Here is a 72089-nt window from a genome sequence, read left to right as displayed (position 1 = left end):
ATGAGAGCTTGATTGTCTGTCTCTATGTGTCACCCCTGCGAATCTGGCGACCTGTCCAGGGTGTATCTCTCGCCCAATGTCAGCTGGGATTGGCTCCCAGTGCTGATAAGCGGTTAAGGATAATAAATTGATGAACTCAGTTAACACAGAATGTGTCGCCCAGGCAAAGACTTCCACCATACCAGGCACAGTCTGAACACAGACAAGAACGGGATCAGGCCCATTATAAAGCTGGCACCCCTGCTTCTAATGGTGGTGACTAAGCCTCAGAAGGGCGGGTAAGGTGGAACCAACACACATAGTACGGCGCAATTATCTCTGATGATGCTCTTTAATGTGCTACAGGACAGCTGGGAGTCGGCGGAAGAACTTAAACCTCCAGCAGGGGACCACCAAAACCAGTAGGTTTCAATAACAAGATCTCCCGTGGCATTTGATTATTTAAATAAGCAGAAATTCTATTAAAAATGTCACGCTGTCATGTGTGGCTCCCCGTGCCTGTTTTGTAGAAATTTTAAAAAGAAAAGGAACTGTAATGCTCACAAAACAAAAGTCAGTGTGGCTACCACAGAGGACAGAGACATTTAGGGATGGGGGTGAAAAAAACAAAAGGGGGCATACATACTGTGATGAGGATTAGACGGGTTTAGGGTCATTTTTAGGGTTAGGTCACCGCAGAGTGACACACGGGCCAACAACAGGGCAAGGGGCTGAGCAGAAGGTCAGTATGGGTGCAATTGGTCTGTTGAAGTGCCCTTAGTTTGACTTTAGGGAAAAATAATGCATGGAAGTGATTTGTTAGGGCACAGGCATATCCTGGTTAACAAAAGGACACTTTGGCATTCAGAGCAAAAGCACTGACACACAGACTGAGCTGAAAAACAATGCAATGAAACAATTTAATGCATGCAATGTTTATAAAAAAACAAAGAAACTTAAATGGGCAGTGAGGGGAAGATAGTGGGAGCTGTAAACAATTCAGAAAATGAGTTAGAATTAACACTGTGAATGACTTATTTAAGTGAGATGGAATCTTGGCTATTACTTAAAAGAATTAAGAAGGATCTGGGCCAGAAAACACATGAAGTCATGTGTTTAACATTTGAGAATCTACTTCACGAGCAGTGCAATTGTAATAATTTTAAAAACCAATGAGGATGGGCAGAGGTCTGCTTGTTAATCATGCTGGAAATACCCAGAGGACAAATCCTAACAAGCAAATTATTAGGCAGGGAGCTTTGAGAGTGGATTTTGGCTTTTTTTTTCTTCTTTTGTAAATTTTTAGCACTTTTAAAGTATAGCAAAACACTTGTAACTCTTCTCATCAACATTTACACGTGTGAAAATTTAATTTATGTACTTAGAGATTAACATGTCTAATTACATTATGACTGTAACTTTGATGAGAGAAAGCAATAAGAACTATTAGGCGACGATCTTTATGCCTTAAAAAGTGTGTCTGTATTTTCACTGTACAGTATTTTATTGTGAAGGATGGAAGTACGGTCCGTGTTGTACTGGTCTGTTGATAACGATGGTTGATAACGGTGATTTTTTTTTTGGCTTACTCAGAAACATCCAATTTCCCATGAAAAACCAGCAGCAAGTGACCGATTTGTGACAAGGATAGCGCTAGGCTAATTCACCAACGTTAGTGTCCATTTGCCGACTCTGGTAAACCCAGGGCTAACTGTGGAGGGGGCTCAGGAGAGCAGCGCCAGGTGAGAGTGAGTAACTAACAAGACGCAGGTGTGAGCCCTCTCCACACCTCTCTACTGCAGCTGATGCACCACGCGCCCTCCACACTAATGTACACAGTTAAAACGTTATATGGTTTGAAAGAAAATAAGTTAAACTCTAGTTCTACCACTTAATTACTTGGTAACATAACATGAGCTTTTATATTAGTACATAATGCGAAATTTGGAAAGTTTTGAAATTGTGTAAGTCCTAACAAGGCAGAATGTTTGTCTTCACAAGTTTACATGAGACAGGTTTCAGGTCATGAAGTCTGAGCCAGCCTCCTTTCCCTCAAACCCATTATTTTATCCTCACAATGGTTTACTAATCATGAAGGTAGATTTCTTCCAGGAAGTGCCGCCTCCTTGATCCGCCGATTCATCAGTTTTTATCAATACAGGGACACGTCATGTAACCGGGCAGCAATCTTCTCTGCCCGGCACATTAAGTCCGTGTCCTGACCTGCTATCAAACTTGTTAAGACAAACATTCTGCCTTGCTATGATTTACAGATTTGGAGACACAGATTTTGCAATGTCTACACAAACTATAAAACATAAAATATGAAACATACAATATATTTTTGTGATTATAGAATCTTACTAAGTTTAAGCAGTTGGGACACATGTATTTAAAGTAATCATAGTTTTAAAACAATATTAGCACATGATCATTGTATCAAAAGCATCTTACATGATTAATATATAAATGCATAGAGAGAGGGCACACACACGTACGCATGCATTTGATAGTGACCTTTGATAGTGACCAAAGACAGACAGAATAACAATACTTTTTGTTTATTGCTTGTTTGTTCATTCCTGTGCACCTGGAATGCTTTGATAGAAAAAGATTTGATAGAAAAAACCTTTTTTCTAGAAAATCCCTCCATCTTTGACAGGAACACAGCACAAGTCTCACAGAGCTGCTAACGTAGCTGTAGGTGTTTTTCCAGCTGTTACCTGGATTATTCAGAATAGAAAGGGAAATAAGATTATTTTTTGATATATTTGAATATACTTTGTATGAGGGAAGTTTAGTTAGTGTGATTACAAAATCGTCAAATGCTGCTGATAATAATGTGACTCCGAACAACAAAGACTCCTGTGTTATGTAGTCGCTAATAGAGAGCCCACACCTGCACTTTCCTCCTCTGATAAAAGTGTAGTTTTATCTAAACGGTTGAAGCCCATAACATTTGTCAATATTTTACCACATAAACTCAGTGTTAATACAAGAGCTGTTAGGATCCCAGTCTGTCCGGTAATCTCCCTCCTGTTTCCCCTCATGCATTTCTGTCCGTGTCTGTGGGTGTGCTTGCCTTCTCCTCCACAAACCATTCCCCGCCTCCGCTCATCAGAGCACCTGAGCCAGGCACTCAGCTGTCTCCACTCTTCATTAATTACCTGTTCTACTTAAACCCTGTGGCTCCTGTGATCCGGTGCCAGTTCGTTTCACGTCGTAACTAGTAAGTTGTGCGCCAGCCACTCATGATGATGAGTTTGTCGGTATTTTTTATGCTTGTGTTACATCCCCTTTTTAAAATAATGAGGAAGACAGCAACACAACAACAAAAAAGTGCAGGAGTCAAATTATGGTGTAAATCCAATGAGTTTTATTTAACAGTGCTTCAACCAAAAATTTGCAAATTAGGTTCACAAAAGGGTGGGAGGAATAGAATGAGGTGGTAGTGCCAAATAATTGAAATTAATAAAACAAGACAAGGCCTGACTAAAATAGTTTACAACAAATAAAACAAAGACCTAACTGACTTATCTACAAATAGTGTTTAGAAATAAATGTGTGGCACCAACCAATTACCATAGTTTATCTAACAGAAATTACTTATTATTATGTCGTGTACCCAATTTACCTAACACCCCAATCTCACCACCACAAAATTACACTAACAAATTTCATCTATGCATCACAGCACACAAAACTCAAGTCATACAGACAGAGACAAAATGAGGACAAGATAGCAGCGACCGGTGATCCTGAAAACGTTTTAAACTCGAACACATCACCTCTGATTGGCCAGCTCAACAGGTGTGAAACAGCTTTCCAGGTGGATCCCATCAGGTTGTTAGCACCTGGGAAGGAAACAGAGAGGAGGGCTCCCACTGCTAGGGAGAGTAGCCACAGCACTAAATTGTCTCAAATTGTAGACAATTTGTCTAACTGTGGGTCAGTGAATGCCTAAAGTATTCAACATTAGTTTGTTAACCCTTCCAGTCTTATGCAAATCAACAATTCTTGATTGTAGGTCTTTGCTGATCTCTCTTTTAAGAGGCATAGTTCACATTGGCATTGTGCTTTTTGTAAATAGAAAAGTCAAAAAGTTGATGTTTTTATAGATCAATGTAGCTCTATATCCCAATCCGGATTAATTGATAGGACTCCAGGTTGGGTAACTCTTGACTTTAATTAGCTCTTGCTGGAATCATTAGATTAAGGGTTCACTTTCTTTTTCCATCAGCAGCACTATGAATGTTTCATGGATGTGTTCAATAAAGACATGAAATGTATAGGTTAAGCTCATCGTGTTTTTTTTATTCTTGAGACTTAGATGATGATCAGATCATATTTTCTGACAAATTAATGCAGAAACCTAGGTCATTTCAAAGGGTTACATACTTTGTCTTGCACTGTAGATGTTAAACACAGGCATAACTATTCTCACACAGGCATGCAATAATAATGAATGATTATTATGTCACTAGTTTTTTATGGGACCCCTCGCGGTTCCCAAGACCAAAGCCAGAATGACTACTGCTTTTATAAAGAAAAAAAAGCTTTAAAAAGAGGCCAGAGTGAAAAATAACCTTTTATCACTTGACGTACTCTATGGTGTGAACTGTCAACTTTGCACTTCCCTCAATTTTATACATATCACATGAACTTTTTGCAGTCGCTTCCAACCATAATGCTTTGTTTGCCATGAGCCATAAACCTATCACCATGATACTAAGAGACTGCAATGAAACTCTGAGAGTCACAAGAGAGGAAGTAGCAGGCCTGACACAGCTATACTTTAATATTGTCTGTGTTGCAGTTATACAGGGGGAAGGCCCCGCCGTCACTTATCACCCTGTAGAGACTGAAAATCTAGTTTCCCAGACGGAGAAGGCTGTTTGTTGTTTGTGTTCAGACACATTTACGACACTGATATGACTGGAAATTGCAGCTTTGAGAGAAGAGACGTTGTTATATTCACTCAAGAAAGTTTGCTTGGATCTGAATCATAATTAAACAACTCTGTTATTCTCTCCGCAGCCTTTTGTTTTTGTTTCAGATCTTCTTGGGAACAGGCAGGTGGAAAAATTCCTGTGAAAATAAGCTTCAGCAGCATATCCCAAGGGCATCCTTTCCTTATGCCAATATTGACATTCGAACGCAAGGTGTAACAACTGGTATAGTGTAACCTCTGCTCAACCACTACATCTCGTTGTGAAACTGACTGTAAAGACCAGCAAGTATGTTTTGAAATATGTTATATGGCATACAGACATTGTTTCCTACCATACATCATCATTTACAGTTAAAGTTTTCAGTAAAGGCAGTGAAGTCCATGTTATTTTCTCATCTGTTACAGTTTATATTCAGAGCTGAAGGCGTTGTGATCTCACAGTGCTAAAACAGTTTTAAATTTAAAGCAGGTGCTGTCCAGTGTCCCTCAAAATTCTTTTTTTCCACTTTAATTATGTGTGAGAACGCAGAAATCATGCTGAAATATAGTTTATGTCACAGTGTTTGGTGTGGGGAGTTAGTGCATCATGGAAGAATTAGGAAGGAGCTTGGCTGGTTAGACAGTTTCACAGATCCAACAAACAGATGACTGGAAATTAAAGATATCTAACAGTTTGATTGCTTCAGTGTTTTACACGCCCACACGTGTGCATGCATAAAACTTTTTCTCACTAATTTCTTCTTAATGCAAAAATATGGTGCCCAGATTTTGAAACGTTTTGAGGTTCACACTCGTCTGCAGGAAAATATTTTTACAACAACTGAATTAGATCTACGGTAATTATCCGCAGTGGTTCACCAGTCAGGCTGTGACTAACTTCCAAGTTGATGTGTAAATGACTTTGGTTTTGATTTGACTTTTTTTTGTGCTGTTAAGCATTAACTGAGTAGTTGTATAGATTTAAGTTTATCCTACTCTGTTATATCCTGCTTGCCTCATTCAAGATCCTCCTTGCTGGCTCTGGGGTGTGTTTTCTCAGAGCTTTGAATGAATGAAGCAATGCTTGCACACTTGCAATTTAGTATTAGACATCCGGGTAATTATTAAGAGTACAGTAGACAAATTACAGTGCAATAATTGGTATTTATACACTAGGCAACGGCAGACTCAACGTTATGCAGATTCTAGAGGCCACTCCATGTGTTCTCTCCTAGAAGGGCATCCAAGAGGGCAATTTTATAGTGTTTTTTTATTTTTTTAGGCAGTCAACCCCCTGCCCCCCTCCCCAGACTCCACCACTGTATATAGAGTTACATTGAAATGCTCACTTGCATAACAAAAGACAAAATGTTAATGTGTAGCCTAAGTTACTAAAAATAGGGCGTAGCAACCCTGTGTTTAACAGACACTTAAAATATAATTATAATATAAGTCATGCAGTTTATATCCCTAATATAATTATAAATATTGCCGGTGAACATTGGCCAAACCTGCCAGATGGGTGTTACTTTATCTGCAGCCGGTGATGTGGTGTTTAAATGGCGGATGTCAAACTCGGGGCGGGATGGAGGGGAGGTGAATGAGTCGAAAAAACAGCAGACTTTACCCAGGAGAACGGGGTTCATGGGTGAACATTTTTTTACATAACTTCCATGGCTCACGTTTTGTGAATTGTGAGTTTTTTATGTAACTTCGGGTAGTCATGTCACCTCGTAACTACTTCACTTCCGGCTAGGGTTGCCAACCGTCCCTTGAAAAACGGAATCGTCCCGTATTTAGAAACAAAAGCACCCGTCCCGTATTGAGGTGAAAAGGGACGCACTTTGTCCCGTATTATTGTGACAGTCAAAAAATAGTCAGTAAATGGCAATGAAAATTTAATAACGCTTTATATGTAAACTTACGGTAAACTTGTTCCCAGGCCCCGTCCTGCTCTGTGACCAATGAACTGACAGTATATTCACACACGAGTATGATGATACAGAATACGCTCATCCCATTGGTCGAGGAGAAGATAGCAGAAGACAACAAAGCAGCATGCGTAGGTGACAGTAGCTGTATCCCAATGTCAAGGATCCTTCCTTGGTAGGATCCTTCCTTCAGAGTCGGGTCCTCCGAAGGCAAGGCAAGAGTCCTTCCTTTCACTGGTGTAATGCACAAATGGGACAGCCTTCGGAGTGTGCAGCTGTGTGTCATTGCGTAATTGGACGTCCTGCTTAAGTTCAGCGACGCTCTCGGCCCTTTGGCTAAGACTAAGTGTAGTATCTGTTCTTATCAGTTTAATAAAAAATAAATAAATTCAGCGCCGCAATTTCAAAATCAGTTCACGACATGAATGTGTCTTTGGCATCAGCACTCTGACACATAGACTATTAGTGGAAATGGAAGAAGATGCTTTAAGGTTGAATCTCCACGATTTATCAAGTAAAAGCCATAAAGTGGATTAAACCTGAATATTTAACTGATCCTGGCTGAATTTGTCCGCTACTTAGTTTCATAAAAGCAGCGGCGCATAATTCATCATGGAAATATGTTCTGTGATTTTTATTTTACAGTACAGTACAATAACAGTTATTTATAAATAACAATAACGGATAATAGCAGACTTTCGGTCCCTGTAAACACAATAAAGAAATGTATAACTTTCTGAATGGCATAGTTGCACATAGTACATCATCATCTGACGCATATAAATTAATTAACAATAACAAGCGACTGAGACGGCATTAATTAACTTAACCGGCAATGTATCAATATTCTGGCATTTGTTTATGTATATGTTTTTGCTTGACTTTGAACACACGTTTTGTAAGTTATGTGACAACATTCAGTGTAAACTGTAAATACTTATTTAAATGCATATTGCGCCGCCGGCGTCGCTCTTTCTACGCTCGCCATTTTTAAATCTCCCGGTAGACTGGTGTGCGCAATGCTTTATGGGTAGTCGGAGCGCACGGAGGATACACACATGCATCCTCGGAATTTGGGCAAAAGAAGGACTCTGTCCTCCGGAGCATCCTCGACATTGGGACAGTCCTTCGGCGGATGTCGATGACGTAGTGTCCTTCAAATCCAGCCGTTTGAGCATCCTTCCTTGACATTGAGATACAGCTACTGACACAGACGCTGACACTGCTTTACGGGGCGCTACACCTTCGAGCAGCAATGTGTCTAGTACCCCTCCGAGAAAAAAACAGAAAAGGATGCAAAAATACTGAAGAATGGGTAAAAGGAAGCACCTGGGTGGAAAAAGTGCGTGATAACATCTATAAATCACACTGAACGTTGTGCCGGCGCTCTTTTTCCGTAGCCCATGGTGGACTGGCTGATCTGAAACAACATGCTTCCAGTACTGCGGTCACGCCATCTGCACTTTAAATTCTAGTGCGCAATTACATTGCACTTTACGGCCCGTTTGTCAGCTGCATGACTCCAAAATAGCCATTCAATTGTATTCATGCTGCTCCAATAAAATAAATACATCAATTTGTTATCAGCAAACTCCAGTGCATTCTTGAAGACCAGGTCCCCATGTGTTCATGACATGAATTTAATGCCTTTTTACTGAACCAATTTGGAATTATGGAATGCTATAATCTTCCAAAATGGCCATTCAGTTGCATACATGCTGCATTTTAAAAGCCAACAAAAGGAGTGAATCAAATTGTTATCAGAAAACTCCACTACATCTTTGAAAAACAGGGCCTAATTGTTATTTTATGTTAAAGTGAATTGCTGGATAATCATTTGTTTTCAATGTATTCATGTCACACAAAAATATGCATCTAATTCAATTCCGGTTCGAGTCAAATTGTTGAAAAATAATTTTACTTACAAAAAAGGGGCTAAAAAATGTCACCACGCCAGGATGGGTGAAGGCAATCGGGTCAGCCGGCCCTGCCAATGAAGTGTCCCTTATTTATTTTTCGGGGAGTTGGCAACCCTACTTCCGGCATTTTAAGACTTTTTAAGCTGTCTTTTATAACGTCTAACCAGGAAGTTTTTTGCCCTAAACCTACAGGTGCATCTCAGTACATTAGAATATGATGGAAAAGTCAGTTTCCAGTAGTTCAAGTCAAATAGCCCCAACCAAGTATTGAGTGCATACAGATAGACATACTTTTCAGAGGCCAACATTTCCATATTAAACATACTTCTTAAAATCGGTCTTTCGTAATATTCAAATTTTTTGAGACACTAAATTTTAGGTCTTCATTAAAAGCCATAATCATTATAATTAGAACAAATTAAATAAATGAAGACATTGAATGTTTCATTCTATGTGTAGGCCTAATGGATCTACGCTGTAAGCAATTGCTTTTAATTTACAGCCAATTTTCAGCACTAATCTACTGTATTTTAGTAATACGGTTGTATACTGTAGTTAGCAATGCATTGTGGTCTATTTAATTTGATGCAACAGCACAAAGACCCAAAACAGTATGCTAATGTTTTAACTTACAGTACACTACAGTATTTGTGGAAAAGTGGGTGTTTTTCCAGAGGTGGACGCACTTCGGAGGGCATGCTGACATGCCATCTGCATCAATCTGGCTTTCGATCTACGAAATAGAAGTTACATTAATTTATCATTTTCCTAACGTTTGTGAGTAACGTTACATTATCTTAGTCAGAAAGTGCGTGACAAAAAAGAAGTATGATATCAAACTGTTCAGCAAGATGTCTAGCTAGTGCTAACGAGAGTGTGTGAATTTAAAATGTCACTCATCATTAGGGCAGAGATTTGAATAACGTTAGCTCAAAAGATATATATTTATATGTGCCCTATCATTGGTGTTTTATAAAATGCTAACCGTTTTGGTTCATCTGTAAATTGGATTAAGAGTAGCAGTTAGCTAGTGGCGAGCTAACGCTAACGGGGATCTAACGTGAGCTGATCGTTTTTGCCCCTTGTCAACAGCCCCAAAGTCTGGCAACTTTATTTTTTTCCCACATTTGCAGCAAAATGTCTGTGATCATAAATGTGCCACCACATTGGCTCATGTGAGACACATGAGAATTAATAAAAAATAAAGAGCCATCACACAATACTTCATTGCAAAACCTACCAACAAAGATGTCAAGGATGTCCTTTGTGGATGTGGACGTAATGAGACAGTGGACGTAATGAGATGGCACTTCGTGTTGTGCATCTGCTTATGGCACACTTTGAAGAGAACCTAACAGGGCTAGTCCTTACAGATGTAAGTTTATATTGTCTTTCTTGGCCTTTGTTTTTTTTATTTTAAATGACTTATCTATTTATTCACAGCTTGTTGACTGAGGAAACTCCAGAAGCCCACTTCTTTTACTTCAAGGTCTCGAGGTAACTTACTTTGTCTTTATCTGTTCCCTACAGATGTCTGCTACCCCAGCTGATATTGAGACTACCCTCACTCTGCCCGCAAGTCCTCGCCTGATACTGGCTGGTATACATTTTATTGATAGACATTATAAATCAGATCAAACATTGTTTTTTAGTTACAGATATTTATGCATTCTGATGTTGCTATTACTTGAAGTTTCAGGAGGAACAGGGCGAGCCATGACTGGACGCTGGATAATCACCCTTGAGGGAGTGTCATATCTGATGGCATCAAACCAACATTTTTGACTGGACTTGCTGCTGTGTTTGCAATATACTATATCTTCAACCTGCAGTATCAAGAAGAGTTGGCCCTCTTATTAATTAATTCGGAGGTAAGGCTCCATTAATTTCCTTGTCATCATTATAGGTTTTTATTTTTGGACAATTACAGTTCTTGAAACCTGATAACCACAAATCATTACTACACACTTCAAGATATATTTTGGATTTTTTTAAACATAAGATGGTTGATCAAATTAGTAACAGAACATGGGGTCAGGTAACAAAAACATTTCAAGCTACAACACATAAAGAACACAAACCATTCATAAAACGATACAACATAAATTGAGTTATTCTGCTTTTATTCTGCCTGTCTAAACTCTCTATTTCTTGAAAATATTTTCTGAGCTGATTCTCATACCACCTCATGATATCAGTACCTTATGTTATATAACCCAAACAAACTATCCCCTTAAGACTACTAAGTGTTCCATTTAGGTTTCCATTTAGTCTCTGAACTTCCGGGGTAAGGTTGTCTCCAAGAAGACTGGTGAGATGGTCCAGAGGAAGACTATGACAGTGAATACACACATCTCCACACTACTGAAGAACCTCATCGACTTTGAATGGGACTTCGTATAGTAAGGGAGCTCTCTCTCTTCTCTCTTTTACTCCATGTGTTGTTTTCCACACTGACGTTGACACATAAGGCCACAAGAGATTTTGGTATTATCAGCTTAATAAGCATTGATTATTTTTATATGTTTTACATTTTTATTTTATTTTGTTTGTTGCTGATTTACAGTTGCAACAATGAATCCAGTGAGAGCAACAACTAGCATGATGTTGATGCAAGTGATGTTCATCTCTACCAGAACCAGACTCCTAAAGCATGTTGCTACTGATGTATATTTTCAAATAGTTCTTTCTGATGTTTGTCTTCAGAATATTCTTAATACACTTTTTAAAATGTAAGTTTTAATAGAGTTTTTATTTTTATTTTTATTTTTTACAAATGTTGCTTTTAATTAATACTATTACAACATATACATATAAATACATCTTATGTCTCAGGTGTTATCTTGTTTGGTAAGGGACTCTCTGACATGCAATTGATGAAAAATTCCCATTGATTTGAGCAGACATTATTAGGCACTTTTTATTTTGCTACTCAAAAATTCTTTTGGTTTGTCTCTCTGGGTCATCCATGTTTTCTGCTGTTGTTTTTCACAGTTAACAGCTATAATGTTGACACTTGCCTATTAAGTAAAGGTGTGTTTGATTTATATCCTTTCTCTGCTGTTGTTTTTTGCATAATTAATCATGTGTATTGTAGAAATACAATGTAGCTGGTTGTAACTTGTAAAAACATACAGAAATATGCTGTATTTTATGTTTACAGTAATAGGCTGTAAAGTCATTTCACAGTATGACTACCGTTAAATAACAGTAAAGTGCTGCCGTCTCTGCTGCCAGCACTATGATATTCTAATTCATTGAGATGTATCGTGAGCTGCAAAATGCTCATATGTGTCGTTATGGGTGGTACTGTAATTTAGATTGGGGATCTTGTTATTATTTTTACGAACAGTATAAAAACAAATGACATGTCAATTTTATGTTTTTTATTCACTTGTATTTTTGTGTCTTATGTCTATATAATATAAGATGAGATACAACTTTCTACACCAAGGGGGAATTCTGGGAAGAGTGCAAATGTAAAAGTAAAAGATAACAACAAGGTGCAAAGCCAAATGTCATACAATATATACACTGCCAAACCAAAGTACAGATCATAAAAATATCGACAGGTTAACAGCAGGGGCTAGTCTAGGCGGGGTTGCATATATACACTATCAGATGTGACTGGTAGTTTATCTAACTGGTGTAAGAGTAAATGGTTTATGATTATGTCCATTATACTGCACTTAATGTCCCAGCATGTGCTGTGAGTCGTAACTCACTCATGTACGAACTTCTTACCCTGTTATTTGTACAATTGCCAAATTACAGTGTAAATTCACATCTGTTACTTTTGATCAGTTGAAATAAACTTTCAAGATCTGCAAGGGAACTTGCCTGTAGGTTTACATATTTAGCAATGAGTAAATATTTTCTCTGTCATCAGAATGTAAATTGTGAATTTGCCTTTAGCCAAAGTAGAACTACGGGGTAATATTACATTTTTCTGCTCTATTATAATTCTGAACACAATTAATCACATTTCAGCTGGCACATGAAAATGATTCAAATGAAAATGAAATAAACTGAAATGCTGAGTGGTAGGCCTGAATAATGTCAGACTGTCCATGAAACTCATGACAAGCTGCTGGCAATTGGAAACTTTACCACAGAGGTCTGAACAATTTCATGGACTTTTCCGCTGTAGCTGAACAATTATGATTGCTTCTGGCAGCCTGAGTTCTTCTGATGCTGCTCTGTAAGTCATCACACTTTTGTTCTCATATGGACAATAGGGGTGTGAGGATACTCTCAGCTCACGAAACGAGACACGATATTGGGTTCACGAGAACGAGACTAGACAAGATTTTAAGAAAACTACGATGACAAAATATATGACTGGACCAACAGACTTTTATTTAACCGAGTTGCACATGCATTTTGAAATGTTTTATTATAACTCTTTACATGCATGATGTAAGCATGAGCTTTTAATAAACTTCTTCTTCCACAAATTGAAACTAAAACTAAAATTTATAAAAGTTCAAATAAAATACGTAACATTAAATATTTCTCTCTTTTTTTCAAGTGCAAACAATATAAGCTGTGTCTCCTTTAGGGGGAAGAGTGGCCACAGTGTAAGTCTCAGGCCGCAACCTCTCAAATGTCCGCTCACTCTGCGTGTCTCCATTGCAAAAAGGCCCCCAGATGGATTTACGAGACTCCGGAGGTGACATATGGTTTTTAATCGTCGCGTAATTGCTTAGCGACAGCTTCGACCGTGATCACACGCAACTGTGGTCTGCACAACATCAGCAACTGATCAAAACAAAGCAGCATGGCTAATTAATTAATCGTCGAGAATGCAGCTGCTGGATTGGTCTTCCATCTTCCCAAATTTTCACACACAACACCACTCCTCCGCTCCGCTAATGGTTCAGGCCCAGCTTACATCCAGGACCTTGTCAAACCCTACACCCCTGCTCATCCTCTCCGCTCTGCATCAGCCAAACAGCTGGCGACTCCCACCCAGCGTGGGTCAGCTCGCCTCAAAACCTCTTCCAGACTTTTCTCTGTCCTGGCACCCAAATGGTGGAACGAGCTCCCCACTGACATCAGGACCTCAGACAGCCTGTACATCTTGAGCCGCAGGCTGAAGACCTACCTCTTCCAACAATACCTCAGTTAAGTCATGGTCACCTAACATATATATATATATATATATATTTTTTTTTTAAGAATGCTCTTCTTTTCTCTTCGTCTCTTCTTCTCTTCTTTAGCATATAGCACTCCTGTAGCAATAACAGTTGGCTCTTAAAGTTATGTACTTACTTGATTCCTGTGGTCTATGTCTAGTACCTTCAGGATGAATGCACTTATTGTAAGTCGCTTTGGACAAAAGCGTCAGCTAAATGACATGAAATGTAACGTAATGTAATGTAATTATCATAAACATAGTGATTGTGAATTAACCGGCATCACTAACTGTGCACTGAGTGTCCAGTGCTTGTTGTAAACAAGCAGATCGCTAAGTGAACATCTCCTGCAGCAGCACATACACACTGTACTGCTACAGAGCTAACAGTTAGCCTATTAGCAATTTGCAGACTCAGGCTCTGCAGGAGGACTGTGCCGCTTCAATTCGTTCTTACTTTTCTTAACAAGCCGATGGCCCCTGTGACGTCATTCTGACTGTTTGCTGCTTCCCATCCTTCTGCTCCTCCTCTTCTTCATTTCCTTTTACTGCCCCCACAGGTCACAAATAGAAGTTTGGATAACTCACAAATCTCGCGAGACTGATTTTCAATGCTACAAGAAACCGTCAAGTTTAATCTCGCGAGATCTCGCGGTATGAGATCTCGTCACACCGCTAACGGATAATCAATGTTCATATGGACAATGCCATAATTATAATCTGCAAACAAGATCAAAGCCATGAATTAATTGTTCAGCAGCAGTGAAGGACAAGTTGACAACATACTTGTCATGCATTTCAAAGGTCCTGCTCCAACCTCCAACCAAATGAGAAAAAACCTATGCAAATAGGTGTTGAGAAATGCATTGAGGAAACCTTTAAAATTAAATTATCTGACTAAATTATCTGATCGTTTGATGGGGAATGATGAGCAGGAGATGTCCCAGTTCTCAGTTTAACATAATGTTATTACAGTTCAATCTACATGTCCCTGACATCACATTAGGCTGGTCAGTTCATGGAGGTTGGACCCCCTTTCTGTCCCTGAAACCCAGTTTTATAGCCTAACAATATTTACTGAGAACGTCTGTAGAACTCTCCAGAAGGTGCATCCCTCTCGAACCGTTGATTCGTCAGTTTTAATCAATATTGTGGACACGCCATGTCACCAAGCAGAGAAGACAGTTATCTCTTCTCAGCACACCATGTCCGTGACCTGCCTGTTCCCAAAACATTCAACACAACCTCCTGCCTTGTTATGACTTGCAGAGATATTAGTGGGAACACACATTTTGCAATGTTCACATAACATACCAAACATAAAATATATATTTTTGTGATGATATAATCTTACTAAGTTTAAACAGATGGAATAAATACATTTAGTTTTGATGTATCTAGAGTAATCATAGTTTTAAAACAATATTAGCACATGATCATTGTATCAAAAGCATCTTACATGATTAATATATGAATGCATCGAGAGAGGGCACACACACAGTTAGTGAATTACGCATGCATAGATAGTGACCTAGTCAATCAGATAGTGATCCCTATGCACAGAGACAGAAAACAGAAAACAGACAGAATAACAGATTATTTCTAACATAGGCAAAACAAAAACAAATGAAGAAAACGTGAATTCAGACAATCGCTGGAAGCAAGGTTAACTCCACCAATTTGTCACACAACCCTCACTTTTTGGTAGAAAAGTTATTTTTTTGATTGCTCAATTCTGATTGATCAATTACAGCATTCTTGGCTTAACCGTCCCTTGAGAAAAGAAAAACGGAACAAGAAAACAGCACAGAATGGAGACAGAGAAATAGAAAAAAATGAAGACAGAGATGAAGTAAACACTAAACAGAACAGTCTGGGCTATCACACAGCAGACTATGAAAGTTAGTGTTACAGGGCAGAAAAAACTCAATCAGGGGTTAATGCATGCAACAAAAAACACAGTCTGTGGCTAAAAAATCCCCAAAACAACCGTGGATGCATTACTGAACAGGACCAAGGGCCCAAAATGTCAGGGGCCCTATGCCTTTTACTTGATGTCACTCAAAGAGACATGTACCGACCAGGAAGAGAAATGACCACAAAGAAACATAAACTACTACAAAGAGACACAACGTGACTATAAAGAGAACGAAACAACTACAAAAAGATACAAAACAATTTCAAAGTGACACAAAACAATGGCATTAAAAGAGCGAAAAAATGATACAAAGAGACACAGAAGAACTACAAAAAGAGGATAAACAACTTAAGAAAAACTTAAAAATGCACTGATTGTATTGTCTTCCATTCCCACAGATGGAGGCTAAGTTTATAGCTAACTCTGTCTTAGCTCAGCAGTTGTGTTGCGCATGACCCCCGTAAAAACTATAACTAAATAAAATGGTCAGATGAAGACAGGCTCAGTGAGAGTACTGAATCAGTACAGCTGCAGATGTACTGGCATTTCCAGACCCCTGCAGGATTAAAACAATCTCCTCTGAGATGTGTTTTAAAAGCCCTTCAGTGCACTTAACAAATGTGTGAAATTTAAATATGTTGCTTCACACCACACGGAGGGCATATTGTGGCCATTCTTTTAAATAGTTTGGGAGACAGATGCACTTTGGAGAGTTTATTTCTGTCACTCTAGCATATAAAAAGAGAAATATTTTCCCCCTCTTTAAGCCTGAGGCTCCCACAGTGTACCAACACAGTCCACTGTCACTAATCACATGAATGGAAGGGTGTCATCCCCAGGCCGAGGCCACAAGTCAAAAAGCACATGACTACTACATTGGCTCAGTCGCATGCATTCACAGACAAACAGACACACCAAAGCAAACACACACACACACACTCAAGTAAGACCCTGTAAGATACAAAAACAGTTTTATGCTAAAATGAGCTGAAAAACAAGCCATACTCGCTGTCGCTCTTAGTAAACATTGTTGTATCCGGGAAGCACAGAGGCACCAAAAAGCCATAAAACAAAGACATTGGGAGGGGGCTAAGTGAAAAATAAAATAAAACGAAAACAATCATCACTCTGTGCACAATTTCCAACATGCCTGTGAGTGTTTGGAGAGCAGGGGGTGGGGGTGGGGGGCGAAGGGGGTGATGCAGACACTTTGGGTGTTTGTTGCTTCGCAGACGATTTGGAGCAGTGGTCAGCAACAATGTGATTGTTTCAATACATTTGGCTCGGAGGCAGATGAGTCAAAGAGTCAGCCAGTGAGCGCAATGAAGATCATTCCTCAGATAGAGCAAATTCAGTCAAAAGCTTTTTTAACTGAGTGCGGCATACTGCTGTAATGTGAGGCAGCCTGGGTACATTAATGTTTAAATATACTATGTGGTGGAGTGCTGTAGGCATCAGGGGATTGAATAGCTGCGTATCTGGTGTCCTCCGCTATAGTTCAGGACCAAGTGGGGCTTGTCAAACCTGAACTGTCAAAGACTTTCTTCTCAAATTAACAGCCGTGTCATGGATTATTAACATCTACAGTCATTTGTGCAGTGGCTGTAGTGGCTGTAGTGGTTGCGAGACAGTATATAATTCCTCGGCTTAATTGATTTGAAAGGCTTTCAAGCTGTTTATGGAACAATTTAGAAAAAAAATGAGTCTGAGTGATTTATGACAAACAAAAACATACTTTCAACACAATAGACGCTTACTCACGCTTCACATGCTGCTCAGATAGTCCAGAGTTAGGAAGTCGTTCTTCCGACTTCATGAGCTTTAAAAGTCAAAATGTGCAATCATGTGAATCATGTTTTTTTTACGTAAGTTATGATAGTCACCTCAACTTGTAAATACTTCACTTCCAGCATTTACGTGCATTTATTTGCTCTTTTAACTGTCTTTTATAATGTATAACCAGGACGTTTTTTGCCTAAACCTTGGTCAGTGGTTTTGTTGCATAAATTCACAGAAAGTGCAGCGTTTTTTACAACCGCGAACCGTACGTGCATGTATAATGACATGTGCTGCAAAACGCTCATATGTGTCGTTATGGGTGCTACTATCGTTTAGATTGGAGATCTTGTTGTGGACTCATTTTTTACTATTATCAACAGTACAAGAATGCAGGAAAATAAATAGCATGGCGTCACTAGTTGTTGCCCTTTAAGTTAGACATGTGACATATCTGTACACACGCAACCTATTGTTAAACAAAGATTGTTTTCCTTCTTACTTTAATAAAGCAAGATTGTCTAGATTGTTTCAGTGTGAGTTGGCAAGTATAGAAGTCTGTTTTCTCTCCAATATAATGGGAGTAGGTGTAGAGGGAGTAAATGCAAACTCAATAGCAGTTATTTCAGATAACTCACAGACCCTGTTGTAAACAGTTTCACGTAGGTACTATACGAAATAGAAAATAGCAACACAAGCCAAATGCCATTTAGTGCCATTGTATTTGAGAGAAAGCAGACATCTCCAACAATCAAGCCAAACAACGATTGGTAAACGGCACCAGGAGCAACAGAAAACCTTTTTCGAAAATACCAGTTACCTTGAAAACTCTGAAATAACACTTAATAAAAACACTTATTTATTATTATCTGAGATGATTCAGCATAAAATTAATCATCTCAGAACACTTTTAATAAAGAAAGATAAGACACAAAATAAAAGTTAGATTTTTTTTTATATCAGTTTTAATTTATATTTTTTAGTAGTGCTGTCAGAATTCATGCATTTATTTATATTCTTATTATTAATCTGAAATATTTACCACATTAAAAAAATGTATGCAAATTAAAGGTTCCAGGCTGTTGTGGGCTGAGTTTTAAAGATACAGTAAACATATTGGTATCATATGAAACTGGAAGAGCTGAAGAATCCACATCATCATATGTTGTCTGGAAGAGGTCTAAAGAGGTCCCTCTGACCTCAAGATATCTGAATAAAAATGGGTTCTATGGGTACTCACAAGTCTCCCCTTTACAGACAAATGTAAATACAAGAAAAACTATTAATCACAGCAAATTGTGCTATTAATTAGTTGTTTTTTATCTGATCTTTCTTTAACTTAGATGACAGGTAATGATATTTGATACTGGATTACTGAAGAAAGAAACATATTAGATATTGTGCATGTCAACATCTCCAACTCTCACAGCTAAATGGAACTAAAGACAAACAACGTGCAAGATGTGACCATACAAAAGTAATCTTAGAAACATAAAAGAATAAAAATAAGACGGAAAGTCTTAAAAGTGCTGTTTTGAGTCGTGTACTGTCCCAGCCTCCAGCGGTCTCATATGATCCCTGAAAGAAAAACTTTCTTCACAGTCATGAGTTAGCATGTTTTCCTGGCTTGCAGCAAGTTCCCAACAACAAGCCCTATGTGAATACAGCTATAAATTAGAGAGCAGGATCAATGGGTTATTGGTCTTCCTACAGCACATATGCGTCAACATGTGTGTGTCTTTTCAGGACGTAAGTCTTAAAGGGCTTTTCATGCAATCTGTTTATTTTCCCATCATTGTGTGACAAATCAATGGCAGTTAATCTCACAGAGATGGTGTTTTAATCTCGATATGATGCCCCTTGTTGAACAGAAAGCCTGGGAAGCATATGCTGGCCCCTCAGAGGTAAAAAAAAAAAAAAAAAAGGTTGAAATTGGACACCAGCCTTAAGGACGCGGCGGCCAAGAGACAAATCTATTTTACAGCAGATCTGTCTAAACTCTGGACTACTCCAGGACCTCCTCTCCCAGAGGAACGCAGGATGGAGACCGCACAGACAGCAACAAGGCGTCGAGTTTCACAAAGGAGACTGATGTTACATATCAAACAAACCAAAGAGATAACTAATCTAATTGTCTCACACTCACTCGTGCAGCCAAATATATCAAAATCAGATTCCCTCTCACTCTTGCAAAGTAAAACATGATGCAATCAAATTCCCCTCGATCTCCCTCATGACTTATGATCTGGCACGGTCTCACTGAGTCTTTCCATATTGTTAAAGAGATCTTTATTTGTCATTCTAAATCAAATTAGCGTGTTTGCTTTTTAAAGCATTAAGTAGATGCACCACTTTTTGCAACATATTTGCTACTCAGCCCTCCATAAGCAAGTCAAAGAAATGAATTGTTCTTCTGCAAAAGCCAGGGTCAACCAGAATCCAATCATATGATTTGTTACATTTTTCTGTGTGCTAGCCTGCCCAACAGTGTTTTTTTTGTACTGCAGGTTTGTTTGAGTTCACCCTCTTCTACACATTGTGACAGATGCCAAAACCCTGCAGGGTGCTAACTGTCCGAAGCGGCTCGGTGAGTTATCCAGAGAAATTAAGCAAACGGCGTGAAGTGGATCAGCAGCGAACCAAATCACTTTAAAAATAAACAAGTGTTGACACAGTCAATAATGTGTGGCTTTGTCTCCTGCTCTCCCCTCAGCAAGATGTTTTATCTTTTTATCTTTTCACATTAGCACATTTGTTAGGTTAGCTTGTTAGGTTGATTTTCTTTGCTTGCTTTGCTTGTGTGTGTGTGTGTGTGTGTGTGTGTGTGTGTGTGGGTGTGTGACCGTGTGTCCGAAACTTTACGGACTGAAATATATTTAGTAGATGGATTGCTGTGAAATTATTTACAAGCATTTGTGGTTCCAAGATGATTAATTTAATGACTTTGTGAGTTTTCTGCTATAATCCACTGATCCTTTGATTTCCTCTAGGGCAAAATCCCCACCAATTTTATTACCAGAGTAAACATTCTCATACTGAGAATATCCTCCAATGGGCCATGATGTTCATTTTGTAAATAATTTAGAATAAAATTGATGATAAAGCAAAAACACTGTGATTGACAGGTGCTCTGTGTGTCTTTATCTTCGAACTTTCACCCTTTCAAAGTGAGTTTTCACTTTTTCTCTGGGGATGGGACATGAGCCAAACTAAAGTATCAAATAAATGACCCCAAAGAACACAATTTTTGTCAAAAATGGTCAAAATTTAAAATGCCTAAAAATGCTTAAAATGGGTTAATTGTAGTCTGTTAATACGTGTAGTAGTATAGTTTGTCCAAAAAAGCGAAAAGAAAGAAAGAAAAAAAAAACACACATATTATGGGATTTCCAAAATGACCCCTGAAAAAAAGTCATACTATAGCATGTCGATTTTTGTCAAAATTTTTCAAAATTTTAAATGCTTAAAATGGGTCGGTTATAGTCTGTTGATACATATTAGAGCATAATATGGCCAGAAATAACAGAAAAACACCATATTATGGGATGTCCAAAAATGACTCCTTAAAAAAAAAGTCATACTATAGCATGTCGATTTTTGTCAGAAATGGTCCAAATGTAAAATGCCTTAAAATGCTAAAAAAAAAAAAGAAAAAAAAAAAAGGAAAAAGCCCAATTTTGATCTCTTGATAGATGTAGTAGTATAGTTTGTCAAAAAAAGCAAAAAAAACACCATATTATGGGATGTCCAAAAATGACTCCCTCCCATTTTTAGGCATTTTAGGTAGTTCTTATCAAGCAGATGTCTGTTACAGTGTTTTACTGATAAGTTTGGTTTCATTTAGTAATTTGATTCTATAAACAGGGTTGTAACCCATGACTGACAGCTTACATTGTGATCTGATTGGGTTTGGCTGGTGTTTTATGAGCGGGAACCCGATACTTAAGCACACTACTGTGCAGACACTGGCTCCAAATGACACCACCAGTGCAAAAAGGTAGCTCCCTTATCAGGGATATTCTGGCTTTGTTTCTGTATAAGGTGAGGAAGTGGAGACATGTTGTCCATTCTTTATAGAGTCCATGCTTTCAAAACGAAGTCCACAAACCAATGAATGATGCCATTGATGGACATATGTACATCTGACAAATTCATCCACTCCCAAAAGCTAACAAATCTTCCAGCCAAGAAGAGGAAGATGTGATAACATCTCTCCTCCCAAGTGAGAGCATCTAGTTGCCCCAAAAATGGCAATTAAGGGCTGGGTTCCAGTGTTTTGTTGAGAGCCTTGGACAGAGTATAAAAACCTTCTCAGTGTTGGACAGGAGTAGAACATGTGGATATGATCAGTAGGTGAAATAGTACAGCTATCACATGCCTTACTAGCCTAGAAACAGATGACTGAATCAAGGGAAACATCCTATGTAAGACATCAAACTGTATTGCATTCAAGTAAGACGTGAGGCGCTGAGCACTGGTCACACTGTTTTGAAATTTTCTACAAACATTCATGATTCCAATATTAAACTTTATGAGTCCTGTGATCCTCTGGTGATCCTGTTTAGTGCCACCATGAAGGTGAACTTTTTGGTTGTGATTGAAATGTCTCAAAATTAGATAAACTTTATTCAAATCACTCAGGATAACCCTCAGGATAAAATGTGATGACTTTGGTGATCCACATTTAATCTATCTCTATCATGAGCTTTACATTTATTATTTTTTTTTTACAATACTTTGGTTAATGACCTGCAAAACTACTAACATTCCCGTCAGCCTCAGTTGTACACTCACCGGCCACCTAATAAAGTGGCAGTGTGGCGTTCTGCTGCTTCAGTCTGCTTCAAGGTTGGACGTGTTGTGCGTTCAGAGATGCTCTTCTGCAGACCTTGGTTGTATTTGTTTGTTATTTGAGTTACTGTGGAACCAGTCTATCCATTCTCCTCTGACCTCTGGCATCAACAAGGCATTTTGGCTCACTGGATATTTTCCTTTTTTGTGTGTGATCAGCAGTTTGTGAAATACTCAGACTAGCCCGTCTGGCGCCAACAACCATGCCACGTTCAAAGTCATGTAAATCACCTTTCTTGCCCATTCTGATGCTCGCTTTGAACTTCAGCAGCTTGTCTTCGCCATGTCTTCTTGTCTCAATGCATTGAGTTGCTGCCCTGTGATTAACTGATTAGATATCTGTGTAAATGAGCCGTTGAACAGGTGTACCTAATAAAGTGGCAGGTGACTGTATGTTATCTATTAGCAAATGTTCGCATGCTAACACTTGAAACAATGATTATAACACGGTTAAGCATTGTGCCTGCTTAGCATTAGCATGTTAATGTGGCTGTACACAAAAATTCAAAATCTCTTTTTTCATGTTACAGAGCCTTAAGAGTTCAATTATGTTTTCTTTAAACAGAAACTGGCCTGTAAATGCATTAATATGTTCTGATACTGACACATTACTCTGGAATACATTTCCATAAATGCAACCGTTCTGCCAAACCTCAGTTGTTTTATTGCCACATGCTCACCACAAGATTTTGCATGCATGTCCCATGTTCATTATGAGTGGTCTTTCCTTTAACTGGTACACCACAGGAGACTTTCTGTCTTAAAAACAAATTGTCCTATGGAGCCGCTCTGGGCTCAGTTGTTTCATTTCAAATAATGGGGAAAAAAACGACTTAAAAACTATAATCCTGGCAATGTTGGGTGTAAATGCTGGAGGCCTTCATAACCTGTTTTTCTAAGCATTTATTACTGGGTGTGAATCATGGAAACATTCATAATACTCTTTTTTTTAAAGAATTGCAGGGGGGAACATGGAGCTTATTGAGATGAGCTAATTGGTGCAGTTTGACACACACAACTTAAACACACACACACACACACACACACACACACATGTCGAGCACATTTCCATAGTTTTTCTGCACTTTCAATTCTTTTCCACTTAGTCACACCTTCAGCAAAAATTCACATCTTTCAACATTTTGGGCATTATCTATCTTTCAAAGCCAGCTATGCTGTCTATCAGCTTTTTCAAAAAGTCATAAAATGTTACTGATATTTCATACATTATGGATATTTTTCAACATTTCTTCATACTTATTAGACCTTTTTCAATTTTTCCAAATCATTCATAGTCCTTCAGCTGCTCCGTTACACCTATAGTGAGACAGCTTTTCAATAATCCTTAAAATATCCCAAATCTTTTATACCTATTGCAAGTCCTTCAAACTATACAACCACGTTTCCTAAATTAGCTCCACTATCCATGACAGATCAACATGTTTTCGTACCGAAACATAATGGTCGCCATTTTAAATATGTCGATAACGTTGTCAAACATAAGCAGTTTGGTTACGTTTATGCAACAGAATTTGGTCAAGTTTAAGAACCAAAACTACATGGATAGGCTTAGTTGAAAAGATACAAGAAGTTTGGCATAAAATAACTACTGCCAGATGTGAGGTGTTTACAGATGTTACCGTAGTTATGTAGGTTATGTCAAATGTGAAATAAATAGTAATAATAATAATAATCACTTTATTGATATAGCACCTTTTAAAAACAGCAGTTTACAAAGTGCTTCGACAGAGAGCAGTTAATCACACAGAAAATGATGCCATAAGGCTAAAAACAATTCTTACATTGAAGAAAAACAATAAGAGACAGAGCAGGAATAATCACGAGACATTCTCAGATACACAGAAAATAAAAGGTAAAAGGACTTTAAAAACAAGTAAAAAGTAAAGAAGTAAAAAGGAGTGGTGAGAGAGAAAGCATTACATAAAAGCAAGTCTTAAGTCTAAAAGTGGGTTTTAAGAAGTGGTTTAAAAGAAGTTACTTATTATGTACGTAACTTCATAACAAAATCACTGGTGAGCTGGCATAATGTCCCTGACTGTCCAAAACCATCACAAAAGGGTCACTTGTGTGTTGCTATGAGATGCAGAGGACCGTGACAAGGCGTCAGCATCTGACCAGCTGGGATGAGCATGTGTTGGACATGATAAACTTCTGTACAAACAACATATGGAGTTGTTTTTTTTTTTTTTTGGGGGGGGGGGGGGGGGTGGACAGTCTTCATTATTGGTATTATTCCACTTTCAAAGCCAACTAAGCAGTCTAGCATCAGCTTTTCAACATCCAGCACTTTTGCTTATGGGCTTTTGAAAACTCATCTGTTCAGTTTTCAAGTTCTGGCTGACAGACTGCAGTCGGACTTTGACAGAATGATTTCACTGAAACCCAGATGGGAGATTTTATTACATATTTAGGCCCCATGTGCAGAAGAATCTTAAAGATATTTCAAAAACTGTTCCCTAGCTCTAACAGTTCATTTCTGCTGCAAAAAAACTTTAACTGTTGGTTCTCAGTACACTGATGTTTACTAGCAGCCTCTAGCGCATCTCTACCAACTATCACTACCTGTCCAACTAGTGCAAGCTCCTTTGCAGGCTCCCCTGGGGTTGCAAACTGCAGCTGCGGTTTGGAGCAGATATTGACCCTGCTTTGTAGTAGCACCGGTCTGCCTTAAGGGTTCAAAACTTTGAGCAAACAGAAACATTAAAACAAGAAAACCAGTCAAACACGACTGAATTAGGCAGAGCAATAGGGAGAAAGTTGTTTTTGTTGAAGTTGTATAACTGTGGAGATGTGGGTAAAACTATAGTGATGAAATGCATTCAAATATTTGTCTTCTTATCATGCTGTGCAAAAATGGTCAACATTTAAAATGCCTAAAAATGCTTAAAATGGGTAAAATTATAGTCTGTTGATACATGTAGTAGTATAGTTTGTCCAAAAAAGCGTGAGAGAAAAAAAACACACACCATATTATGGGATTTCCAAAAATGAACCCTGAAAAAAAAGTCATAAATGTCGATTGTCAAAAATGTCAAAAATGGTCGAAATTGAAAATGCTTTAAATGGGTCAGTTATAGTCTGTTGACACATATTAGAGCATAATATGGCCAGAAATGACAGAAAAACACCATATTATGGGATGTCCAAAAATGACTCCTTAAAAATAAGTCATGTCGATTTTTGTCAAAAATGGTCAAAATTTAAAATGCCTAAAAATGCTAAAAAAAAAAAAAAAAAAAAAATCCCAATCATGATCTCTTGATACATGTAGTAGTATAGTTTGTAAAAAACAAAACAAAAAAAACCCCACCATATTATGGGATGTCCAAAAATGACTCCCACGCATTTTCACGCATTTTAGGTAGTTCTTATCAAGCAGATGTCTGTTAAAGTGTTTTACTGATGAGTTTGGTTTCAATTAGTAATTTGATTCTATAAACAGGATTGTAACCCATGACTGACAGCTTACATTGTGATCTGATTGGGTTTGGCTGGTGGAGATGTGGGTAAAACTATAGGAGTGATGAAATGCATTCAAATATTTGTCTTCTTTTTATGCTTTTATATATTGCTTTGTGATTCCGCTTCAAGTGGAAGTTAAACCACCCACTGTCACATCATTAGGTAGACCTTTACATCATGGCAACTCTTCTCCCATTCATTCCCCACCCTGAATGCACTGAGCATTTACAAGATACTACCTCCCTCTAGTGGGACAAAATGGCAATGAAATGTTACTCATTTCAGTGTTGGAGACACATATAGTAAAGCTTTCTAGGGATTTTCACATGGTTTAACATCATCTTAAGCTTCAGCCACATTAACCACAACAAAATCAGCAACACTGACAAAACTGGGCAGCATGTTTTATGACTTAATAATTCTTTGCACCGTGTTGGCAAAGTAGTTGGCAGCCTGGTAGTGAGATGACTGCCCTCTAGTGGCTGTCTTTCAGACTGCATTTGTTATCATAGGACAGCTTACTTTACATTATGTATAAGGTCAAAGAAAATTGATTTGTAGAATAGGATTTAATAGATGTTTGTTGAAAGTAACACTGCACCTTATTAGGGTTCTTAATAAATTTGTTTAAGATACTTATACTGTTTTATTTTATATGTCATACCACTTATACTATGCTTTGTATATCTCTGCATATATTTAAATATATTTATTCATTGATGTTCATACCATTACATGCAACAACCTATTTAACATGCTAAAATATATTTTCTCCAATGTGCAATATCTGTAAAATGCAAAGAACAAACAAACAAACAAACAAACAAACAAGCAAACAAACAAACAAACAAGCACAAAAAAATAATGAATTAATAATAAATGCCAAATAGCAGAAATGTATGTATACAATGTGTATAGAATGTATGTATGTCTTTTTTTCATATATATTCTTTATTCTGTCTTCTATATCTATGTAACTGTTTCTTGAGCTGCTGTGATAACTAAATGTCCCCACTGGGGGATAAATAAAGTCATCTTATCTTAGTTCTTATCTTATCTTAATCAGTACTTGTTATTCCACTATATGCATCTGACAACTGTACTGTTACATTTCTAAAGACTGAGTATTATGTCTATTAAAATTATTTACATCACTCTTTGATTCATATTAGGTTAATGTTCTCTGTCCATCATCCCTGTTAAAACGAAGAAACATAACGTGACATGACATAACATAACAAGCATAGAAAATACACTGCATTGTTGAGGACTGACCCTGAGATTCCATACATTTTTAGCTTGTGACTCATCACAGTAGATCAGTGTCTAGTTGGGGCCCCACAGATGTCTGAGTTGTTGGCAGTTCCACCAAAAAGGAATTATATGGCTTCATTTACATGTAACTACTGAGGCTCAGAAATGAAAACAATTTTGTTTTTTTTGTTTTTTACTTGCCCCAGTTAATCATTTTACGGTTAATCTGGTGATCTTTTGGAGGGGACCACTCCTTAAATTGAGAACAAAATACTGATTATTATAATCTTACTGCTACAAAAGTTTGGAAAAATAGATTCAAGAGCAAAGTGAAAATGAATTCCTTTCAGCCACTGGAAAAATAACAGATTGATTGTTTCTTTGTCGCTTGGGCTCCAAAAAGCAAACATTAAGCAGGGACTGCAGGGTCAGAGTTGAGGTAATGTATAAGTTATTCATTACTATATAAGCACTGCTTGATAGTTCTTACTGACTTCAGCACAAATTAACCTCACAAACTGCAACTAACTTTGACACAATTGTTTGCACAGGCGTCACATTTACTGCACCTTTTCATACACAAAAACTAAAGGAAAACTAAAGACCATCTTGCCATGAGATCACCTCAGCTGCAATGCCAAATCACCCCAGGAATGTAAAGTAGGGGATGCCCTTGCTCAGACCACACCCATCTTCCATATCTGACTGCATCTTCCATTGATGCAATCACACAAAAATCTGCCCACATTTTTGTTAAAGAATTCTTATTTTCGATCAAGTTTGCACATAAAATTGAGTCAATATTCATATTAAGAGGCAACTCTTTACTAATGATCTTGCTAGTCAAACCCTGGACCTTTCTCCAAAAACTCACTATCCTGGGGCATTCCCACATACAATGCAAAAGAGAACCGTTCTGGTACATTTAATACAAGTGTCAGGAATATTAGGGTTACAATGATGGAGCCTAGCAGGGCTGATGTACTGTCTAGGCTGCAGGACATTTGCTTGTAATAGAGTATTTGTACATTGTTGTTTTTGTTCTTTTACCCCCATAAATAATCTGTGTATTTCTCCCACTACTAGTTGTTTGTGTGTAAATAACAACACCCCTGATATAGAGAAAGCATTTCCTTTTCAATTCTTGTATTATTCATATTTATGTTATTTAGCAAATAGGTTATGTTGCCATGTATATAAAATTAGTCCCATTATTCTTTTCACGCAAGAATGCTGCATCTTTTATTGCATATAATATCCTTGTGGACAAAATGTACAATAAAATTCTTTATTTTCCCTCACTACATATAGGCTTGCACCTCATAAATCCTTTTTTTATTACTAATGTTATTTCTGTTCGGTTGTGTAATGCTTTAAAATCACACACAGCGAGAGAACATGTTTACATTATAAATCATTTATTGAAATATAAATCATCTGAATGTACATGATGTAACATAATGAAACATAGTATTAAATCATCATATTGGATGTGATTACTTATAATTACAGATACTGTACCGTCAACAACACATCACTCACCTTCGGCACCAACATTCACTTCCACACAGCTATAAAGCCAAAGCAAGACCTTTCTGTAGTACTTTTTTTCTTTTCACTTTTTTTTCTGCAACATCCAAAACAAAAATGGAAAAAAGGAGGAAAGTGCAACAACTGATTGCAGATTATATCACAGTCAACAGGAAGAGGCAGAGGCAGTGGCACAGCTGGTACAGTAGCTGGAAGATACAGAGGAATACACAGAGTCTACACATAACTGATGTATAACATCAGATCCACATGAATCTCTAGTCCATCTAGTGTCTTAATTTAACTAGAACCTGCTAAAAGACATCAAGACAGTTACATATAAGAGACTGGGGGAGCCAACCTGCTAGAGAAGCTTTATATATATATATATATATATATATATATATATATATATATTGCCATGTTTGCTGACATGATTAACTGGGTTCCTCTTTGACCCCTTTTATTTCTCTATTTCTGTAAATACAGTCATGGAAAGAAGTATTACACAACCTTTCTTCTGCAATATATTGTTCATTTAATGCCTGGTACAACTGAAGGTACATTTGTTTGGGCAAATATAATGATAACAACAAAAACACCTCATAAGAGTTTAATCTAAGAGCTGTTATCTAGCCATTTTCCGTGGTTTTCTTGATAATAACCAAAATCATTATCAAGAAAACCATGGAAAATGGCTAGATATCTGCTTTTTAAACTCTTTTGAGCTATTTTTGTTGTTATTATATTTGTCCAAACAAATGTACCTTTAGTTGTACCAGGCATTAAAATGAATAAAGCATTAAAGAAAACAAGGGTGGTCTAATATTTCTTTCAATGACTGTAGATTACTATCCATATCATACATTAACAACATGACAAAATCTGAATGTTTCTAATCCACAAATAGTCTCTATGTGTTGTCCACTTTGATGGCAAATTATATTTCCTTTGTCGTCAAAAGCAGTGGCTCCACGGGGGCGAATGAGGGTGCAGAAGCTTAACATGTGTTTACATAAAATACTGTAATCCCAATAAGTCTCTCTTATAAAACAACTCTGGAGCTATTTACAATACAATCACACTTCGTTTTTGTTTTTCAAAGCCCATATGACAGATATGACTGAAGTCTTTATCAGGGATGGCATCTGAGAACAATAAGTTGTATTTGGGCGAAAGTTGAGACGCCACACATCCGTGCAACTCAGAAAAGCTCTACTTATAACCATTCAAACAGCTATGGTCAACATCTACTCGGTATTCACAAATAATACATGTTTACATAATGCTGAAGTAAAAAAATAGATTTGAATTACCGCATGTAAGACAGTATAATGGTCATATACACAAAACATAGTCCAGATTTTGTGCTTTCAAATCTGCTACTGATTGTGCCAGCATCAGGTGCTTCTCTTGCAGCAGGTGAGTGTGAAGTGAGTTTACCTGCAAACACTGTTGCTAGTATTGGACTCCTTTAGTTTAGTGCATCTGTAGTGGTTAAATACATATCATGTGAATGATATCCTGTGGTGAGTTGCTGTTGAATTCTTCCCTTCTTGCTTATATTGCTGTTAAAAAGAATGCCCGATAGAATAAAGCTTTGCGAATTAAAAAGACAAATCTTTTTATCTTTTTTTTTTTTTCGAGATAGGTCCGACACACAGGCTCGGTGGTTTGAGTCCTTGTTGTCACTCGCTCCTCCGGCCCAGCAGGGGGCAGTGTCCTGGGAGAAGTAAAGGGCGTACCGTACTGTCACCACAGACTCATCCAGACAGTGAAGTGGTTTTATTCTGTCCTCTGAACGGGCGGTCACGAGGAGGAGGAATGGAGAGGCTTGAGGGTCTACAGCCAGAGTCTTTGGTTGATTTACAAGTTTGTCTGTAGTTTCCCGTGTCCTTGCACCTCCCTTCTTCTTGTTGTGTCTGCTCTATAGGCTCGGTAGTTGTCACAGGAAGCTGTCCTCCCCCAGGTCACTACAATCCAGACACATCTCGTCCAGCAGCGTGATGTCCTCCAGAGTCTCGCCCTCTCGCTTAGCAAAGGTGGAGCTGCTGGAGCCCGTCTCGATGGCGCTCTCCTCTGACGTCTGAGACCTGCAGGGGACATGAAGAACACAGGTTAGTTTCATCTGGGGTAGCATGCACCGTTGCAATTAACAAATCGCATTTTTTTGTTTGCTAGGACTGTATTTCTAGGACTGCCACCCATTTCTAGAACTGCATTTTTAGGACAGTAGTCTTAGAACCACATTCATTTAACTTTAACTTCTTTTTTTACAGTCCAGGACCGCCTTTCTTGGACCACCTTTGTAGTACGACAGCCCAAGAGCTGCATATCTAGAATCACATTTTTAGGATCCTATTTTTTGTGGAAGCTAACTCTAACTCGAGATGGGTGTGGAAGAAACCTGCCAAGTCGAGCATCTATAATGTTAACAATCAATTCATCCATTTATGGCTATGTTTTTATATATATACTCCAGTATGTATAAAACATGCATACATGGGAAAAATAATACAGTACTATGCAAAAGCCGGTTTTGATAACAGACGATTTTATTTTGAAATGACGAAAAGAGACTTCCTGACGATCAGGAGAACTCAAGTGAGATTAAACTATAGAGGATAGAGGATTTCAATGTTTTATGTTTTAGCCCCTGAAGAGGCATGAGGTTAGTTTTCACAGTAATCTTGCATATTTAAATGTGTTTCATGTTTAAATAAGTTTTGGATAAAATTAAAGCTAGTAATTCATGCAAGCACGGTTTGATACAGTAAGCTAGTTTTGCTGAAATGAATACTCTTGTATTTCTTTGTGTTTTATTATTGTTATTGCAACTTTCAGTTTGCAAACTGTAGCTTTATCCAACTTAATTCTCAGCTCATTGGCTTATTCACGTACGGCCGCAGAACTAAACGCTCAGCCGTGTTTCAGTTCAGTGAGTCCTGATACCAGTCAGAGATAAAATTAAAAAATACACAGATCGATTAAAAAATTCCTTGTGATCGACCAAATTCTTAACAACCATTTATCGATCATCGATTAATTATTCCCATCCCTAACCCTAACCTTAACCTGTTGTGAACAAATAGAAATGCAGCCCTAGGACTGAAGTCTCTAGTAGTGCAGCAACACATTGTTGGTCATCTGCTGTGTATTATGGACAGTAGGGAGCAGTGGAGCTAAACGTTTGGTTCCATTTACCCGTGTCTGTTCCTCTTTCCATATTCATCATCAGATATAGGGTCCAGGTCGGGGAGAGGAATGATGTAGCCGCTGTCGGAGCTCAGCCGCTGCTCGTCGAAGCCGCTTTCCCTGTCCTTCAGCTTGCCCTGGTTCTTGTAGGTGATGCCGATGTAGGCGTCGTCGTTTTCCATGCACACCCTGGTCACTGCGGGGTGGTCGCTCTTCAGGAACTCATGGTTCACCCTCTCATAATGCTGCACAAGATAGACAGATGCATTACAATTAAATGCTTAAATGTAATACAACACAGTGTGCAAGTGTTGGAACAGAACAAATACAGCTCTACGACGCCTCAGGAGAGCTGTGGCATGAGTGTGATCACTGGTTGTGTTGCCAGCTGGATGGTGCGACCCAAACTGAATATCACACATCCCATCCAAGCCCGAGGTGCTAAAAGCAAGAGTCAGTTCCTCCTCTGCCCCCAGCCATTAAAGCTCTGTGAAGGCAGAGGTAAAGCTGTTTTGAAGTGCCATGTGTGGCATGGAGTTTAATGGGGTAATTAAGGTCGGGGTGGTGGAGGCGAGAACTGGGGCTGCGTCATTACCCAGTCTGAGGGCAGCCGCTCTGACATCCAGCTGCTGCATTTGCACTCTAATCACTAGTAGGTTTGTGTTTCACAGAAACACAGCGAGCCCACAGAAACACTCCTAATGCACTCTCAGAGGAAGTGGAAGGGTTTTTTTAAATGGCCAGCCTGCTACTTCAAGAGTGTATTTATATTACTTTAAACCTCTACTTTGCTCGGCAGCAAAATCTTAAAAGCATGAGAGAGGAGACTTTAATGACATTTTTAAAAAAAAGTAAATAACCAGCCAGCAAAAGAGGGACAGAATGTGCAGGTCCAATCATGGGGTCAAGAGTGAGAGGTGGTAAACTAGAAAGCAGGTGTTAAGAATCTAAAAAAGGTCTGAGGACATGTGATGTCACAAGGAGACTCACCCTCTTGTAGCTGGAGGGCAGCAAAGAAGACACAGTATCACTCAGACCCAGGAAAGAAGGCCTCTTCTCCGGCTCACTGTTCCAGCACTTCATCATCATCTCATACCTGGAAAAAAAAGCATAATGTTATCAAAGAGAACTGCACGACCTGTCCTGTACCTTGTAATTTTGTCCATGATTCATGTCAGCCACCGTATATCACTTTCTGTGCAGAAACAAACTGTTCTGACTTTATGGCCTAAAGCATTCCTCATCTGACAGGATGTTCGGCAAGCTTTATATCATGTGCAGCAACAGTAGAGTCATCATGTGAGTTATCACATACACGTCATGAGGGGCATGCTCGGGTTTGGACATCCTGTATCCACTCTTGATCTTGTTGTAGAAGCTTGAATCCACCACCATGCCTGGGTACGGAGTGCCACCTTCAGACCAAAGCAGATTCTTATGAGTTTATCATCCAACTCCAGTCTTAAGCATTTATTTTCTCTAATACAAGTGCATCTCAATACATTAGAATATCATGGAAGAGTCAATTTCCAGTAGTTCAAATCAAATAGCCCCAACCAAGTATTAAGTGCATATAGATGGACACACTTTTCAGAGGCCAACATTTCCATATTAAACATTTTTAAAATTGTTCTTTTTGTAATATTCAAATTATTTGAGACACTGAATTTTAGGTCTTCATTAAATGTAAGCCATAATCATTATAATTAGAAGAAATTAAGTAAATTAAGACATGAACTGTTTCTGTATGCATCTATATAATGTGTTATTTACACTTTTGGAATTGAATTACAGACATAAATAAACTTTGCTATGATATCCTAATTTATTGAGATGCACCCGTAGATTTTTGCAGGGGCTTACCTAAGGAGAATATCTCCCAGAGCAGGATGCCGTAGGACCAAACATCACTGAGAGTGGTGTACATGTTGTCAAAAATACTCTCTGGCGCCATCCACTTCACTGGCAGAAAAGTCTGTGATGATGAGAGGAAATGTTCAGTCACACTTGCAAAACCGTTACGGAAAAGACAAATGAGGGTGCTTTTGCAACCTAACCTGTTGGGTTCCATAAAGTGGCTACCCAGGAACATATGGACACTCAGCCTAATCCACTGTATCATTTTTTCCTTTGGTCTGGACCAAATTAACCTAACCACAGTAATGAAACCACCCTGAAGCAATGTTTTAGGCATAAAGTTATACTCATGTATAAGCAGCAACTTACACTCCCTTTGGAGACGTAGTTGTTGTCATGCATGATGTCCCGGGCCAGTCCGAAGTCACAGATCTTCACTATCTTGCCCTGAGAGAGGAGGACGTTCCTGGCGGCGAGGTCCCGATGCACACACTGCAAAAACAGAGAGTAAGCAAAGGTGATTAGCAGCTCATACACAATTCTTTCCAATCCCCAGTTCCATTTATTCCCAAACCGACACATTTTGCTCCCACAGCTACCGTCTGCATCTATTCCTGTAGGTATTTCATTTCAGCCAGTTCATTTTTAATGCTGTTCCATATTGCTTTATAAAGCATAGTCTTTGTGTAAACATGCCAGTTGGAGGGATGGCTGTGACCACTGGATATTTAGGGATAATAACTATGAAGCCGAATGAACAGCTTCTGGCTGCAGCATGTCCCTGCCCGGTAATTCTAGCCCTGGCTGTGCTGCTACTATATTCAGCCCCTGGCCTCCCTCCTGAGTGGGCTCAGCAGCTTTTACGAGACTGCTTATCACACAACTACTGATTTCCTCAGTTCCCCCCTTCAGCCAGCACTGCTGTCACCATATAGGACACAGTGCAAAATCCACAACCAGAAGGAAGCAGGGGCATGTGAAGCTCCAGGACCGATGTGGTAGGCAAACCTCAGCTGTACGAGTTTTAAGAGGGGCCGATATAGTGAATTTTTGAGTCAGAATGGGTATCTATCATGGAAAAAATGATTAGACCACCCTTGTTTTCTTCAATTTCTTGTTCAATTTAATGCCTGGTACAACTAAAAGTACATTTGTTTGGGCAAATATAATGAGAACAACAAAAATAGAGCTGGTATCTAGCCATTTCCCATGGTTTTCTTAATGCTTTTCATAATGATTATGGTGATTATCAGGAAAACTATGGAACTGGCTAGATATCAGCTTTTAAATTAAACTCTTATGAGCTACTTTTGTTGTTATCATTATATTTGTCCAAACAAATGTACCTTTAGTTGTACCAGGCATCAACATGAACAAGAAATTGAAGAAAAGGGGTGGTCTAATAATTTTTTCCATGACTGTAGATTTATATGGATGGTGCACTGATTTTGCACCAATATGCAAAAGTACTCAGTAAAAGTGCTTTCTTAAGCAAATAACTTCATTAAAGAATATTAAACATTATAATACATTATTAAACATAAAATGCATTACATTTTCAACCAGCTCTAAATGAAATGAACACTATAGAAAATAGAGAATAAAGGAAAATAAATAGCAAAATAAACATCAGTACTTCACGTTCGGTATCAGTCAATTACTGATCACTTCAATAAAGAAGAAATTAAAAATAAAATAATTAGCTAACACTATTTCTATATCACCTAAAGTATTGTTTTCTGCATTATATATTGTGTAAAAAAAAGGTGCCAATGTGCGTTGAAAGGCCAATATCAGCCAATAAGATCAGTCAACTGATATATCGGTCAGGCTCTAGTACAAATGTGGGAAAAAAGGCTAAAAATATGATTTTCATTTTGCCTCTTTGGAGAACTCTTACATTTTTGGAAGCCAGGAACTCCATGCCTTTGGCCACCTGGTAGGTAAAACTGAGCAGATCGGTGGTGGTGAGGCCTTCGTCCATGTCGTCTGACAGCAAGTCATCCATCTCGTCCTCTGGTTTTAGAAAACACACATAGAAAACACCATGAGTACATGTTCATACATTGTAAATATAGTACTGGCTGCTCAAACCTGGCTTTTACTAATGGCAGGGAGAAACTGGGCATTATTATGTGTGTGCTACAATTATCCTCTCCATGTAATTACAGGGCTGTACCAGTCCTAAATTCTGACAAGGGTGTACCCCTCAACCAACACTGACTCAAACACAGCTAAAGCCAAGCAATAACTCAGAGGAGAGAGTGAAAACGAGGACAGAGAAGAGAAAGAAACTGCATGTGTGCACCTTTCTGCGAGGGTGGATGATCGTAGTTAGACCTCTGGATGTCTGAGTACTTAGAGGCATCGCTCATCTCCAGCATTGGCACATACTGAGTGTTGTCGGCCTGCTTCATATCCATGTAGTCTCCTTTGCTCTCAAAGGACAGGATCACATAACTGTGTGCAAAAAAAGGGAGACACAAAAAAGACACGCTGTCATGTTGTGGGAATATTAAGGCATAAAATGTTGATAATACAGCAAGTTATACATCTTATTCAGTCCCCTATTGTGTGTACGTCAATGTGTGTGCGCCCTTAAATCCTCTCCCTCCCTGTGGCTGGGCTTTAGAGGAAGATGTGGTTGAGGCTAACATGGTAGCCAGGATTAAATCATGTTATGGTCAATTCGAGGTGTGGTCACTGTGAGTCATCCGTCAACACAGATGAGCCTCGGAGGGAGAGAGAGAGCTGCTGTTTCACCATGAAACGTCTGGGCGGACAGAATTAACAGGTGCCTCCGATGCAATGAAATTAGGTTGAAAGCTGAGACCACTTCAGACTGCGATTTGATTAGGTGAAGACGCCAGACAATCTCCTCAACCAGGGAGAAAATGGCGATAGAGTTACCGATTAGGCGTAGGGGGAGAATGTGACTGTGTGAGACGATTGTACAAATTGCTGTGACAAAAGCTGCAATATTGGGAGTGGCAAAGGGGAAGTGTATGGGTGTGAAAGGTGTTTAAAATGTGGGTGTCTTTGCCCCTTTTCCCAAACATAAAATGCATGTGAATAATAAAGATTATTCAAGAGAAAACAGTTAAAGGTAAATGCATGCATGCAAGCTTAGATATGTGATACCTCCTGCTGCTCTCATCTGCAGGGTTGATTCCAAAGATGTCCAGCTCTTTTTTACTCTTCTCCGGCTTTAGGCTGAGGAAGTTCTCCCTATTCTTGTGCAGGTAGTTGACCAGGTCCCCGTAGAAGCAGTACTCAGTGATAATGTAGATAGGGCCTGGGAACAACACAGCAGATAAAGTCGTGCATCGGCGTCAGTCTGCAGGCTAATCTTATCAGAGGGCTCGTAAAAAGGCTAAAAGCACAGTCAAGAGGGCAAGCCTCCACTTTCCCATAAAAAGCCTATTAAACGACCACACCCACCGAGAGCTGGGACAGGGCTGTCAATCTTTTTTGGCTGTTAGAGCTGTAAATGTGTACAACTGCCAAATTTGAATAAGTGTGTGTGGGAGGGCAGGCTTTTGGCAGCATGGATGTAGGCGTTATTGTGTGTCTCTTTGTAAAGTGGTGACTGCATTGCATGGGAGAGGCAATATTGGTTAAACTAAACTGTTTTTATACAGTTTGTTTGCCTATGAAGGAGCATGTGTGTGCTCACATCTTCTGTGTGTGTGTATATTATTCACCTGACTTGGTGCATGCCCCCAGGAGGTTAACAATGTTGATATGCGGTCCGAGATGAGTCATGATCTTCAGTTCAGACATCAGGGCTTGTTTCTCACTGGAGCGGGCCGTGGCTGAAAGAAGACACAGGAACCGTGAAGATCATCAAACTGTCAAACAAGCCAACCAAAAACCTCTTTCATCTGACTATATTTAGTTCCTTTATCTTGTTGTGAAAGGTGTATTCATTGTCCTGCAGGTTCTTTGGTAGTTTCCTTTCTGTCAGTTTTTCCACTTCTATACTCTTTGTTGCCACCACAAAGTTCTGCACCAGTTGAATGAAGTCAGCTGTCATGCAAGGTGTTGCTCCACTTGTTCTTCACACATCTTCCATTGTTTTCAGTAACATTCTGTGAGAATATGGTTAAGCGGGCCGTATATTTTGTGCCACCGATTGATTTATCATTGCAGTGTTTTATAGGCTTATTATTTTATGACATGGATTTTTTTAAAGCCTCGTAACTCATCCGTCTACACCCCTCGTGGCAATTTGGCACCATTAAAAGAAGGCAGAAATAGCAGCAATTCTATTTTGCAATTACTCATACCATTATTAGGGCTGTATTAAATTGTCATTTTTCTTTACATTAGAAGATTATATTGAGGTTTCTGAATGACACTTGGGATGACTGTCATCCTATTTTCAGACATCAACCAAAAAAAATAAATCCTTGAATAAAATACTCTCAGTTTGAATAAATTGATTAATTGGATTAAAGTCTTATTTTATCAGAGAGCCTAAATAGATTTTGGTATTGTGGTAATATAATTTATAGTTTGCTGCTCCATTGCTCTGTTAATACAAGGGCGTGCATCCCTTTTTTAAAGGCTGACCACCAACAAAAATGTTTTGAAGCTGAACATTTCATCAGATAAAACATGATGTAAATCCGTAAATGATATGGTATAGTTCTTCAATAGATTTTGACTTCACGTCTCCTGAGTTGTTGGAAATGTTTGGATCACGTTGTTCGGAAACAATCGTACGCAGCCACCACTGCAATTTCACTCTACTAATGGTATAATACAAATAATATTAGTGTGGCCTAATCTTTACCTGCAACTGTCACAGACAACTATCTGAAGAAAACTAAAAATGTGACAATTTAGGTGTTAAAAACTAATCTATAGGTGCATCTCAATAAATTAGAATATCATAGAAAAGTTTATTTATGTCACTTTTTCAATTCAAAAGTCGAAATAACAAATTATTTAGATCCATTACACACAAAATGTGTGTAAAATGGATTTCATGTCTAAATGTATTTAATTTCTTCTAAAAATAATGATTATGGCTTACATTTAATGAAGACCTAAAATTCATTGTCTCAAAAAATTTGAATGTTACTAAAGACCAATTTTAAAAAGTATGTTTAATATGGAAATATCTGCCTCTGAAAAATATGTCCATCTATATGCACTCAATACTTGGTTGGGGCTATTTGACTTGAACTACTGGAAATGGACTTTTCCATTATATTCTAATGTATTGGGATGCACCTGTATAGTATATTTGAGTTGCAGTAGTAACAACAGGTTCCCTCATGTAAACCCACTCTATAGTGAGCTCTATGGATTAAATGCCTTGTAAGAGTAATCCAGTTGTAATCTGTTAAACTCACGTTTCAGCATCTTTACTGCCACCTTCATGACAGGTTGGGAGCGGCTGAGTCCATAAGCAGTGCCCTCTACTACCTTCCCAAAGGCTCCGGAGCCCAGGATACGACCTGAGAAAAACACAACACAGACGGCATAGGATCAATTAATAACAAGAAAAAAAACAAAAGAACCTGCACAAACACATCAGTGCGCTCTGGATGCCTCTGCTTTCTCATCTGTGACTCTGTCAGTGGCTGAAAGTCTCCTTGATCACTGAGTCAAAACCAACCCCAGCCAGCAAACCCCTTCTGCCCGAGCAAGATAAGCTTCTGGCAGCCTCGCTTCAAAGACAGAGTGAGACATCTTGACCGGAACATCCCTGCAGGGAGGCCGCAGAGCCACTGGGACAAGACTGCAGCTTTAGCACCGTGAAAAATGACAGTCAGCTCACCGAGCACAAGTCTGTCACGGGGGAACTCCCATCTGGAGTCATAGGGGAGCTGCATGGGATCCACGTAGATGTACTCATGGCCGTCTGGGCTCACAGACTCTATGACCCTCCAGCGGATCTCGTACCGTGGTTTCTGCAGGGCAAAACACATAAAAGAGCTAATTAATTTAACTTTAAAGTCAGGATTTTTGGAAACACTACAGGGTCTAATGTTTGGCTTTTGGGACAGTTTTACCATTCTCAGTTGTTTTTAACAGCAATTTTCTACGAGTTTTGCAAAGTCTGCCCACACATTTTTATTTATTAGCTCAGGAGGCTTTTGCTTTGGGTAGGAGCAATGCTATTTGATGGATACCCAAAATATTTTGGCACAGTACACGACTGGAATTGAAAATAAATTGCTGCTTGTTAGTTGTTAAAAAAAACACTTTTATGAATCAGGGAATTTAGGCCTGATTTTGCAAGGCTACCATGCTCCAAAAAAACAAGTTTTCCAAATGCATAAACAGGTGTGAGAGTAGCAGAATAGGATGTGAGTGAATATGAGAATGATGGCAGAATGATGGCAGCAATACCTGTTTCCAGATAACAACCAAGACAATGAGTGAGATGATGACAATGACCAGGAGCACCAGCACAGCAGCAGCTACAGTCAGCTCAGGGTGAGGGCCTGTTCAGGGGGAGAGCCAGCAGTCACACATGTTAGATGGAGAGCATACTGATCACATGGAAGCAATGTGTGTCCATTGTAATGACAAAATGAAATGCTTGAAGTGAAATACGTGTTGCATCAGAAATCTTGTCTGTCTGGCTTTAGAGACAATTAAATCCATAGAGTGCTCAGATTACTAGGACCTAAAGGTATGCTGGGATGATAACAGTAAAATGGGGTGGGGGAGGGGGTCAGACACTTAGGCTGAGTGGGAGTAATGGCTGAGGGTGTAAAGCTCATCTGGAAGGACCAAATGGTCTAACGATGTCTTGCTTGCCTGAATTAGCTGTCAGAATAAGAGCCCCTTTCTCACAGACCCCTATCAGCTGTCTCGCCACAAACTTATCATCTGACAGCTGCTGTAACACTGACAGCCCTGAACACAGTCGCTCACAAAACCTGTCACACTCTGAGTGTTAGACATGGAAGGAACTTCAGAGGAAACAACAATGTCAAATGTCAGTTTAAAAGATGGCTAAAGAGGAAAGTTACTGCAGGGCAAACAAACGTGGTTGAAATGTGTTTGTGTGTTCTTACCGTTGGACACCAGTTTGACCTCCCTGCTAACAGCAGCCATCTCGTTCCTGGCCAGGCAGCGCACTGCCAGCGTGCTTTCCAGATGACCAAACATGACCTGGCTCTCCAGGTTGCTCTCCTCGTCGATGTGAGAGTCCATTGTGATCTCCGTGGAGTTTGCGGGGAGTGGCACCCAGGAAGACGAGTCATTGGCACAACTTAATGTGAACAAAGGAAGAGAGGATAGGTTATTTGTAATTGTAGGTAGATTTGGTTTGCAGGGAGATGAGGTGTCTACACACATTTTACAAACAACACAGACAGACATGAGAAAAACATAAGAAAAGTACACAAGGTTCCCAAAAATCACTAAAATCACCAAACACATGTCGGAACAAAGCTGATTTTATACTGTTTTGTCCTACACCATAGGCCTATTAACCTCCGCCCAGGGGGAAGAAGCTGAAATTCACTGAGCAAAGGTAGGAGTCGGCATTTAAAATCAAGCGGGTTATTTGTTGCAACTGTCCGGTGAACAGGGACGCTAGGTCCAACTGTGACTCAGCAATCAGAGATTTTGCTCTTGAATTATTATTATTATTATCATTATTATTATTAAAGAAATGTGGAAATATTTGTTAAAGTGGAAATAAGGCTGGGTGATATGGCCAAAATCTTCTATCCCAATATATGTCATTTAATAGTTGGACCACCCTTGTTTTCTTCAATTTCTTGTTCATTTTAATGCCTGGTACAACTAAAGGTACATTTGTTTGGACAAATATAATGATAAAAACAAAAATAGTCATAAAAGTTTAATTTAAGAGCTGATATCTAGACATTTTCCATGGTTTTCTTGATAATGATTTTGGTTATCATCAAGAAAACCATGGAAAATGGCTAGATATCAGCTCTTAAATTAAACTCTACGGAACTATTTTTGTTGTTATCATTATATTTGTCCAACAAATGTACCTTTAGTTGTACCAGGCATTAAAATAACCAAACAAATTGAAGAAAAAGTGGTCTAATATATTTTTTCCATGACTGTATGTAATTTCATATCTGGATATATACCAAGAAATAGCATGTAGCATGCAAAGCATGCAAAATAAAATCCTGCACACTGCTGTTGAAAAACCCTATGCAAAAAACTATCTGAACTATATTTGGGTTCCCAGTGGACCTTTACACATTATGATAAGCATTAATATGTGAACAGATCCCTGTCCAGAGCTGTATGCATTGTTGTTCAGTGGCTAATGCAGTTAAAAGGTTGGAGGAGCTTGACTTGTGACTGCATATATGTGGACTGAGAAGTCTGTAAGCATCTCTGTTGGCTTGAGCGAGGACTGAACTTACTGTTTGATGTTCTTGCAGACGAACCACTCCACCACTGGAGTTGGCTGTCCTCTTGTAATGCACACCACGGACTGGCCTGTGGCAGAGCCATGATGGATGTCCATCAGGTCCACAATGACTGCAGGCACTGAAACACAGTCCAACAGAAGTGTGTGTAAGTATATGAAAAAAAGACAGACTGTAACCAAAAGTTTGCGAATGCAAGGAAATAAAGGTAATGAAGGGTTTGAAGCATTCTTCTCTCTGACCTTTGACCTCCAAGATTAATCCGACATCACGGCGTTTGTCTCCATTCTCTACTCGCATGGTGTAGTTCCCGCTGTCCTCCTCCTTGGCTCGGATCAGAGTAAGAACACTCATGTAGCTGAACAGAAAGGCAGAAACTGGTATAAACGCACAGCCATAAACATTCACATCCACACTAATGACAGGCCTGGTGAATGTGTGGGAATGCTGACTCTGAGCTTGTCATTAGTCGACCTTGTGTGAGAGTCTCACCTGGTCTCGCTGAGCTGCCGCAGGCTGGTGGAGATCTCTGCCGTCACGTCGCTGAGCAGGACGCCGTCTTTGAGCCAAGTGACATGAGCGGTGGGGAAGGAGCTGATTTCAGCCCTGAACTCGCGGACTTCGTCCAGCTCTGCCGATTCATACTCTTCAAACTCCGGCCGGACCGACATAAACTCACCCCCTGGTAGGGAAAAAAAAAGGAGAAGCCATAAGCAGACAATAAGCAATCATTCGTCACCACAGGAAAGAGAAACATTTATGAAATAATACCAAACAATAATACTATTAAGAAAAAACAATAAACAAAATACAGCTTTCATACCAAAAACGCGAATAGCTATCTCCTTTGTCTGGCTCTCATTACTAATAATATCAGTGATGGAGCAAGAGTAGATGCCACTGTCTTTGGTTGAGGCCTCTGGGATGGTCAGGGTGTAAAGGATCTCCTGGTCCCTCTTATTCTCATGCACTGTTTTGATAGCACTGTTAGTCTGTGAAACACAGAGAAACTTTGAGTCTTACACCACCTTACAATAAGACTTTTGGAGACTGTTTAAATTGTTTTGCACAGGATGAATTTACCCTCAACAGTTTTCCAGGGTATTTCCAATGGTCTTCCAGAATCTCAGATCCCCGAGCCACGCAGGTGACTGTGAGGGTGTCTCCCACCAGCAGAGCAGTCCGTTTGGCCGTCAGCTCAACATGCAGCGCAGCACCACCTGAGATACAATCAACATGGTGAGTATGTGCACGAGATGGGTCGGATTATAAAAATCAGGTAATGGAGATAAAATAATTATTGCGTGCATTCCATTTCACAATGATGCTTGTTCAATCTTGTGGCATAAATGCAGCACGCCCTTTTTCTTTACAGTTGTTTAGTTGTTTTCAGTAGGCTGTGGAAGTGCTCTAACTTTACAACATCTTGATCAAATTTATTTTCATTTTATAGTATTTATTTAAATGTATATATACAGTCATGGAAAAAATTATTAGACCACCCTTTTTATTCAGTTTATTGTTTATTTTGATAATAACCAAAATCATTATTAAAAAAAAAACACGGAAAGTGTCTAGATATCAGCTCTTGAATTAAGCTGTTATGAGCTATTTTTGTTGATAGCATTACATTTGTCCAAACAAATGTACCTTTAGTTGTACCAGGCATTAAAATTAACAAGAAATTGGAGAAAACAAGGGTGGTCTAATATTTTTTTCCATGACTGTATATTTACATATTTTTTAATTTTTATTAATCAAAACTGTTTACATTTTTGTAATTATTTTTTCAGTTCAAAGGCATGATATTTCCAAAGGCAATGAGTAATCGTGTTAAATAATCGTAATCTATATTATCTAAAATAAGCATGATTCAGATTTTTTTGCCATGATGAAGCAGCCAAACATCCACAAAAGGTGTTGGAGTTGATTGGTCAGATTTGAACGGTATACAGTCTGTTTTGTCTGTTTTAGGTGAACACACACCTGTCCAGCCGTGGACGATGTATTCCTCGCTGTAGTGTTCTACTCCGTTTATGACAGCCTTACAGACGTATGTTCCGGCAGTGAATACTCCCAAAGCGCCCCTTTTGCTGTCATAAACACTGGGAACAGGCTCCTGGGTGTCGACGTTAACCAGGGTCACGTTAGCACTGGGATCAGACACTCGACACTGGATCTCCATCTCCTCGTGGTCAGACAGGACGTGGTTGCCAAAGGGCACGGGTGATGGTACAAAGGGGACGTCTGGGTCTGAGTTCGGAAAAAAATAAGTTTCTCAAACCGATTGATGAAGTGAAATTATAAAAAACAAACAGGCTTAAAGATAGATAGATAGATAGATAGATAGATAGATAGATAGATAGATAGATAGATAGATAGATAGATAGATAGATAGATAGATAGATAGATAGATAGATAGATAGATAGATAGATAGATAGATAGATAGATAGATAGACTTTATTTATCCCAAGCTGGGAAATTACAGTGTAGCAGCAGCATTCCACACAGAGACAATAACAACACAATTAAATAAAAAGAACATCCTAGGCATACTTCAAGTGATAAAATATAAAAATACAATAAAATGTAATGTAAAAATAAAGTGTCTAAAGAAGGAGTATGTATTAAGGAGTAGAATTCCAGTACAGAATAAATATGAATATGCAGTATAAAAATGTTGGTGCCGTGAAACAAATAGGTGCAATGACCAGTGTGCATAAAAAAACACATAAAGTGCATAACGACAGTATGTAATGAACCAGGCTATTATTTGTTATTGTACAGTGTGATGGCATGTGGCGGGAAAGATTTTTTGTAAGCTGCTGTGTACCTGGCACGTAGATGTAGATGCTGCTGTCCTCTGTATCCTCAGTGGTGTTTCTGTTGTAGAAGCAGCTGTAGTAGCCGGAGTGCATTGCGGTGGCGTTGTCCACGGTGATGACGGTGACAAACAGGCCACTATTGTCCTCCCTCGTTTGCTCCTGCACGTCGAGCGGCGTCTCCCAGGCTAGTTGTGCTTCACCCCGACACGTCAAGGTGAAAGGAGTGTGAAGTGGCACCACCATCTCCTCCACCTGTGGCAGCAGCACAGGAGCTGAGGACGGTGGGAACATCATTGCAGTGGGAGCTGAAAGAAAGACACATACAGTGGTCAGTCACAGATCAAGACTCATGTATCCATTTATTAGAGGTGTGAATCATCAGAGGCCCAACGATACGATTTTATCCCAATTCTTGAGTCACGATACGATATCATTGCTATTTTAAGCATTTTGCGATATTTATTCGCATATTTATATTTAACTGTTTAACTGCATTTTGTGACCACAAAATTAAATTCAATCAAGAATTGTTTTGTCAAATAAGAGAAAACTCTCAGTCTATTCATCTCACTTCAGTCTTTTTATTTCTCCACAATGAGAGTCAGACCCACAGACTGACCAACAAAGGATTCAGTCAAACTGAACTGAACTGATATCAAACATGTATGGACGACAACAACTGCAGCATTTTCTCAAACTTTCCTCAACTTAAAGCTTCACGGCTCTATTTTTTGGAATAAAACATAAAAAAGCTTAACTTTGCAGTGTTATTCCAATCGATATCGTGCCTATAGATTCCTTAGATCTTATAGTTTCATATAGTACCAGCATCTCCATAAAAGTGAGCCCGCTGTGGACTCCGGAAGAAAAAAAAAGGCCGAAATACTGACAGCCCGCCGGCTGTCCGTCAGATCACTAAATATCGATACTTGGCGGCCATGAATCGATATAATATCACCACGCAAAATATCACGATACTATTCTGTATCGATTTTCCCCCCCACCTCTACCATCTATATATCTATTCAAGCTTCTCTCTTACCTTTGACTTTGATGGAAAAGGAGAAGTGAGCAGTGCGTGAGCCACTGATGGCTGTGATGCTGTAGTTCCCGCTGTCTTTGCCCAGAGGCTGCCGTAATGTCAGAATACTTTGATACCTGCGAGAAGAAAATAATTTTTTGTAGTTTAAAGGAATTGTTGACACAACACTTATCTGCTGAGAGGTAAGTGAGAGAATCAATGCCACTTTTATGTCTGTACTATGAATATTAAGATGGAGCCTATGGGGTTTAGCTTCGCTTAGCATAAGGACTGGAAACAGGGAGAATCAGCTGGCCAGGCTCTGTCCGAATGAACGAATGATCTACTAGTAAGGAAGGTTACCCAGTGTAACCTTCAATTCTTGTAGAAAACTTTTCTTGCCTGCCTCCATGGTGAGTAATGGATTAAAAAAAACTGACAAAATTCTGACAAATTGCCATTTTCAAACTGTTTTTTTGCAGTTTGACAAACAAGATGTAGAATGTTTGACAGATAGTCCTTATACTGAAGCAACCTACCCATCTCCTGGCTCCAGTTTCATATTTAATATCAAGACATGGGAATGATACCTTTTCATCTAACTCTTGCCAGGAAAGCAGGTAAGAGTATTTTCCAAAATGCCAAACTATTCCTTTGAATTTAAACATGTCAGAGCTGAAACCTATGAACTTCATCCATTATTCTACTAACAAATCATGAACTTGATCCTCACCGATTCCCTTCGAGGTGGCTAGTTTTGGTAAGGGTGTAGTAGTTCTGTGGCATGGCTTTGCCGTCTTTCAGCCAAGTGACTTTGGGCGCCGGGTAGGCATTGATGAGGATGGTGAACTCCGTCTCCTCTAACAGGCTGACAAACTCCGTCACTAGAATCCCGCTGTGGTCCAGAGCCACGAAGGAATTCTCCTCTGAAGAAGAAGAGAAGAAGAATAAGCAGGTGATTATGGATGAAACTGGGTGAAGAAATGAAGTAGGACTGCAGGACAGCAGAGCAAGGGGAGGATTGAAACGGAGGCGAAGTGACAGAGAGGTGAAACGAAGGCCTGACACACATCTGCTGGAGCCATCCCATAAAACACAGTAGCTGATGTTGAAAGCAGAGGTGAAGCTTTACAGACGGATGGTAGAAAATGACTTCCACACACCACTAAAAGCATCTTGAGTGCATATGTGAAAGCACAATGTATAAATGTATCTGAATGACATTGAGAACATTGGATTAAATGGAAGTAAATCAGTTACATTATTATAGTTTGGCTCATTAAATCCAGGTTTGTGAACAGACAGAGACTTACCGAAGACAGTGACGGCCACGCTGCCGGCTCTGACCTCTCCGCTGATTTCGTGCGTGACTGAACACTCGTAGGTGCCGCTATCCTGAGCGGTGGCTTGTGGGATGCTGAGGGTGTAGATGACCCGGTCAGGAAGTGTCTGTTTCATCTGGACTGCACCCACAGCCTATAAGAAGACAGGAACAATATGCGTTTGAGATTCTCCTCACTGGAATAAAAAAATATATATAATGGTAATAAGATACAAGAATTTTTTAACTCTCTGATTTTTTCCGTTTTACAGGTAGAATCAGTGCTGCTCAGTCTTGCTGCTGAAGGCTAATGGTTAAAACACTTGCTAGGCTGCAGGAGATAAATCAGGACCACAGAGCCTTTTAAAAGACTGTAATTGGGGCTTCCGGCTATGGCGTAGAGGTGAGCGGACGTGCTGAACAAGTGCTCCCAGTCAGATCGGCTAAATTCCCCACAATAGAGCTGTTTTAACCATCGGTAATTTAAAAATTAAGATGATAGGGGACAATGTCAAGAAAAACTAAGAGCAAATCAATCCAGACCCAAGAGAAAGGTGAAAAAAACACGACAGGAAAAGACGGTGAGATAAACAACGAACACGAGGCATTAGCAATGGAGAGCCTGCAAGCTAGCATCGGGGCAATCCACAAAGAAATACAGGCTATCCGCGCGGATGTTAAGGCGGACTTAAACAGTTTCAGTGATAACCTAGCCAGAGATATGAAGAAGGACCTTGCTAGTTTCAGAGAAGATGTGAATAAAAAGCTGAACGAAATTGTGACCGACCTAAAAGAAACAAGGGACAGAGCGGAGGAGGCAACACAGCGAGTATCTGAGATGGAGGAATGGACCGCTGCGGCGAAAGAAGTGATAATTCAAACTCTGAAAAATCAAGACCAGATACAGGCCAAGCTGACGGACTTAGAGGCCCGCTCGCGGAGAAATAACATTCGCATTTATGGGGTGCCCGAGGACGTGGAAGGAGGTAACCTGCAAGAGTTTATTGAGAGACTCATTAAAGCTGAGCTGCCACTTCAAGACACTGATCTGGGCATACAGCGCTGTCACCGCGCACTGGGTCCGAAACCACCGCAAAATGCCAGCCCCCGATCGGTGGTGATCTGCTTTCAGGAGTACAGAACCAAGGAGCAGGTGCTCCGCTCCGCGTGGAAAAAGGGAGAGATTCGCCTCGACCAACAGAGATTATACTTTGACCAAGATTACCCGGCAGAGACACAAAAGAAAAGGAAAGCCTACGCTCCTATCAGAAAGCTTCTAAAGGAAAAGGGTCTCCGTTTCCAAACCCCGCTACCGGCCAGACTCCGGGTGTTTTTTGACAGCGGCCCCGCCGTCTACAACAGCGCAGCTGAAGCCATGGAGGACCTGAGGAAGAGGGGACTTGCACCGGACGACAGCATCCAAGAGGGACCCTCCGAGGCGACACCAGCGGAGATACTAACGAAGCTGTCATGGGAGATGGTGGGCGCTAAAAGACGAAAAACGGATACACAAGGTGAGAGGGCGCGGAAAAAGCTCAGCGGATTTCGCCGCGACACAGCGGACACAGCCCCCACGCCGAGGTGAGCACCACTCTAACAAGTGGTCATCCCCGCGGTAAGACCTGCATACACAGTGACTTAAACCAGCGCAGGAGTAATAACTGATCCTCTTTGAGAATAAGACACTGTGTTCATCTATATTTTCATAATCTTGTATCCTGTAACCTAATTACTTATCTGGGACGAATGCTTTAGTTTACCGTTAACGGATCAAAATATCATGCCGTTGGACTGGGAGCCTGTTTAAGTTATTCCGGGCGTGCACTGAGTTGATACTCATTTTTGAGATATCCCAGTTAGCACTGGAGTGGCCCTTCATATTTTGGAGGTTTTCCTCTCCAATTTGGACTCCTTTTATAAGAGGAAAGACTGTTATGGAAGCTGTTTTTTCTTTGTTATTTCTCATTTCTTTTACCTGTGTGTTCTCAAGTTACAAGTACTTTGTTACTGTTAGTACTTATGTTCTATGGTTAAGGTCACCATGTGTACACGTAAAGGAGGGAACAATCATATCTGACTGTAAATGCCTCAGCAAGAATACAGAGTCATAACACTTAACGTTAACGGGTTACAGAACCCAATTAAAAGAGGAAAGCTCATAGCCAAGATGAAAAGAGAGCAACAACAAATAATATTTTGGCAGGAAACTCATTTGGTTAAAACTGAACACGAGAAACTGAAAAAGATGGGTTTTAAAAATGTGTTCTTTTCGTCATATGCAAATGGTCATGCGAGAGGAGTTGCCATACTAATTGCAAATAAGGTGGACTTTCAGCTTTCCAAACAGATTGTGGACAAGGAAGGACGTTTTGTTTTGGTGAAGGGAACCTTGGACTCAAAAGAAGTAACACTACTCAATGTTTACAGACCACCAGGACAGGACAGGACTTTAATTAATAGAATATTCGATTTGATAGTTACAGAAGTGTCTGGTGTCCTGATTTGTGGGGGGGACTGGAACATACAGTTGCATCCCACCCTAGACTCCACAAACCCAACAAAGAGAATGAACTTTGAGTCTCAGTATATTAAGAAAATGATTAAAAGGGCAGGTTTAATTGATGTATGGAGGGACGTCCACCCATGTGCTAAACAGTTTACTTTTTATTCTCATCCCCACAAAGTCTACTCTAGAATTGATTACTTCTTTATGTTTGGAGCAGACAGACACAGAATACTAGACTGTAACATCGGTGTTAGAGATATATCTGATCACTCGGGAGTATATCTGAAAATACATTTGGATGTCCCACGCAAAAATACCATTTGGAGGCTTAACACCTCCATACTAAATGATAATCAATTTGTGGATTTCATTAAAAAAGAAACAAGGGACTACATGGAATTTAACAGTAATGCAGAGGTGTCACCAAGTATATTATGGGATGCAGGAAAAGCAGTATTGCGTGGGAAAATTATAATGTGGACATCACAAAAGAAAAAAGAAAAACTTAAGCGACTCAATGGCCTGATATACAAGCTGGACTTACTGGAGCAGGAACACATCGAGTCTAATGACCCAGCCATACTTGAACAAATATCTGCCTTAAAATCAGAACTAAATAAGAAACTTAACGATCAGGTGGAACTCAAACTGAAATATGTCAAACAAACTTACTATGAAAACGGACCTCGAGCGAAAAAAATATTGGCCTGGAGACTTAGGAAACAGCAGTCTGAAAGAGCCATCTATAAATTAAAGGACCCTGTTACCAACCAGATATGTTCTAAACCAGAAGAAATACAGAAGACATTCGAAAGGTACTACAGGAATTTGTATGCCCAACCTAAATTAGCAGAACCCGCCACAATAAAGCAGTTTTTAGAATCTCTTGACTTGCCATCTATCGGCACAGAACAAAACAAGTGGTTAACTGCAGATATTACAATAGCAGAGGTTGATAAGGCCATTTCTAAACTAAAGACAAACAAGGCAGCAGGGGGAGATGGATTACCCGCAGAGTGGTATAAGTCTTTTAGGGACTCCTTGACCCCACTGTTATTAAAATGTTTTAACTATGTGCTAAAGGGAGGAGAGACCCCACCATCTTGGAGACAAGCCATAATATCTGTAATACCAAAGCCAGGAAAGGACAGAACAGAGTGCAGCTCATACAGACCTATTTCTGTTTTGAATGCAGACTATAAAATATTTACCTCTATTATAGTCAGCAGGCTGGAAAATATTGTCCCTGATCTGATCGACACGGACCAGACGGGATTTGTTAAAAACAGGCGTACACAAGACAATGTCAGGCGAACAATACATCTAGTAGACACTATGAGCAGGTGTAATACAAGGTCCCTAGTAATTAGCTTAGATGCAGAAAAAGCTTTCGACTCGGTGCGTTGGGAATTTTTATACTTGGTCCTAAAACGCTTTGGCTTTAACGATATGGTCATAAGATGTTTTAAATCAATATATAATTCTCCAGCTGCCCGAATTAGAATAAATGGTAGTCTCTCAGGCACAATCCCTTTGGAGCGAGGATGCAGACAGGGCTGTCCATTGAGCCCCATCCTTTTTGCTCTGTTTATAGAGCCACTTGCTCAAAAAATCAGGGAAGACCCAGAAATTATGGGAATCATACATAAAGGAAGAGAATATAAGACATGTCTATATGCAGATGATATTCTGGTGACTTTGTCCGACCCAGATACCAGTCTTCCTAAACTAATGTCCAGCCTCGACCAATATGGTTTCTATTCGGGATACAAACTGAACATAGAGAAAACTCAGACTCTTTCTTTTAATTACTCTCCTCAGGAAAATGTACGTAAAATGTTTAAATTTAAATGGAAAACCAGAATTTTGAAATATTTAGGTGTTAACATCCCCAAGACCTACGAAGGTATATTTAATGCAAACTACAGTATCATCACAAACAAAATTAAAAATGATTTGGAAAGATGGACTTCCCTGACACTCGATCTATACAGCCGAATAGAAACTATAAAAATGGTTATATTACCTCAACTGTTATTCCTCTTTCAATCATTGCCCGTAGAAGTACCAACTAAGCAGTTCAACGAATGGAATCGGACCATCTCCAGATTCATATGGCAAAACAAAAAACCAAGGGTACGCTACAAAACATTACACCTGCCAAAGGAGAAAGGTGGGATGTCACTCCCATGTATGGTGGACTACTACAAAGCAGCACAACTGCAGTATGTGGTCTATTGGTGTATGCAGGACTATGATGCAAGATGGAAGGAACTAGAGTTAAACCAACTTGATATTCCTCTTCAGTCTTTACTGGGGGACAAAGCTCTCAAGAATATATATTTGAGTACGCTAAATAACCCTACAAAAACTTCCCTTAATATCTGGTTCAAGGAGGTCAGCAACTCAAAATTAGAGAGGAAAGCTCGGCTTCTGAGATGGGTTGAATCTGACAGAGATTTCTTACCAGCTCAGCTGGATACGAGATTTAAGGAACTGACTCGAAAAGGCATTACCTCATATTGTGTGATCTCATCTGATAGAGGCCTGGATAGTTTCCAACAACTACAGAAAAACCATGATTTAGATAAACAGGATTTTTACAGATACTTGCAGCTCAGGCATCATTATGATAGAAATATAAAAATTCTGAAAGAAGATGACACGGACCTCATTAACATAGTCATTAACGCATACAAAGGTAAAATTCACAAGAAATTAGTGTCCAGAATATACCTATGCCAACAAACTCACAAAAGAATGTCAACATCATATATAAAATGTAAATGGGAGAGGGAAGCAAATATAATCTTGACAGAAGATGAGTGGTTAAACATATGCGAATTAAATTCCACCACCACCAGTTCAGGGAAATGGAGGGAATTTGCTTGGAAAAATGTCATTAGGTTTTTTGTTACCCCAAGAAGAAAATATTTACAGAGTGGTAGAGATGAATCTGGACATTGCTGGAGACATTGTAATAATGTGATGGCTGACCACAGTCACATCTTTTGGTGCTGCCCAGTGATTCAGTGTTATTGGATAGGTGTAGTTGAAGAAATAAACTTAATTCTCGGTTTTGACATTAAATATAATTTTCAAACCGTTTATTTGTGCAATCTACCAACTGACCTTACATCCCAAGATAAATACCTACTAAAGATACTATTGGCAGCTGGGAAAAAACCAATAACTAGGAAATGGCTTAACAGGGAGCCACCAACGGTGGGAGAGTGGTCAGCCACTGTAAGAGAGATATATGAAATGGAGATGTTGACTTTTTCTCTAAGACTGAACCGTAACAAAGCCCTGAAATATTGGTCGAAATGGCTTACGTATGTAAATGAGAAAACAGAATAACTCCTAACCTCCTACCTATGGATTACTGTGACCCTACTTCGTAGTGTGTTTTTCTTTTTCTTTTCTTTTTTCTGAGACAAAGAGTTTGATTTCCCTCGGTGACCTGTATGTTCTGATTTATGTATGTTCTGATTTATGAGATTCATATGTCTTGATTGTTTGTGTAAGACACTGGAAAAATGTGAAAAATTAAAAATAAAGTTTAAAAAAAAAAAAAAAAAAGACTGTAATTGCAACTGAGACCAAAACCAGCAGTCAAGACTCCAGTGTTCCTACCCTCACTGTCTCTGGAAAAGGGCTTAGAGGAACCCCGTGCAGAAAAACAGACAACGTGCTGTATAGATTAAGAATCAGACAAACAAATATAAACAAACATAAATTGCACATGAAAGCCTTTTGGATGCTTTTAGCCAACACTTCAAAAGCATTAAATGTTTAGTTGGCTGTCATATGCAGACAACATCTGTCCTACAAGCCTCAAGGTCACTGGGGTCAAAAGATTTACTATCCTTTTTCTCCTTCTTTTGAACTGCCTGCTCCCCCTCCAGCCATTTGCCCTGAACTTCCCAACAGTGTCCTGCATATGGAGTTAACTGCAGCAAGAGCTGTTTGGCCGACGTCCTCATAATGAAGACACAAATCGGTCGCTGCCTTCCTAACACATACTTTGTAACCACTAAGGGCCGTTCTCAGAGCTATATTCCACTTGCCGCTGTTACGGTAGGTTTAGGTCCAAAACCATTATTTGCTAATTTAAGGCTCAGAGCTGCCGGGTAGGAAACGACATGGAAATATGACAAGCGGTTGAAGGAAATAGGGCAGGAAGGCTGAGACGTTAAAGCTGATTATGGAGGAAGCCATAGAGGAGACTAAATTGAAATTTAAGACAAACACAGAGAAAAAAGGGCTTCTTCTTGCCTGTTTTTTAGGATGGAGCCACTGCTGCAGGAAGCCCTGTCCAGTCGGGGCGACGCATGTGACGTTAAAGGGCTGTCCCGCTCTCAACGTCTCCTCGCTGGCTTTTACTTCCACGTCGAATTCCTCCATCACCGTAGGGGCTACAGAGGGACCACCAGAGAGCAGATATCAGCATCTCACAGGTCCCAAGATAGTGACAACTTGATTACCAAGAGCTCATTTATCAGAGTGGTGGCTCAGTAGGTCGTCAGCACTCACACACACACACACACACACACACACACACACACACACACACACACACAGAGTGAAAACAGACGTGTTAAGTCATCTCCCTCTGTGATAATGACATAATGTCGTGGCTCTCATGCAGTGAGATCACCCTGCAGCCCTCTCATGGTAAACAGAGTCGGGGAGTGATTCCAGCTGTGCAGATTTTTAATCCTTATCCTATTACTTTTGTGACAAGAAATGCTCAGTAATAACCTAATCATCATTCTAAGTTAAAATACTCCTATTAGTCATGAATATTCAGATATATTCAGTGATGTTATCATACAGCACACCAACAGAATTGAAGACACCAAATCTATGAAATGCCCCTTTTCCTCGCTCTATTCATATTCAACTTGACTTACCTTCAGCCTCCACAGTGTAAATGGCGCTTCTCATAGTCTGGCCGTTCACTGTGGTTTCACACTGGTACTGCCCGGGCGAGAGATCTCCAATGAAGCCCATCTTGTTTTCATAGTGGGCCGGTATCTCCTCTCCACTGGAGACGCTCCTCAGGATGACATGTGAGTTGGGGTCAGACACACGGCAGGAGATGGGGACCCCGAGTGCGTGCATGGGGATCACCAAGTTCTCAGGGGACTCGGGGACAAATGGAGCCAGGGGATCTGCAGGTGTGCAAGCAGAGGAATGAGGTCACACTGTGTAATGGGATTTGGTTTGATTGAAAGGCACTATTGTATTTTCATACTTAAAGGAGAACTATGCCCAATTTTAAAAATGTACACGTCATTCCTATGGTCTAAGACAGTCCAAAGTCTCAGGTGCTAAAACTCTAATTTGTGATGTTATAGATGAAAGCACTGACTCTATGGGTACATTTTCGGTTTCAGAACTGACATTACAACAGAATAAAGTTAATTTGGATTAAAAAATAAAATAAAATCAGTGTCTTATTCATAATACATTCATATATGGAGCCAGACCTTATACCTTATGACTTTACAAGTTTGCAACTTATGTTCACAGATATCAATTGAATTCTCCTAAGGCTTGGAAATAACATATTGAAATTAATTTAGTTAGTGGTCCCCTTGAATTGTATTTAATTACTATATATTTTACTTTTTACCCTACATTTCCTGGAAAATTTGACTACTATACTTATGTAAGAAGAAATAACACATCGCTCATACAAATTAAATGAAAATATAGGCAATAACATGCACCTTGCTCAATATGATATACTCAGGATCTTTGCAACAGCCTTGCTTGGTCTGGTATGACTCAGCTAATGTTAGCTTAGTTTAGCTAATGCTGTGTAACTGTTGTGACTCAGCTAATTCTCTGATTGTGTGGGCCTACTCCTTTAAATACAGTGCTGCATAAATTAATTAATAAACTAAAATTATGCCAAGAATTGTGTATCTCAGAGACAGTTACATATCGTCACACTGTTAAAAAAAATAGTTGTTTTTTTTGCCTAAATCATCTCCTCATGACGCTGGCCACCAATGGTAAAATCGCCTACATCCTCAGTTGATCAGATCATGTGATTTTACCCCTTTAAGATAATGGCCTATGTCAAGTGTGTGACTTAAGCGGATTTAATATGCCTAAGTCAAAATAAAATGTGACTTGGGCAATTTTTTGAACATGTCTTTGTGACTTAAGCAAGATATGGTAACACTTTATTTTGAAGGTGTCTACATAAGAGTGACATGAGTGTGTCATAAACATGACATGGGATGTGTCCTGAACATTAATGTCACTTTGAAGTAACATTAATGCTCATGATACTTGTCATGTCATGTTTCTGACAGGCTTGTGTGACTCTTATGTAAACACCTTCAAAATAAAGTGTTACCATATCTTGCTTAAGTCACAAAGGCATGTTCAAAAAATTGCCTAAGTCATTTATTTCTCTTAAGTTACATAATTTACACACAGTGTTATTACTATGCCAATAGCCATCCTTTGTTACATCCTTTTTGAGTGAAATGGTCAATAAATGTCATATGTTACACTTTTGGTGAAGTTTTTTGTGTTTCCTGTAAAACTTGAAAAAATGTGTTAGGTGATTCATTTAATAAGGTGACGATATACTCACTCCATATACATAATAAAGCCATGTTAAAAACAAACAAATAAAAACATATTTACCTGGGACAAAAACATATATTTCCGCCTCATTGTTTAGTTCCGGTTCATCACCCTCTGGGTCATAGGTGCACACGTAGAAAGCGGTGTTTTCAACAGTTGCGTTGTAAATGTAAAGCGTCGCCGTGTAGTATCCTGGATAAACGAGGGAGTTTGTCGGCAGGGGTTCAGCCCAAACCACGTTTCTTTTACCGGTACAGCTTATGTTGAACACGGAGTTGGGCTGCAGGATGAACTCTTCTTCATTGGACACAATTCTTGGTGGCGACAGTCCGGAGGTAACTACAAGGAAAACATTAGAGAAACTGTCAAAAACAATGAAAAAAACATCAGTAATATGTACACTACTACTTATATTTACAACTTACCTGTAGACAACACCACCAGGATACCCCCAAAGACGACAAACGTCTTTAGCCCATCCATGACTCTGGATGTCCTGGCCTGTAAAAACAGAAAATGCGACTTCTTGAGTCAACAAGTAAAGCAAACACTTTGTGCATTATTTGGCCCTTCCTGATAAGATACCAAACAACTGTCTCCACATCATCCACATTACTTCTTAATCAATAAATCAATGTTTTGCTGACTTCTTGATGTCCCGCCATGCTAGGCCTATGTGCAGTAACCTCAGCTATAGGCCTATGCTGTTGCTATAGTAAACCCTCAGAGATTTATAGAGGGATTTGGGCAACTTGGCAGCAACACGTGTGGTCTCCCACATCACACCAGTACTGGAAAAGTAACAAATTAAAAATGTATCACATGATTACATGAATCATTTTTCGTAAGATGAGGGCGAAGATAGCAAGACAGTAAATTCCTAAGAAGAAGAAGAAGAATGGGGGACAGGATGGAGAGGAGCGACAGGGTGCGCTCCATGTGAACATGAGGGCTGCCAGCAGGGGGCGACACAGGCCACATTTTGAGCGCACCAAACCTCCCTGAATCGCATCATCTCCAGTTTGCAAAGTCGCCTTTCTAAACTTTTTCTTTTCGCCTTGATTGAAGACAAAGGCCCGTTTTTTTATTACTTTGACTTTAAACTTTTATTTCCAAGCATAACATGCATGTCTATCTATCTGGGTTTTGTTCTTGTTTAATCAACCATATTTAAAACGAAATGCTAAAGACCCCATAATTACGACGTCCTCAAGTTTGGTCTAGACTCCTCTCAAGTCATCTCACAGATCCTGTCAGGTTTGGTTTTGTCACAGAGCTCTCCAGCGGACATTCCTCTGGTCTGTCTGTCGGTCTGGGATGTTGGATCAGGGGCCACAGTTTGAAAGGCGCTCAAAAACGATTAACAATTTTATTCACATAAACCTTCGCTTTTCTCTCACACTTCTGATTCAGGAGAATAGTTTTATATTTGACTTCCAGCTCTTTTTTCTGTAGTCCAAAAGCCACCGTGGACATTCCCTATCTTTCATGGACAGTGTCCCCGAACAATAAAACGCTTTGGCCCTTTGCATAGCTTCCTGTGGCTGCGCGCTCTGGCTCATCCGAAATTATCCATGGGCAACCTGGGTTTGTTTAACTCTATAATTTGCGGACCCGCTCCGCACAAAAGTACACATTCGCGTGGGAATCAGCTGACACAAAGCCTAATGCGTTTTGACGTGTTTGTGCACACGCCTTGTCTCAAACAATTTCAACAAGGGATTTTTTTTAATTTTGCATTGGCTTTGGCGAGGATCCTCCAGCCACTGCGCGTAAATCTAACTAAGCCGCCTGGAGTGGCCGTGAGGCTGCCTGCATGACTTCTTTTATCCCCCCCTCCTTTCCAACAAGCCACTCAACAAATGTGGCACATAGCAAATGCATGGATACATGCAGAGCAACAGCTGATAAGGCTTGTCTCAACTTTGTGCCCTCCACGGATGGTGATAGGTTCAGTTTAATCCTGCGTCAAAAAGTTCGATTTCCATGGAAATGATTTTTGCAAGCATTAAGAAAAAGTTTGTTTCTAAATATTTGAGCAATTTGGACCACAAGCTGTATTCCTATGCAGCCCCCCTCGTCGACACAGCGGGGTAGCTGGTTAATGAAGAATGCGTCGTGGCTCCAAAACGTCTTTTTTTCCCCCTCCTCTCTTTCTCCATTCAGCTGCAGCTCTGAAGCCTCAGCCGGACTCACTCCAGTGCCGATTTTCCATTTTAATTCCTCACATTCCACGAGCAGACGAGAAAACAATGTGATGTACAATTTCCAAAATGTGTTTCCCATTACATGCCAGGCAGCATCTCCTCCTCACACAATGGTGCCCTTCAGTCTTCGGGGTGACACCTCCAGCTGTGAGGCCGAGACCGAGCGCTTTTTATCCAGCAGAGTAGGCGACGTATCCCCGCTCGGCGCCCAGGGGTGACACCATATGGTGCATAGGGACCAGAAAAAGTAATCTCAAAGAATATAATGTGCTGCCTATAACGCAAAAGTTGCACAAGTTGCATGTGCACAAGTGAATAAAACTTTTTCACAAAGTTTTCCAGATAATCTAATAATTTGATTAATTTATTCCGCAATTAAATTCCTATGTAAGACCTATAGCAAATTAAATTCATCAAGCTTTATTCTACTAAAAAAAACACCCAAAACTAAAAAAAAGAGTGAGAAAAACGTATTTCAATCATCTTTTGGCTCCCTGTAACCTTTCAATTACCTTTTAGTAGCCTAATCCCCTCTTTATATTCCTTTGGTGTCAGTATATCCACAGTGAATCGGTCGCTCCAAAAGGCGCAGTAAGGGTCCTTTGCAGCGGCTGTAATCCTCAGAGATCCTGCGCTGTGAGAGCATATGTGCGCCCCTCTGTCCGCATCCGCGACCGTCCTCACTACTGCGCTCCGGCTAAGCGACCTGTAACTGATTCAATGTTACAGTCCTCCCTCCTCCCAACGACTAAAAAAAAGAAGTAATCATCTGGCTCAAAGTAAATAACTCTCAGGAAATGACACCCACCCCCCCTTCTCCTCTCCTCCCTTCCAGCGCCTGGACCCCTTTTCAAAGTAAGAGTCTCTTTCAGTGCAGACGAATATTCACAAAGAAATAAAAGGACACATAATGTTTTAATGGGGTTTTATTTTTCATGCGATAACTTTTGGTGGACAGAAAGCGAATTTTAGTCACATGTTGCATCTGATCATTTTTGTATGTACACACATGTTCTTGTTTAGTGAGTGTAATTATAAGTATTTCTATTTTACCAAGCGTTATTAGCACATTATGATTTAAAAAGTACTTTTTAGACTAATTCTCTGCAGGATGCGCGGCAGCTCAGTGAGTGGATTCAGTTCTTATGCATCAGCCACAAACTGGGAACAGTGGAGGTCTGAGCTCATAGAGGGCGCTCCAACACCATCATATCACATCAGAGCTACACACACACACACACACACACACACACACACACAAACACAAACACTTACACGTCTCCCTTAAATCTTACTGAAATGAATAACGAAATCATGGGTATTCTTCTTTTCCACAGAAAACCAATGTGACTGCTGTTTTCTGGCACATATGCGTCAGCTGTTTAGCGAGTCCTTATTATTATTATTATTAGGTGGGTTTTTTACAGCCCAGTCCCTATACCCCGGGGCTCTCCCGACGGGCAGCAGCAGAATAATGGGCCGCTATGAATCACCTATCTGTGGGCAGAGGAGAGGGGCATCAGACCGGTGTGTCCCTGTAAGGAGCAGAGCCCCGGGGCCGATCATCACCCCCGCTCCCCCCCTCTCTCCCCCCTCTCTCTTAGCTCCATGCAGCCGTTTGGCGCAATTACTTCCACATGTTGCCGAAAAGAACAGTGTCCTTGTTCTCCAAACAAAGGATCTCAGCTCAGGAAGGACTAGCTCACCTCAAACCGAGGGTCTCACTTTAAGGGGGTCTTCTTTTAACACTTTTTGCCTAATATATAAATCAAATTAAAGATATTCAGGTAAATTACTGTACATTTACATTTACTCAAGTACTCTACTTAAGTACCTTTTTGAGGTATTTATAGGGTAATTTACTTGGGTATTTCCATTTTGTGTAACTTTATACTTCTACTCCACTACATTTTGAGGAAAATATTGTACTTTTTAGTCCACTACATTTAGCTACCAGCTTTAGTTACTTTTCAGGTTGAGATTTAACATGAAGAAATATATCAATTCAAAAATGATTACACATGTTTATAAATTAAACCACATAACAGTGTATTGAGTTGGATTAGCCGACCTTGATGTCCTTAATAAATGCATCAATATTAATAATCTAATAATCTAATTGGAATATATAGAATTAGAGTGGGGACATTCTGCATAGGGAATACTTTTACTTTTGATACTTTAAGTACATTTTGATGCTGATACTTTTGTACTTTTTACTTAAGTAAAACATGAATGCAGGACTTTTAATTGTAGTGGAGTATTTTCAAAGTGTGGTATTAGTACTTTTACTTAAGTAAGAGATCTGAATACTTCTTCCACCACTGATTTCTGTAGATCTCAACATTTACTAAAAACTTTTTTTATTGTTTTCAATAGTTCAGATGAGAATATTTGCCTTCACAAACACTTAAAAACTAACTCCAAAGTCACAAATAAGTTACAAATCAGTATTGTTTTCTCCAAATGATTACAGCTAAATATTATTGAAATGTTTGAGTCATAACAGCTATGATGAAGCACTGTACATGGTGCTTGGGCACTCTTAACTTAAAGCTGGAGTTGGATGGAGGTGCAAGATGGAGTTTGATGTTGTGTTTTGCTGAAGAAAAGTATCTAAGTGGAATAAAAGTATGCACTCAGGGTTTTCCCAATATCATTGCAGCCATTCTGGGCTCCACCTGAGCTGAATATATGGAAAAACCAACACGACTTTCATCAGGTATAATGTCTGTCTTTATGCTTTAAGTATGTTGTTTATTTATTACCTGATCAACCTTTTCCAACTCTTTGCACACATATCATATGGTCATAATAATAATGGTCTCAAATGTTGTGAAATTTCATATTTAATGAATCGGAAAAACACTTTTTTATTGGGGAGGACCCCCCCCCCCTTAAAATGAGTAACCCTTACCTTCCAGTATGAGCTTCCTGGTCATTAATTTGTCATGACAAATTATTATTATGATGATGATAAAGATAATATATGTTATATGTATGCATAATATATATGCAGAGTTTATTAATACATACAATTAATATATAGAAGTTATTTGTATTATTTCTTGTTATCTTATTTTTTTCAAATGATTAATATTTTTTTTAACCCTCCTGTTATGTTGCGGGTCAAATTGACCCATTTCAAAGTTTAAAAATAAAAAAAAAAATAGTTCAAAGTATTTTTTCTTTAAAAAAAAAAAGGAAAAAAATATGAATTTTTAGAGTAAAATACGACTGAATTATCCTCATTGAACCGTGATCTGTGAGAGGTAAAGAAGACCATTAAATATTGATTATAATGGTCAGTAATGGAGTTATTAATGAAATGTAAACAATGTTTAGTGGGATTAAGTTTCTGAAAGTTTTGGAAAATGCCCCGAGTCAAATTGACCCATGATTATTATTGCTGTTCCTGAGGAACGAACATAACAGGAAGATTAAAGTGAGGTATTAGATGCCATTTGTTCCGCATAATTGAAGAACAATGCCATGACATGCTCGTGCTGTATATGACGGTTGGACAGTCAGCTGGATGTTTCAAGTGACATACCCCCAACTGTCCACCAGGGGGCTTTGGAAAAATAGCAATCTATCTAACCAACTGTAAGCGACGTTCAAATGGGACTTATTAAATAAGAATTATACATTCCCTTTCATATTAAACGATACAAGCATATATGCATATCAGTTTCACTCATGCTTTGTCCTTCCTGTGTTAAAATCAGACCGAGACCCCGCCAGTATTAAGATTCTGTCATGCGCAGCGTTTGAAAATTAAAAAGTGTAGCTTACCAATCTAAACTCATAGCAAATAAAATAATTTAAAGCTCAACCTGTTCTTTGTTATGCTGCTTTGTTGTTGTCTTAAAGTTGTTATTCAGTTCACATATAATAATCAATGAATTTCTGTCACTTTCCGACTTGCACGTCTGTGATTTAGAGTTCATATAACCTCACAGGCCTGATGCGACATATAGCAGCAGGTCCAGCGGTGATCCAGATGTGCTGACGTGTTAGAAGATGAGTCCACAGACTGTCGGTGACCTGCGGGCGGCGGGTCCCACCCGGAGCTGTCCAGCGTGCTGAAACCTGTCTGGACCAGTCCTGGCAAGTGTTCGCCTCTCGGACTAAACACTGACTCCATCTAAGTATCCATAAAGAAATAACAAATCAATACATTAGTAAAATTCTCCTGTGTTTATTTTACATGATCTCCCTGAAGCGGTGGAGTGGAAAGAGACTCAGGGGAGCTGTGGAGACAAGTCAAGGTGAGTTTTATACATCCAAACACAACACAACACACACACACACACACACTGACACACACACACACACACATATATATACATACATACATACAGAATATAGTAGCCAAGCATAAACATATGTTAAAGACACTGCTACATTCAACTGTGTGTAAGGCTTTCAAAATTAAATGAAAAGGAAGTGGAGTCAATACAAACATTTCCGGGCCAATCATATAAAAAAACAAGCAAAAGGAAGATATTACAGCCCTTTGTGGATTACAGGTGCATCTCAATGCTCAATTAGATTATCATGGAAAAGTCAATTTACAATAGTTTAAATCAAATAGCCCCAACCAAGTATTGAGTGCATATAGGTGGACATACTTTTCAGAGGCCAACATTTCCATATTAAACATACTTTTTAATATTGGACTTTTGTAATATTGTATTGTTTTTTGAGACACTGAATTTTAGGTCTTCATTAAATGTAAGCCATAATCATTATAATCAGAAGAAATTGAATAAATTAAGACATGAAATGTTTTATTCTGTGTGTAATGGATCTATATAATGTGTTATTTTCACTTTTTGAATTGAATTACTGACATAAATAAACTTTTCTATGATATTCGAATTTATTGAGATATATCGAAAACCTTCCATCACATCAGCCGTATAATCTACATGTATTGCCACAATATGATGCCAGAGGTGAGATGTTGACCTGTGTCTCATTGTTTTGTTCAATTATATTCTTTTTATTGTCATTTTGGACAGTGTCTGTTTGATATTATTTATTCTTTTGACTTTGTAATGTCATTTATTGGCTATATGCTGTTTGTTAGTGTGTCAAAAGCAAAATAAATGACTAAAATAAGTAAAAAGAATACAATTAGTCATAAATAATCATAACATAAACATAAATTAATAAAATCAACAGTGTTCCACCAAATATATCTGACCTTGTTCATGCAAAGATAGAATTACCCACTTGACTTTCATTTTACAAAGGTCACCATTATGATTAACTGATGATGATGAAACCCCCTCCTACACACACAGACACACACGCACACACACAGACACACACACACACACACACACACAGACACACACACACACACACACACACACACACACACACACTCACACACACAGATTGACCCTTCAACTCTCAAGGTGTTGAAGGCCAAAATACCCCCCAATTATTTACAAAATACCAAATCAAACAGCCCAAATTTCATAATTTTCCAGTGCAGCTTGGTCGCCAGCTGTGAAGTCAGTGTATTGATACCAGCAGGCTGCCATCATCGTCTAAGGTACACCTTTAACTGCCCCAAAAGTTTGCTAAACAATCATGAGCCAAGAGGTGTGGAACGGTTCTTGGCTGATCCTCCTTCTCCAAACCTCTCCACACTCTGCTGTGACCCAGGCTTTAGATGGGAAGTAGCCTATAAGTCGCGTTTAGGGAGGATTATATTGCACTGCTGATTCATTAGTAAAGTGGACGTCTCTTCTAGAAAAGACAACGCTGCTCCCCTCTTCTCCACACCGGCACTTGAGCTTCTTCTCCGCATGAGACAGCAGCTGCAACCGGCTGAAAAGCGCTCTTATTAATTGTCTTTTGTCATGCGTAATTGCCACATTTTCAATGGTGGCCGGGGTGCTGACGTGTTTGGAGTGCTCTCGTTTGTCTGTGCAGTGGTAGGTAGAGTCTCTTTCATGTAAAATTACCACTTTCCTTACATTATTTTAAATAGTTGGATAAATGTGATCAGAAGTTTTAGTGGGACAGTTTTGGAGGACACACATCCATTGGACCTGGATGTCAAAATGAGCCTCAGCTCATTATAGTGGCCATTACAGTCTGAGGTCACGTCCTGTGGGGCTCCAAAGAGGGGGGAGCCTTTTTCCAAACTGCGGTTTATTCCATTGTTAATCGCTTTAAATGCTGCATTGGTCTTTCACACCTGCAAGGGAACTCTAATTCGATTAATAGGAACTTCAATATATATTCATTAGGTGGCTTTCCCCCCAATAATATATGATCACCAGCGGGATGTGAAAGGGGACCATTTATTCCGCCTCTGAATGGGCCTGCGTGGGACCAAAACTTCACCTGCTTCCCCTCTCAATTAGGAATGTATCCCAAACTCTGACAGAAACGAGTTAAATTAGGCGTCAGCTAATTTCCAGCGGCCCCTCCTACGTAATCCCCCTCAGAGTCTTTCCATTTGAGCGCCCCCCTCCCCCCCCCCCCTCCCCTCCTTTAATTCACCATAAGTTGAAAGGTTCAAATAGTGCCTAATGAAACAGTGACTAAATCGTTCGGAGGAACCCTGTCGCTGTCTCTCAAAGCTCTGTGAGCACGCAGCCGTCGGGGGGTCTCCGGCTAAATGCGAGTCTCAAGGCAGGACAATCTAACCTGTCAAAGCCTTTGCCCACTTCTATATATCCTTGTTCTGTGGTTTCAAGCAATAGCAGCATAATCAACCAACGTGGGACCGAAAACGCAATTAAACTCGCTTTGGACAACCAAAAATCTTTTCAAAAGTGAACATTAATGGACTATTGGCTGCTCCCCAGGGGCGTTATCGGGTACCCTTTTGTGGTCAGATCTAAGGAGAAATTACAGCTTTCATATAGCTCACTACAGCCACATTTGAATTAAAAATAGACCCATCGTATGGAAATTGAGCTCTGTTATAGAATCTTTCAAAAATCGTTTTTAAAAAGCCATACTGAACATAAGCTCTACTAGTATGTTATATTAAACATAGAAGCAATAGCATATAATGTCAGCCTTATAATAATAATAATAATAATAATAATAATAATAAAAGCTATGGATTAGATGGTGAAATATGTAGTTGGCTCAGCTTTTACGCACCACTGAAATCCAAACAAGTCGATTTTTTTCAACATAAAAAAACTGATGAGTATATATATTATTATTATTATAATAGCCATTTGTGATCTTTTCCTGGATTGTATTGCACTGAAAGGTGTTTCAAATAGTTTTGCCACTCATATGTAATGTAATTGGATGACGTTCTGCATCACATTATACAGTTAATGCTACTTTATTTTATTTTATTTTTATTCCCCCCTATATTATATCACTACAACTATAGGACTAGTGCTTCCTGATCAATGTATCATGAAAAAATATTATTATTATTATTATTATTATTACATACATAATTGCATATGCAGATTATGTATATACATTTTGAAATACTATAGTGAGGGCTATTTATTTCTGTTGCTCATTTAAAGTTAAGTTTATCCATTTGCATTGATTAGAAAATATATACATATTAAAAAAAAATTCTAATTCTTAAAAATAAAAACTTGCATCAGATCCATTTATCTCCATAAATGAACACAAAAAATGATCAATACATTCACAACTTCTTAGGTCAACTCATCATGTTTATTACAATAAATACACATATACATAGTTTACAAATTGCTGCGTACAGGTTCCACACAGGTTAGGCCTCTATATTTACTAAGGGCTTTCATTACCTCACCGACAGTATTGGGATATCAGGCAACATTTGAAAACATTTACTGGGGACTAGACCCTTACTGGATCAAAGTACATAATTATTACGGCAAACAGTAGGTCCCAATATTTCACAACAGTGTTAAAACATGTATTCACTTTCTTCCTTTAATTTAAAAGCAGGGTATAGATGAAGTTCAACACTTTGTTTGAGTCTCATGCAGGAGTTTTCTTCCCCAGAGGTTGCCGTGAGCTGCAGCAGGGCAGAGTTAAGTGCCAGCAGTGGGAGTTGGGAGTTTTCTTGTCAGATGGGTGACACCTCTTTCTCCTCGGAAGCTGAGGCCGGGGACAGAGACTCCTCGTCCTCTGACCTCGAATAGTCCGTGTGGCCGGTCGTGCACTTGCAACCGCTGTGCGCGCTCCTCTGGGTAGCTTTGCCCTCCTTCTTGTGCTTCACCCTGCGGTTCTGAAACCAGATTTTCACCTGTTTCTCCGACAGGTTCAAATACGTGGCGATTTCGATTCTTCGCAGTCTCGAGAGATACATGTTCGTGGAAAACTCCCTTTCAAGTTCCAGGAGTTGCGTGCTTGTGAAAGCCGTGCGCATCCTCTTACCATTCTGTATGTGGCTGCTCTCCGAGGCGCCTGTTGGGGGAAAAAAGTCAGATATTTAGATTTTTAGTATCACAACAAATCTAAACACAATCACAAACGCAAATGGCACAAATGATCGTGCGTAAATCTTGTGCGTAAAAGCCAAACGTCCATTTAACTGACTAAAAATTCATCATAAAGTGAAGCACGACTATCAAACAGGTGCCAAATAGGGCTCCTAGTTATTAGAGGAGCAAACAGGTGGCTTACCAATAGAAAGACAGTGGTATCTCCTTGGATCTGTGACGCTGAAGGTGGGCGTGCAGACAGGTGTATGTCCCGGGTGCGCCAGTGCCGGAGACTGCTGATGCGCTATCCTCTGACAGTACTGCGCCTCCGCTCCAGGAAACTGACTCTTCAGCATGGGAATGCCGCTGCGAGAAGAGTGGATGTGGGACGTGACGCACAGCGGGCACACGCAGAAAGTCCCCGTTTTCCTGGACGGACACACCGGAGCGGCGACCGTCATGACGCTCGGAGAATGCATGCTGATGGGAATAAGGAAGTCTTGTCCCGGATGCTCGACCGGTCCAGGTCGAACAGTATCCTTGATGATTAAAGAATCGACGTAAAAAGACCTGGACATGGCTGCGCCGCTGATGAGTGATCTCTCCGCGCACAAGATGATAGCTGCTTCTCATCTGAACCCCTCGGGATCTCCAAAGGTGCTTATGTTTGATGGTTTAACAAAAGGGACCCCGAAGAGGGTTGGCCCTGCAGCGTCACCCACGTGCGCACCCGGCTCCAAGGGTTTATACTGTCAACGACCCAAACCACGTGACGTCTCCCTGGGCCTCCAATCACAACTTCGAGATTTACTCTTTTTATCCTCGAATTCAGAAAAGTCTCCGGCAATAGAATAACACAACTTGATGCATAAAAATATATTTATATTTTTCATTTTTCTTATAAACTAAGTTCTCCACTGGCTCCAATGTCAAACTGCCCAATAACTGATTTTGAAAATATTAAAATCAATAAAGATGTAAAATATAACATTAAAAAACACTTTTCACACACAAAATACAAAGTTGGATTTATTGGAATTTTAGGAACTGGCCAGATATACATCTGAACATCTGTAAAATGTAATTTGGAATACCTTCTATTTTAAACACCGATGACTTAGAAATGTATTTTTAAAAAATCATTAAATACATGAAATGAACGAGAGGAACCTGAGCAGGTGCAGTGGAAACAGAAATAGAAATAATCTACTGCCTGCTTATAATAACATATTGAACATAACATACTCACAGTTTAAGTTTCCCATTGTCTAAAGGTGATTTAATCATTATTCCTTTAACAACAGAAAATGTGGAGATGTTAAAATCGACTGCGTAAAGTGAAGCTATATGATGGACTCGGTCCAGACCTACTTTATTACGCAGTCGATCTATTTCCCCCCAAATGCGATTTAAGTAATTGTGCACGCGACTGTAGCCTGCGCACTAATTGCCCTGCAGCCTAATCATCACACTCTGAATCCGGCTGGTTCCAGGTTTCACTTCGCAGCAATTAAAGAATTATGAAGTGATGGCGAGTCTGGGGCTGCGGGTTATTTGATGGCGATTAGGATTCAATTAGAAAGTGTTTATAAAGGCCGGTCTGTGCGGGGGTAAACAGGCAGCTATTTCAGAAATGCGCTAATCCCTCATCTTGTGACAATAATTAGCGAGTTAGATCCCCCGGCCGGGTCACCGCCGGGCTTTAGCTTCTGCTTTCATCTGCCAAGTAACGCCTTGGACCTGCAGACAGAGGCAGACAGAGGCGGGCCGGTGCAGACGGTGCAACACAACACATGTTGGTTTGACCTTTGAAAATATCATGTATAGGCCTATTCCAGCAAGTTTTAATAAGCCACTTTTTGTTTTGATTGCACCTCTTTCTCTTTAAAAAAAAATCAGATCTATGGAGCAAATGCATGATTTTTAGCGAAATGATTTAAGTGTGCGTTAAAATGCACTCTTTAGAAAGTATTTAAAAACCAACCCTAGTAATGATAAAAGCAAACATGTCTGTCACACAGACAGTAATTGCTCTAATAAAGTGAATCCGGCGCTTGACGCAGAAGACGCAGAGTTGTTATGGTACAGATAACAGTCTGAAACAAGAGAGAGGGAGAGATGGAGAGAGAGAGAGAGACCAAACCAAGCGGAATGATGTGTGGCGCGCGCCCTCAACACACCATGCGAGCTCTAATATTATTTTTCCATAATTCTGCACGATAAAATTTCATTGTCTATTAAGTAATCCCACAAATGAGATCCTTTATGAGGCTATAATGAGGCCTAATTGCCAGGACTAGTGGAGCCACGTGGAAGGATTTAGGAAGCATTAAGCCGTCGGGTACTGAGCACAGGCTGTTACCTAGCCATTACTTTCATAATTCAAGGAGAAAATTAGTCCATTTAAGGGAAAAATCCTTTTGATTCCCTTTATTCTGCTCGGGGTGACAGGGCTGCAGTTTTTTTGTCCGCTTCGGTTAAGAAGCCTGTGCAACAAATAGGGGCCCAGTGCTATATCACTCACTGTTTAAATGTTAGATTATAAAAAAAAATAAAAAAAGAATTTCAGAAATGTGCAAAGCTCTCAGGGCCCCACCTCTCACTTGCTTCTTCTTTCTCTCCAATGTTGTGTGCCTTTTTAGTTTATGGTGCAGCGGTTCCCCTTCACTGTTCACCCCCTTTTCAAATCATGCTGATGGGCAATTAATCACTGGCCCATTCAATCACATGAAAATTAATTCAAATAGGGGATTTAAAATAAAGTTTATTCTCTTTAGAGGATGGTTAGTCTACTTTTATCATTATATCCTCAGACGAAAACAACATTGTGAGTGTGTGCAAGTGCATCAAAGAGGGGAATAAGGTGTGTGTGTGTGTGTGTGTGTGTGTGTGTGTGTGTGTGTGCAGCTCCTCCCAGTAGTAAAAACACACAAACTTGTAAAAGTCCGCTGCTTAAGTTCCCCCCTCTCATTCACATCGCATCCCATGCCATATTATACCGTGAAGAAGTCCATTAATGTTTTGTTGAACAAGCGTCATTAACTTGTTTCAACGCCTTTTTACAAACCTTGCATTGTTGCGCAGGGCCAGTCTGCAGCCCATCTTGGCCAATACAGTGGATGATTTGCCCCTTTTATTAGTTACCAGGCAACAGATCCTGAATACCAAAACTCAAAGGAAACACTCTGGTCCTCCATATAGATCTTCAATGGCGATGGGGGGAAAATGAACAATGATCCCGTGGACAACATAATGCCACGCAATGACTTTTCATTAACAATTATCTGGTTGATGTGAATAGCAGCTGCAGTGGCTACTCTCCATCTCATGGGTTTTTGCAGGGGTAAAAAAAAAAAAGGGGAGCGGGGAGAGAAAGAGGCTTGAATAGCATCCTGCAGGAGTTTAGGGGGTTCATGGTCTCCCTGAATGTGGAATCTAATTTATATCAGGGTGAATAATTAGGTTTCTATGCAAAAATGAGTTGGAAATAATTCGATTTTAAAACGGCGTGACAACTTAGCAGAATAAACAAAGAAAATTAAGTCCCTTTTTTAATAGCTCGCACCAGGAGTTAGTCAAGATATTTCAGTGCAAAAATGGATCAGGAAGCCACTTTTCTTTGGATTTGTTGTGTTGAAGCTCTGTCCTTGAAAATGTCTCCAAACGGTTGGTGTGATTGGGCACAGTTAGGGAGCACGGCCCTCACTCCTATAGAAAAGTAAAGTGACAGCTTCAGTGTAAGAAGAGGCTGCAGAACAAAGCCAGCGAGGGCCCTGTTGATGGCCTATAGAGATGTCCTGCACCAGGCTCCCTCTAATTAGGGAGACGCTTCTCAGTCTCACAGAGCTGCTCAAACCAGACACTCCAGACTGAAGTGTGCCCCCTGCGCCAACGAGTGTGTCTGGACGTCCACACTCGACGCAGCATGTGTATGTGTCTAGCTCTGTGGCCGCACACAATTAACGAGCCTCGAAAATGAGATAAACACCGACTGATAGTGACGCCGATCACGGTTAAGTTCCCAGAGAAACGTCTTTATTAAAGCTCATTGTTGGAGCCCTGATTTGTCCCTCTGCCTCCTCTGTTGTTTCCAAAAGACTAAGCAGATGCCATTACAGAGACGGCAGAGAAACAGCACTTATTTCAATCTTTTCTTGCTTGAGTTGTCAGATAGTCCCGAAATTCCATCCAGTTTGTAATGGGAAGCTATTCCATTGTTGGTCACTTTGTAGTGCATGTCCTCCCTGCAGGAGTTATCAGCTGTAAGGACTCATTATTGTGCTCCTCGCTGGTTTCCAAGAAGCTCAAGATGCTGTTTTATCTTCGTTAATGATTGGCTTTTTGCCTTCAAACTTCATCTGAAAACATGCCCAACGACCAGGGCTGTATACTGGTAAGAATCTGGCGAAATAACAAATCAAAATATCGCAATTAAGGCTGTCACAGTTAACATAATGATGCTTTAATGCAAATTAGTTTTAACATCACAAATTGTTTCAATGCGTGACCCTTTTGACCCTTTGCCAAAGAGAAACGGTATTTTAAATGTAAAGTTCAGCTATAAAGCCTAACTACATGCATTATTATGAATCCTACTACATTTCTTGGAAAGACCCGCCCTGCTTAGCATTCAAGAGCTATGATTGGCCAGATGTCCATGCTTACACAAGTACCAGCACCTGATTTGTACAAGACCTGTCCCCTGACCAATGGCCTTTCCTAGACCACTTGAGGTCAATGCCAAATTAATTGGGTTGCTACCCAAGGCAGGTTTTCCAGTTACTGTCAATGTGCAACAAGTTCTTCAACATAAACAGCAAAAGAGGTCATGTGTCAGTACCAGAAACTACGGCACATATGTATGTTCAGCAGCACATTCTAAATATAGCACACACATACAGTCCGCAGCTGTAAAAAAAAGGCTGCAGTTTCTGTGGATTTATTTGTAAAACAACTGACCTTAGGTTTAGGGCAAAAAGGTCATGGCAAGGCATTATGAAAGACAGTTTAAACAGGAAATAAATGT

General features: G+C 39.6%; 2 protein-coding genes, 1 long non-coding RNA gene and 1 other non-coding gene across 7 annotated transcripts; 2 read left to right on the top strand and 2 right to left on the bottom strand.

Moving 5' to 3' along the window:
* Positions 1-3163: 3163 nt before the first annotated feature.
* LOC131978001 (uncharacterized) lies at positions 3164-11806 on the top strand. Of its 3 annotated transcripts, none has more exons than XR_009394922.1 (6): positions 3164-3208; positions 5017-5153; positions 10290-10359; positions 10453-10630; positions 11019-11161; positions 11326-11806. It is a non-coding gene; the product is annotated as an uncharacterized LOC131978001 (long non-coding RNA). The 3 variants fall into 3 exon arrangements; XR_009394924.1 differs by having other exon boundaries at positions 5017-5216; XR_009394923.1 differs by lacking the exon at positions 3164-3208 and adding an exon at positions 4131-4145.
* On the top strand, positions 7160-7343 carry LOC131978449 (U2 spliceosomal RNA). Its single transcript, XR_009394965.1, has one exon. It is a non-coding gene; the product is annotated as a U2 spliceosomal RNA (small nuclear RNA).
* Positions 11807-28921: 17115 nt separating the features above from the next.
* On the bottom strand, positions 28922-59373 carry pdgfra (platelet-derived growth factor receptor, alpha polypeptide). 2 transcript variants are annotated; one of them, XM_059340575.1, is made up of 29 exons: positions 59153-59373; positions 56859-56934; positions 56494-56772; positions 54738-54998; positions 54100-54239; positions 47308-47470; positions 46728-46920; positions 46016-46131; positions 44982-45278; positions 44134-44400; positions 43231-43367; positions 42971-43139; positions 42640-42829; positions 42390-42505; positions 42142-42268; positions 40801-40997; positions 40127-40221; positions 39552-39684; positions 39124-39228; positions 37465-37575; positions 36902-37055; positions 36069-36220; positions 35661-35776; positions 34130-34252; positions 33767-33878; positions 33219-33318; positions 32894-32999; positions 31913-32148; positions 28922-30801 (listed from the first exon to the last, which is right to left on the bottom strand). In XM_059340575.1, the coding sequence occupies exons 2-29, from the start codon at positions 56914-56916 to the stop codon at positions 30654-30656; spliced, it is 4401 nt and encodes a 1466-aa protein (XP_059196558.1). In that variant the 5' UTR covers positions 56917-56934; positions 59153-59373; the 3' UTR covers positions 28922-30653. The 2 variants fall into 2 exon arrangements, with proteins under 2 accessions (XP_059196558.1, XP_059196557.1); XM_059340574.1 differs by lacking the exon at positions 59153-59373 and adding an exon at positions 57264-57313.
* Positions 59374-66363: 6990 nt separating this feature from the next.
* On the bottom strand, positions 66364-67641 carry gsx2 (GS homeobox 2). Its single transcript, XM_059340582.1, has 2 exons — positions 67266-67641; positions 66364-67046 (listed from the first exon to the last, which is right to left on the bottom strand). The coding sequence occupies exons 1-2, from the start codon at positions 67639-67641 to the stop codon at positions 66706-66708; spliced, it is 717 nt and encodes a 238-aa protein (XP_059196565.1). The 3' UTR covers positions 66364-66705.
* Between the last annotated feature and the right edge of the window lie 4448 nt (positions 67642-72089).

Source organism: Centropristis striata, chromosome 9, assembly GCF_030273125.1.
Source record: "Centropristis striata isolate RG_2023a ecotype Rhode Island chromosome 9, C.striata_1.0, whole genome shotgun sequence".
Lineage (NCBI taxonomy): Eukaryota > Metazoa > Chordata > Actinopteri > Perciformes > Serranidae > Centropristis > Centropristis striata.
The sequence above is the reverse complement of the archived record's forward strand: the minus strand, read 5'-3'. Positions and strand labels throughout refer to the sequence as shown.

Bases quoted from the DNA above. Each gene is read 5' to 3' on its own strand.
- pdgfra (XM_059340574.1), bottom strand. The intron at 54,240-54,737 runs GTAAGTCAAGTT...GTCCCTCTGTAG, and splicing joins TTACACTGTGGAGGCTGAAG to CCCCTACGGTGATGGAGGAA. The intron at 32,149-32,893 runs GTGAGTCTCCTT...TATCTTGTGCAG, and splicing joins TGCCCTCCAGCTACAAGAGG to CATTATGAGAGGGTGAACCA.
- gsx2 (XM_059340582.1), bottom strand. From the start codon at position 67,641: ATGTCCAGGTCTTTTTACGTCGATTCTTTAATCATCAAGGATACTGTT. The intron at 67,047-67,265 runs GTAAGCCACCTG...TTCCCCCAACAG, and splicing joins ATACCACTGTCTTTCTATTG to GCGCCTCGGAGAGCAGCCAC.